Raw genomic sequence first — 60,948 nt, 5'->3', positions numbered from 1 at the left:
TTGCAGGTATGGGTATTTAATAGCAAAAGGAGGAAACAAAAGGACCCAGAGATTAGAGAAGGTATGCTTCAATTTAATATGAATAATTCGCTTGGCGTAGGGGTACATGTATTTAGAAAACGGAGGAAACCGAATGACCCAGCGAAAAAACTCAAGAGATTGGACAGGCGACTCTATTCCTTGAAATTGAAACCATGCCACTTAACACAATGACAGACCCTGTGATTTCATGCGCATGCATTACCTACTAGACCATTCCCCCCAGCCCCACCCCATATCGAATAAAAGTATGACTTATTTCAAATATGATATTTACATATAAAGAAAGTAGAGAGACTTCAATCTTACTAGAAAAATACTAGATTACCTGAAATGAAATGGGGTTTAAAGACAACGTCCTACTGGTCAGCTCCGACTGGTCTAATGCATTGTGCTAAGTGAAAATGTTTGTCTGGGCAGCGACACTATGGCCTACTCTCATACCGAATTCAAACTGCCAAGAGAACTATTATGTGTACGCCAATGTGTACATTGGATCTCAGGGGAAACCACTCTGCAAAATCAAGATGAGCTTTCTCGGTCAACCCCAAGAGATAACCTGTGGCCTCCATGCTAGTGTGCCAGCACCTAATTTACTCAGTCACCATGGCCGTCTTCTAATTACTGCGACAGTTAAACCATGTGACAAACAGGGATTATTAAGATAGACTTTTACGGCTTAGGTAGTTCCTTGGGATTAAAACTTTTGATACATATAGATACATTAGTTTCAATTTCATATCACACAGTTTGTATATATGGTAATGTAGCTTTAATCGTAAATTACATATCATGTATTTATTTTTTCATTTTCAATATTGGATGTATATGCAAATCACCCAGAAAAAGATCATGTAATAACAAAAGAAATTATAAAAGAAAAAAATGGAAGAAGAAATGGCTGGAAAAAATGATGATAGAGCAGCTTTTTCTTGGTGGGTAACTATTCAATTCTAATAGAAAAGATTGTTATGCTATTTTGAAATCTAAAATTCAGTTTAGTATAGTAAAACTGTACACGTCATGTATGAGCAGAGACAGAATCTTAGTTATATGTAGATATCACTGTCTCATCTGTGGCAAAGCAAACCAACACATGAAACAAAACAAATGTAATTAAATTAACATTTTTTTAATTAATCAAAACTGTCTAGTCAATTTAAGCCAACTAATACATTGCCATTTTTTTGTTCAGTTACCCACCTCGGAAGATCAAGTTGGAAAGGGCTATTGATATTGTGGAGACGTTTTCTCACAGATCTTGCTTATCAGACAAAGACTATGTAAGTACCATGCATATTTGCTTTTTAAATCAGGAACTGGTTCTATACACTTGGTGGGGGGGGGGGGGTGTTGGATGGACGTTAAACCCCATTTCTCTCCTAAATATTGAGATTTTTGTTTACTTTTAAACTGCATATATTCAAGGTATCAGGAGCTTTTTATGGCTCCCGTACAATTTTATAAACATGAAGGACTGTACCTTTTGAATATTAAGCCATCAAATTATTTTATAATTTTGAAAATGAAATGAAATGGGGTTTAACATCCTGCTGTTTTGCTCATAAATTGGGCTAATGAAGACGGGCATACGCCATACAGTGTGCTATGAAGGGAATTTTGCCCGGGCAGCGGCGCTACAGCCTACTCTTATATCGAATTCCAATTGCCAAGGAATCTTTTACGTGCACGCCAATGTGTACACGGGACCTCGGTTTTTCGTCCCATCCGAACGACTAGACAGCTGTCCTTGTCAGGTCCTCCGTCCTGTATCACTGACAAGGGGAAAACACGCAAAATGTAAGTAACATATATATTTGTATTTTTAATCAGGAAGTACTTCTATACACTTGCTTGGTAATCTAGTTATTCTTCTTGGGGCAATGCCTAGGACTCTGCTGTTTCAAGTACTTGACATGCTTGATTTTTGCCAATCACATCCATTGATTTCCTTCAAGTTGCGATAGGCCCTACATGTATGTGTATTTTTACAGTAAATAGCAATAAAATAATGATGGACAGTATTTTACTTTCAAATAGATTTCAATAGATTTTAAAGGGTAATATCCAATTTGTTGTCAATGGAAATAAAATAAGAATGGGTCCAAAAATAATTAGACATTGCCAAGTAAATAGGTGCTGCCATGATGTAGTAGGGAATCTGGATTTGCAGACAATACATGTATGAAAGGGTGAATAGTTGACCTATTATGAGACTTCAGTCCCAAATCTCAAGACTTTTTTCTGACTTCTAACTCATTTGATTTGAGCATAATAATCTGCCTGGGTCTGTAACTGGACAAGACACAATAAGCGTTACGCAAAGTTGAAACCAAATAGAGACTCGGTCTCGATGTGGCAAAATAAATTGTTTATTTAAACGTTGTGAACCATAGAAAGTATTCTTATTGCCTACTTTTTATTTTTTAGGCTGGAACACCATTGAAAGAGTATTTGCTGTATGATAACAACAAGAAAACCCAAGCATCAATTTATTTTATACTTCTGGGAAAGAATGCATTTGACCCAATTTTTAGATATTTATTTTTTGTTATTAATGTTAAATTTTCTTCCAAAACACAATTAGATTTTAATTCTCTTCAGAAATGTATGTATAATATAGCAAGTAAAGTGACATATAAATCACTTAGAATTTGGTCAGAAATCATAAAGTATTTAATAGGCATTACTAGAAACCAAATGTAGATCAAATACACCCAGAATTACAAAAAACCTTGACCTACATAAAGGTGACTTTCTCTTGCTTATGAAATGAAATACGGTTTAGTATCCTATTTTTCTGTGTTCTTAGAGTGATTCTGCCCTACACCCTACTCTTATATCAAATATTTCAACTGTCAAGGGTTCTTTAACGGGAACCCGGGGGGGGGGGAATGATTAACACGCACACATTTGATCAGGAAGTCTGTCATTGAGTCAAATAATTCAATTGTCAAGGGTTCTTCTAAGTGAACGCAGTGGGGATGGTTTCGATTCCGGGAATGGGGGAGGGGGTGGTGGATGGCCGAATGGTAAGCACGTGCGTGCGGTATCATACGGCCTGTCATTGAGTCAACTGGCGTGGTTTCGAATCCCCGGTTGTACGTGACAAGGAGTAGGGTCGCCTGTCCAATCTTGTGGGTTTTCTCCGAGACCTCCGGTTTCCTCCCACTGCTAAAGACCCCTATGCGCAACGAATTATTGAAATAAAATTAAACCATATGTTAATCCCGAAATGACCTAGTTTGTGTCAAGTGGACGTTAAACCCCATTTCTCTCTCTCTCTCTTTCGATTCCGGGCTTGTACCCAATTATTCTTGCCATATCCAACACTACTGACAAGTGGGAACTATGCAGGAAAATCCAGTTGAAATTTCTCGGCCAACACCTTATACTCACTGAACCACTGTGGCTTATGACTTGTGATTGTATATAAATTTTTTGTACATATGATATTTTTTTATTTCAATCCTGTAATCTTGATGCTTTGCTTCTTTTATTTACAAAATATTCATTTTGTTTCGGGTTTTTTTAATGAGGAAAAGGTTTTACATCATTTTATTACTCCTGCAAAATAGTGCATTTTTCATTTGTTAGTTTTCTGTGTATATTAGTTATTACTATATGTCTCACAAATCACTTGTAGTGTGATGTTGTAGCACTTTTCAGTTTTTGAAATTGTTTCAGTTTAGTGCATAATTAATCTTAGTGCTTGGTTTGGATGTTATTAAATTTAGATATTATTTGAATTATATATTTTGGAGTATGGGGTAGGGATACTGTGTACATATCTTTATATTCTCAGTTCTTGTTTTGGGGTAAAGAACAATTTATATAGCTATTTTATATTTTGTGATAGGTAAAATGTGTGGGGTTAAGAACAATTTAAATAGCTATGTTATATTTTGTGATGGGTAAAGTGGGGTTTGTGTGTGTGTGTGTGGGGGGGGGGGGGGGGTCATTATATATAACACAATATAATTAGTATTAGAATTCTCTGTTTTTCTGTTAACATTTCAAATATCTATTTAGTTTTGATGTATTAATTTACTTTTTCCTATGATTTTATGAATAAATAATAATCTTACAAAAACAAAAAAAAATTTTGTTTCCTTCTTTTATCAAACTTTACAGGTCTAACAGAGCAAAGAGATGGGTCCTGCATAAAAAGGTTGCTATACTGTATATAAATTGGGGAAAAACACAACACAAGTTTTTGTGGATGGTTATACACAAGTTTGTATGAAATCACACAAGTTTCAGAAATTTCAACACAAGTTTCAGAAATTTTAACACAAGTTTCAAATTTTCAACACAAGTTTCAAACATTTCAACACAAGTTTCAAAAATTTCAACACAAGTATTGTGTAGATTTTCACACAAGTTTGTGTTGTTTGATAAATTTTAACACAAGTTTTGTGTTGTTTCAACATTTAACACAAGTTTTGTGTTGTTTCAACACAAGTTTGTGTTGTTAAATAGAGACACCTTACTTGTGTTGAAAACAACACAAGTTTGTGTTGTTTCAACACAAGTTTTTTTACAGTGTACATGAATTCAAACAGGAACAGGCATTCTCGTCACATTTGAAGCTACTTATCTGGAGGCTGTTATTAGACACAACCTATCATTTAGCAATGAATATTCAAAGGCATACCCATCCTAAATACAGAAGATTCAATGCGCATCAGTTCTATACCTCCTCATTTTTTACTAAAAAGATTAACCTCCCCTAAGAACTCGAAATGGGAGAACACACGGGTGCAAAATATGTTTAATTATGGTATCAGGTACAAGGGTATACTCCATGTCTAACTACAAACTCTAAATACATTTAAACAAAGACATATGAACTGTTTCGGGTTAAATCTGCCAGTTGCAGGTCTTTCTTTTGGTCGCGATTTTTAATGGATTGAAACACTATCGCCATTTAATAATTTAATTTAAAAATTGAAAATCGAGACATTGTTTATTATCGTAACAAAGGTAGCAATGAAAATGAAAAACTTCCAACATTCATAACTTCGCCAAGAATAAAGTAATTTGACTGAAATGTTCAACATATTCCCTTGTCATTATCTATTTTTAAACTATTACAGCGAGAACTGTCAGCACTGATTTGTCCAGTATGAAATTTAAGAGAATTTGTGTTCCAGCAGAAGCATTTCGACCTCTTATTAATAGTATGAAGTCGAATATACCCAGTTTGTAATTTTAAAATACTACTTGACTTATCGAAATTACGATCTGTGTGAACTCCACCATCTCACAACCTCGATTATAATTAATTTACTGGCTGTAAGAATGAGTGAGAAGAAGGGTTGCAGTTACACTAGTGTCGTACACGTGGTATTAGACGTAACAGTATGGTGAATATTTATTTCATTTCACGTAGATGTAATAAACTTTATTCTGGAGATTCACATAGCCAGAATTGAAATGGAACTAGTGCTGTGCACATGGCAGTAATTATTTATGGCACACACAATGCCACCAAACATTTATTGGCATAGTTTTATGTATTGCCTCATTCTCTAGAATATCTGAAAACTGAATCAAGTATTGCATTAAGCGTCTAACAGTCAACGGTACTTCCGAAGAATTCTTAAAATTGCAACACCTGTAATAGTGCCCAACGTAATTAATCAAATTCTCGGTTATTACGCTAGGGGTGATATTGCAAGGAGTGGCCTAAATCTGTGTCTTTAAGTGATGGTATATAATTGGAAACTAATTTACATATTAAACTGCCTTACCTTATCAGAGATAAAGATACTGGTTGAACTATAGCCTAGAGAACACTCTGCCTTTTGTTTCAAAATAATATTATAATAATTTTTCGATTAAACTTAAGAATTATCTTCACTGTTTAATTGGTTGATTCTTTGAAAGTGATGTTTTCTTTGATATAATTCAATGTTTAGTTACGAATGATCCGTTTAAATACCAGAATTCCTTAAAACCTTCAATTTAGCCATACTGACATACTGACATGGATAAACAGTAACGTTATCGATGATCCGTGTTTGTCATCATAATTAACCAACTGTAGCCAATAAATCGGTAATCGATAATAATACGATTACAATAACATTAAAGTAACTGCAGGGTTCCTAAAATGGAATGACAAAATGTTTTGTTTTTTTTTTTGTCAGCAAATAAACTGTCCAAATTCTATAGAGTATCGCTAATGGGATAGCAACCGAAACGACCTAGCAAAACTTGCAAAAGCAAAAACATTGGCATTAATCGAAAATCGTTATCTGTTTCGTCCTATTCAATCATTGAGAGTAACTTAAAGAACGATAGATATTTTGTTATAATGGGTATACGTGTAGAAATTGATATTGAAAAGGACGATGTTTAGTTTAGTTATTCACTGAAACCAGCGATCAATGTTGTCCTAAACGATTTGTAAAGTTATTAATGAGAATTCCTGGTACTTCTATACAAGTAATGCTATTTTAACTTGTCATTATTGTTTAATATTTTTAATGCCGTTAAACGAGGCTGGATTAACCATTAAGCAAACTAAGCACCTGCCTAGGGCATCAAGTTAATGGGGCCACCACGGAATTTCTGCCATGTTAGATGACAAATTTAAAGCTTAATTACGATCTTTTAATTAGTTTTCGTTATTTTTGTGTTTTCTTACTGTTACCTGGCTTTTCTTAATTAATAATGACGCGTATAAACCTCATTTTGACAAATGTAAATTCATTTGTGGTTTATTATGGCTTATTATAAATTGGGGCACCAAATTCTTTAAAGTGATGCTTAAGGCTTGTATGGGTCCTAATCTGGTCTGCTGTTCGATATATATATATTTCAATTGGCATAATGCAATAATTGCAAACAAACTCCTTCTACTAAATTTGTATGAATTACTGGGAATTCCTTCATCATTTAATGTTGCAATAGATATACATTGTATTCGGGTTTTCAAATTAGAATCACTTCTAGCCATTTTTTTAAGAAACGTGGTTCATTCCATCGGATGGGGGTGGGGCTGATTTGCTCTCTTCCAAGAAATTTAACAATCACTTTATCTTTCCGGATTTTTTTTTAATTCCTTATGACAGTAGGCCGTGCTACCGCTGCTAGGACAGAATGTCCCTTACAGTACACTGTATGGTGTATGCCCGTCTTCATTAGCCCCTTTAGTGTTTACATATTTGTTGAATATTATGTATTTGAATGAAATATACAGCAGACGAAATTTGACAATGGCCACATGCAATAAATAAGGTCTACGCCCATTATAACAGCATTTGAGACTCTACAATGGGCGGGTTTTTGGCACGTTTGCCAATTTCCCCTAATTGAGCCCCGCACTAGAAAGGGTCCCCTGAAAATTTTTCCAGGCAGTTTGGCAGAAGGGCTGCCAGGTATGGCTATTTTCTTATATCCTCCTCCTCTGCAATGTATTCATATCCTGTAACTCCGGGCCTCCCAAATTGCGCCCCGCATTTTCTACAACCGTCCCTGACTGTACACCTACCAGCAATTATTAAAACTTGGTTGCACAAATTTCACTAAACTTCTAACCGTATCTTTAGCGACACATGCAATTAATCAACAGCAGTTTGATATTCTAGCCGACCTGCCTACCTCCTCATGCTTATAAGACATTAGCATTTCTACATTTAATAATAAAAAAATGATTTAAATCTCTATAAAAGGTAGAAATTAGTTTATACCGACGTAGAAATCGCTTTATAGAAGCTTAAAAATAATGAAATATTCTTTTATGTTTAATAAACTAAACGTATTCTATTAGGTTTAAATTAAAAGCCACACATTTATTTATTTATTTTTTTCACTATTTTCATTCACTGGAGAAAAAGGCAACTCTATTTCTTTTAAATCCACCTTTATACTAAATGCCACACAATTATTTGATTTTCACTATTTTTATCCACTGGTGAAAAAAACCACTCTATTTGTTTTTACGTATCTGTTGAAATATCATGTATTTAAATGATATAAACAGCAGTTAAATATATGTATAAATTTTTAAATCCGAAACGAAATATAAAAATAAAGTGAATTTACTTACATAATAATATATTTTATTTCGCAACGTATAAATCATATACCACACCTAGCTAAAGATTTCACATGTTTTCGACTGTTCACTTGTAATTACTTTTCCCACGAAAGTTTCTCGAAATATAATAAATACGTTAAAATATCTTATTATCCGACCCAAAGTTCTTTAAAAATCGTCGCCAGTTCATTGGTTAGCCAGTAACTATCTATCAGTGAGCTTAATCGCTCTTTAATGAAATTTATTATTTATGACTAAGTATCTATATATGATTTCTGCAAGGATACATTTCAATTGACAAACGTCATGGACACTAATCAACAAATGATCAAAAGTATGCCGAAAGTTCATTAAAAACCAAAAACGTCGTTATTAATGAACAATTCAAACATTTATATGATTAAGGAACGTATTGAAAGTAATGTAGGTTAATACTACTGTACATGTAGATATCTATTCAAAGAGTTCTTGTCCATAAATAATAGAGCCAATAGGTTATTATATCAAGCAATGGAGTTAATATACATTATATATATGTATACTACATTATTAAGGTATTATACTAGAAACGACGATAAAGAGTATGCGACATGAAGTAAACAGGTGCTATTCATTACCTTATTTTCTATTCTACTTTGACTTATATAGAATATAAAAGATGGATTGTATGATTTTAAATTAACCAGTTGTGCGTATGATATGTAATATGATTTACTACGTCATTCTGACGGTGACCCTGATATTTTAACATAGAATCTACACATTCTTTCATTATATCAAATACTAATATCCAACTTTTAGTAATACTTATTATAGTATAGCCAAACTGGGAATTTATCTGTACCGATATTTCACTGTTATGAGGACATAGTCGTGACGATATGTAACTATCGCAACAATAAGCACACAAATATTAACAAAATTATTATAGATGACTTCGTATTGATCAGCTGAAATATCACGAGATTGAATTAACTATTTTATTAGTGTTCATGTCACGAGACAATAATAACGTCAATCATTAAAATGGTATTGCTGAAACGTGTTATTTGTTTCCCTTCACAAAACTTAAACTGTCAAACAAATAAACAATAAAAACATGCACCCTCAGACACAAAAAAATCGGTAATTCAAAGTGGCTTCTTAGTTCTATTCGGGTATATTTCATTTTTGTCGCTGTTTTTAGTAGTATAGTTATTACAAAGTAAATTGTACTAAAAGCCAAATAAACCAAATCTCTTTCACAAAGTACAATCTTTTCCAATCTGATTAAAACACAGATCCTATTTCGTTTTTTTTTTTATAGTTCAAAATTTTGTTTTACTTCTGTTTACTACACTAGGATTTGGAAGAGTTGTTATATAAACCGCATTCTGGATGATGTGAGGGATTAGCGAATGAAACGGTCTGTTACAGCGAGTTTTTGGCGTGAGTTGCACAGAACTGTGGGTAACCTACGAGAAACATCAACGCTGATCGGTTAATCAAATGTCTGAAGTCATAGGGTCAAGAACTGCTAATATGACCTCTGACGCCACCTTCCACAACAATCGGTCAGATCTTCATGTAGTAGAGGCCATCAAAAGTATAAAAAAAAAAAAACGAAATATAGATCTGTATTTTAATCAGATTAAATCTATACAAGAAACAACCCACAGCGACCGTATTATTATAATATTCAACATCACGTCTGACACAAGCGCTGAGATCAAAATTGGGAAAGTTTGGCAAACCTTCCATTCACAAACCCAGTCACTATATGTCTCAAACCATTCATTAATGGTGTCATTCGACAGATTATCGCCGCCACGGCTGGTCTCATCAGGTAAATTGCCCCTTCCTTGTGTTTAGTATGGAAGACCATACAGCTCTTTATTCTTAGTTCTGAATTCATGGTTGTTTATTCTTATTTCTTCATTTGATGCCGTATTTCGACATTTGTAAACTAAAATTAACACTGGTATCTTAAAATCAATATTTGTTTTACAAACCAGACAATTGTTATATCAGATATGTAAATATACAAGGACAAAAATCTCGAATAACAAATTTCCAAATACAAATCTCCAAATACCAATCTTGTAAAACCATTGTCAAAAATAATTTCTCCAAATTCCTCTAGGAAACGGTCATTAAAGCTTAACATACCTATTATAATAATATTAACATGGTCAATAAAATTTATGGGAGTTATCAAGTCTTTAATCAAATACACACTACTTACGATCTATTGTGATCAATGAAACTAGTGTCACTACTCACTAGATTATATGCAGTGTAAATATAAAACCTACGTTTGATACAAGTTTTGATTTACGATATCACCCTTGGTGGAAGTGAAGGTAAAACTCCAGGAACGAAAGAACGAACGAACAAGTCTTGATACCTCTTGCCACACCTATCCTCCACGAACGCTCATCATAAACATGTCGTTAAATTTTTGATTCATATCAAAATTACCAGTTTGAAAGTCAACAGTTCTACTATTTTTTAGTTATTTATTTAGAAGAAAGATCGATACTGACCTTTGAGAGACATCACAAGTGGTGTCCATCGTTACCTGAATATCTGATGTGTGATCTTATGTGATCAGCCATTCGCCCGAACGTTGAGTTATCTAATGATTAGTTTATTTTATTGTACATTTAACTTGGATATTTAATAATAATAACCTTTTTTATTTAATCTGTCTATCCGTCTATCCGTCTAAAAAGGTGTATACGGGTTTTAATTAAGAAATTCTTAATGGGAGATAAATCCTAAACGTCAATGGTCTTCCATATCAACTGACTTTAATGTTAAATCCACGACATTTCTTGGCTTATAACATCCTTTGAACATTCGAATGATTTTAATCCTTGTAATGACAAAGAGTCCAGTATGTCACATTGGCAGTCACAATCATCTGATAAAAATATTGAAAGGAGTTGACCATTTCGATTGCCTGCTAGGCCTTGTCAAAGGAACCTATAGGCAGTGGCGTCATTTCAGTTGACGGTCACCCTAATTTACGTCTGTCTACTTCTTGATCCTTCCGAATATTCACCAAAACCTGACAGAAGATTAAAATTCAAACAGTCTTCTTCGATTCTAGGGCATGCAAACTATCAAGGAAATACCTGGATCAGAAACTTAAATTATTTTATCAAAAATATGTGTAATGTAATGAATTTGTTTCCAATGCTGATAAGAAGGCTTTAATAACATTCTCGATGTATACCAATCACCGTCACTGCTGTAGCTAAATATAGTGTTCTATGAAATGAAATGTGGGTTAACGTCCTACTGTTCTGCACCGATGGAGGCTATAAAGCCAAAGAAAGTTGGTAGAGGTATGGTTGACTCTTTTGACGTTCGAGAGTAGCCAATATGAACAATCTGTTTCGTTGCACCTTTAAAAGGACCATCCCGATTTTAACAGAGTCTCAGAAAGAAAAGTCTTTGTACGTATGAAATTTAAGGGTTAAGCTATAGAGGAATGGTGCATTTACCTTGTCTGAAAATTTCAGCACAAAATATTGTTTCGTTTGGACGTGAACGTCAAAACCACTTATCCGGACACGTAACCCTTTTAAGATTTCGGGTCTTTGTGACCTGATAATCTATTACCGTCCCTTTAGAGGTCATACCCAGTGCGTTATGCATGTTCTGTACTTGATAACGAACGCTAAATGTCACATACACGTTATATTTTATAAATTTATAAAATAAAAAGTCTTGTTTCATCCAGACACCGCATAATACAGCTTGGGCCACCAGTCTCCATTTCCAGGTGGAGACTGACGGGTTTAAGTTGTTTGACAACGTATCACGTATACTGAGTTTGTTGTTCGGCCCTAAGGTAGAGTTTTTTTAAGGGGTTTTCACACAAAATTAAGCAGTTTTATTCTCAAAAATATCATCGAGATTGGCCCTTTAATATGACTTAGGCTAAATATACACGTTAATCTCACAGTTTTATTATCAAATGATACAGTATCACAGTTAGAAAATATTAGAAAATAATATAACATATTTGTTAGTCAATCAAACGTGTGATGTGGAAAATCATGTTTTTCCCACTGAACCACCCTGTCACAACTACCCCCTTCCCTCGCCAACACAGCAAAGCCAGCTTATTTAAAGGCTCAATACCACTCTTGTTGTAACTGAATAATATGTCCCAATCTTTATTCTGGTCAACAAATTATACTATTTTACAATATTCCAATTAATTGATGATACAAAATTCATCTTAACACACCTAATTTAAAAAATTCGAAAACTTCAACTAAATGATTTGAAAAGCCTGACGTAAAGCTTTTCAAATGTGACTTGGATTTAAAAATATTTTTGAACCCTTTGGACAAGTAAAATTGGATTTAATGGATAATTTACACAACAGGTAGGACACCAACACATCTAGTACTTAGAATAAGGTTATTTTTTATTTTCTGGAGCTGTCAAGCCAGCAAGAGTGTTATTGTCCCTTTAAGTAGAAATAGGTTGATCACAAAGGGAAAAACTTTATCACAAATTAAATGAGTGTATCTCATCAAGAATACGTTTATCACAGTAAATAATCACAGAGAGCATAAATGTGTCATATAAGTGGGTTTATCACAGAATAAATGATATTGTTATTGACGTTAATGAACCGTTTTAAAAAATAATAGTGGATCTATAGGTTTGCACCCCACTCCTCGCATCCCCGTTACAATATTCATATTCCTGGTTTCGGGGAGGGCTACAAGGAGCGAAGCACCCAGAAATACATATATTAAAATATTTCAATGATTTATAATGCGTATATCTGGTTATAATTTGTGACTGAGTGAGCCCAATGTCCAGCAGTTAGGTGAATTATTTTGGAATATTGTGTAGTTTGTCAATTACATTGATATACAATAATCAAAGACAATATAACCGAGTACATCAAGTATTTGTACAAAAAGTAACACGAAGGGAGTAAATAATAAAGAACAAAAAATCAGCAATGTACCTCCATAATTAATTAATTCATTCATGCAATTATTCTCATTGCTTGATAACTAGACAGAAGCCCTGTTGAAATGTTGCAATAAAATATCAAAATATTTATCATTCATAGCAATGTGTATTTGGGGAAAGAAGACATATCTTGGTGAGTTTCTATGGTCTGGCATCACTAGCGGTATATGATGAACCAATCTGATTAAAACACAGCTCATATTTCGATTCGTTTTTATATAGTTCAAAATTTCGTTTTACTTGTCTTCACAACACTGGGATTTGAAGAGTTGTAATATAACCTGCGTTCTGGTTGAAATGAGGGATAAGCCAATAAAATGGTCTGTTACGGCGAGTTCTTGGGGTGCGATGCACGAAACTGTGGGTAAACCGCTAGAAACGTCTTAGGGTCAAAAGATCTCTGACACGACCTTCCACTACATCCGGTCAGATCTTCATGTAGTGTAGGTCATTGACAGTATAAAAAACCGAAACGAAATATAGATCTGTATTTTAATCAGATTGATGATGAACAGAACAATTTGTATAAAAATAAAATATTTTCTTAGTCAGTCAAAAGGAATACATGTCAGCAGCTCATTTATCGCCTGTGCTCTGTCTTTAAGCCACTAGATTACTGATACGTGCTGTTTTGCCATCAGGCGTATTAATCCATCTTGTTGCATTTGTTTTTGTGTTGTATTCGTACAAATTACCTGAAACTATATATAATAATGCCAATGTTAATTGATTCAATCATAAAGTATCCAATAAACATTAACTAATTCAAAGCGGATAAATGTTCGGAAATCATTATTGCTAAAGAGGTTAGCATAAATCAGTATTACAATTAAAGTTACCAGAAAATGCAAATTCGACCGTTATATACCCCCCCCCCCCCAAAAAAAAGAAACCACACACACCCCCTTTCATTTTTAAAAAAGAAATATCAAGAAATAAGATTGCTATAGTTTAACTGACGTGTTTCACATGTATTTATTTCCATCCTATTTTACATCTTTTAAATTCACTAGTCGATATTTACTACGCACGTCTAAATACATATCACCAAAGTTAAAATATATGTATTATAATATATCATGCAATCGTTCTTTCACCTTTAAATAATAATTATTTTACCTGGATCTACGGCCATTCCGTCAAAGTTGCGGTTTGATATTCGGTGCGATGGAGCATCATCTACAACAGGTAAAGGTGTCATTGTTTGAAGGCGGGTACCAGCAGTACTTAAAGGAGCGATCTGCCCACCCCAGAAAAAGTCTTCATCATATGGCTTAACTGGCACGGTCTAAAATTTATAAAATGGTGAAACGATGAATCTCTTAGAATCTATAGCTGTGTCAATATAGTGACGATTACCAAAGAAAAGTCTTCATGGGGGGACTACAAAGCAGCAATTCCATTTAATCTGAAGCCATTGGAGGTCTTAAGTTATTCTTCAAAGTCGCTTATATTATTTTAGAGATACGCGACACTCCGATCAGTATTTACTCATTACGTATTCCCGTAGTAACTCATTCCGTTTTCCAATGAAAGCTCTCGTGATCCACGGACACTATTTAATTATCTTACCTTAGATTTAGTAACCATTGGTAGAGACAGAATGGCAGGAGGAGGATGTTTCTTCAAATCCTGATCTAAATCAGGAATTTCACCTGAATAAAAATAACGAAAATATGACTGGCGATAGCGTTGTCAAGATGGAGGTCAGGGTTTGATGTGATGAAAGTCAAACTTCATCTAAACAAAATGAGTGTCCACACGGTTTCAGTTACACGTTCACACAATGTAAGCTTTATTTTTTTTTTTAAAAATTCTAAAAGACAATATATCTAAATTATCGTAAATAATTAATACGTTACCATTTTTCATTTTAGATTTATTATCAACAAGTTGGGCACGAGCTGGTTTAATTGGTCTGTAAAGAAAACAAGGAAAACAAAAAATGGACATTTAACTGATCACAAATGAAATGAAATGAGGTTTAACTTACAGTGAAGACGTTTAATTGATCAGAATAAGATTATAAAATCTGCGAAATAACTAAACGTTGAATGGGGTGTAATTAAATACAATTTTGTCATGTATTTCCTTCACGAGTTTGAAAGTGTAAATGAAGTGATATCTCCAGAGCTCCACCAATATTTGTATCGAGTTCATAATCTTTTAGACGGAACGATATTTCAATTTTCCAACAAATATGCCCAAATGAAAAATACTACCACGTGTCAAACATTTTTATGGAACTTGACATGTGTCGCTTTAAGTTCACTTCAAAATATTTGCGATCCCAAATTCTGAGTTTTGTTAGGGGTTTTCCGTAAGCCCCAATGTGGAACCCGTCTCAGATTAAAGAAGTAATTCCACTGACAGTCACATGTTATCAAGGACTTGAACGGTGGAAATGTCTTTCTACGTCATCAATAAGGTAAAGAGTGAAAGAACTTAAAATGGTGATTATAATTTGTCCTACGTCATCAATAAGGTAAAGAGTGAAAGAACTTAAAATGGTGATTATAATTTGTCCTTATGGATTACAAAATGAAATGAAATTGGGTTTAACGTCCTACTGTTCTGCTCCTATACTGGGCTAATGAAGACGGGCATACGCCATACAGTGTGCTATGAGGGAAATTTTGCCCGGACAGCGGCACTATCGCCTACTCTTATATCGAATTCCAACTGCCAAGGGATCTTTTACGTGCATTCCAATGTATACACGGGACCTCGGTTTTTCGTCTCATCCAAAGGACTAGACAGCTGTCCTTGTCAGGCCCCCCGTTCTGCACCACTGACAAGGGGAAACCACGTCGGAAAATCCCGATGAACTTTCTCGGCCAATGCAGGGATCGAACATCTGACCTCCAGGCTAGCGAGCCAGCGTCTTAACCACCTAGCCACCGTGGCTCCCTTATGGATTACATGGATTACACATTATATGCTTTAATACTATTTGTTTTAATTAAAGTTGATCGTATTACCTTTGTCTCTGCCTGTAACGTCTTATACATAAATATATACATAAAGCTAACAAAAACAAAAGCACTAAACAGATAATAGTGATGACAGCTATTCCAGTAGGTGTGTCGTTCCATGCTGTAGTCTGTTCTTGGTAAGGTCTAACAGTTTCCACAGAGTAGTAATTCCAGTTAGGACCTGTAAGAAATAATTATCAAGAGCTGTCTTCATGATTTAACTGGCATTCAAATATGACAATATAAAAGCTATTAGTGATTTCAATAAAGGAACATTTGGAAACACCATTATGATTCGCAATTTAATGTGTCCCTTTAACTGTCTCCAATGACCGATTACTCTGTATACTGCTTCTTATTAATCTGTTTATAGTTAATTTTATACCCTTGTTATCTTGTTTTCTTTTGGTGCCTCTACTACTACTACCAAGGCCGCTTCCACCTCGGGTGATATCACAAACATATATTTCTCATTAAGCTATCCCGTACCAAACTAATGAAAAACGATTGCCTACACCAGCACACAGTTGGAGAAGCGGAAAAAGAAACAAGCGACTTGACAAACACCTCATCTCCTTGACTTCAGATTATGGAGTTCGGGGCAGTATATTATGGTTCTGTTTTACCAATAAAAAAAAGCCCAGTAACCAAAGCAGAGGCGATGTGCTTTCATCGTTTCCTATTAGGAATTTCGAGGTGCGAAGCAGGAAATGATTATTAAAAAAGATATGTATTAGCCGTTGATCAAAATTTACCTGTTACTGCTGATGATGGTGAGCCGTTTGGATCAGTTGTAAAGAAGGAAAGGGCTTGATCATAGGTTAGGAACGTTTTGCCTCGGTTCCTATTGGTTATGGAATCTGTACTATTATCAGTCAGAGCATAAACATGAACACTGACAGGACTGAAATGGAGAAATCATTTTAGTTTTTAAATAAAATAGTGTATTTTTGAACATGTTTTGTTCTTTAATAGAAGAATAATTCTCTACTTGAGACAAGTATTATTTTTGATTTGCATTAATCTATATAGTATTCTTCGAAATTAGCCACCCCTGGTCCAATGCTTGGCCAAATCTGCTCGGTTTATAACTAATTCTATATCATACATTGACAAAACATGATTATATGTATAACCTCAATAAAATAATTTTGATATACAAATAAACTAAGCAGAATTACAACAGAATACCACTTAACATTAAGTGTTATTACCTCCCTTCGACAGGTCTCATGGTTGGTCTCATTGTTTATTTAAATTGAGTGCGATAATAGGGGTGGCTAACAATATTGTCTTTTCTTTTATCAAAAAACGGTACTCAACAATAGGAGTGCGACAACATATCAACTCAAAATATATAGTAAAAAACGACGCTGGCCAATGACCAGCAGATAATGACAGTGTGTCCGATGAGATATGCCATTACAGTGGCGATAACTCTGGTTTGCTCGTCATTGCTCGTGATAACATACGACAGTAATATAATTGTTACAGAATTTATGAACTAACTGGTTGTTGGCCTATTATCCACAGCGAAAAGCAACATGGCTCTACTGCACTAGTCCATACATGATACTGATTCCGTACTGTTAAGTTCGGAAAATAACAATGCTAAGCACTGTTACTGCATTTTGCATAAACTTCTCTCCGAGAAAAAAACCCTCATTGAAATAGAATGTTACATTACTTGGTAGCTAGTAGCCGTCGTCTGGCAGGAGGTATTATGGCGGTACCAGATCTTTCTTCTATACACCAAATCCTAGTTTGGGCATTGGGATATTTTACTCTCATAAGGTTTGCAGCTTGAACTAAAAACTCGGTTTGTTTAGCTAAGAAATCTGCACGGCTGATTTTTAAATTGAAAGTTATTATGATTTCATTAGGCGTAAAGGTATCAATACGTAGAGTGGCTGCTGTGGGAGAAATTTGTAAAGGTACGCCATTATCTCTGGCATTGCTTGTTAGTAAATAATTAAAATTGGTTGATGCTGTTGACTTCAAAGTTAATAGACCTGTAAGAAATTGTTTCAAAATTATTATTAGGTGATAAAAGAACATAACAAAAATAGATATGAAATTTGCCAAGTACATAAACTGTGAAAGTGAAATACTTAAATAAAGTTTGAATATATAGAATAATGCTAAAATTTCAAAATGTTATTAAATATACCTGACGTGATATCCATTGTAAAAAGATGATCATAAGTACTTTGGACCAAATAATAAATAACTTCTCCATTAGTCCCTACGTCGAGGTCTGTAGCCGAAACGGTCAATATATTATTGGTACATTGTCCAGCGTAAGCGACTTCAGAGTTATAAAAAACTGGATTAAAGATCGGTGCGTTATCATTTAGATCCAAAACTGTTATGGAAACTGATGCACTCGACGTTAATGCTGGTGTTCCCTTGTCTATGGCTTTCAAAAAGAAATTAAAATTTGACACCGTTTCACGATCGATGACAGTTTTGATTGATAGGATCTGAGTTAATGTGTCTATAGTTAAATAATTATCAGCGAGAACACCACCTGCCGTTGAGGTATCTATGCTTAATGTGAAGTCTTTATTGATGCCAATGTCGTTATCCGTTACGGTTACAGCAAGAACGTTGGTACCAACTGCGGAGTTCTCGGGGGTTGTTACGCTATAAGTAAACGAATCAAACGTGGGAAAGTTATCATTCTTGTCTGTAACGGTTATGGTGGCGTTAATGAATGTAGAACGAGGTGGAATTCCGCCATCTTGAACTTTGCAACGAACAAGATATTCAGCTATAGATTCTCTGTCTAGCATTACGGTAGATTTTATTTCTCCTGTTAATCCGTTTATAGTAAAATGAGTCGAGTCACCAGTCCAGAAATTAGACAGATAATACATTAGCTGCGCATTAACCCCTTCGTCAGCATCGATGGCTGCTAAAGTTCCAGCTATGGTCCCATTAGCCTCATTCTCTGGTATATTAAACATGTAGGGTGTTCCTATGAAGATAGGGTCGTTGTCGTTGATGTCTCCAATTGTTATTGTTACAGTTATGTCCGTGAATTTTGAAGGAACACCATTATCTGCTGCTCTAATCTGAAGTACGTAACTGGGTGTTCTTTCCCTGTCCAGGTCATTATTTATCTGGATTGAAAAGATTAAAAAAAACTAAGTGAATTCGCTAGGCAGATTGGACGAAAATGCATATTTATTTTAGGAGAGAGAGAGAGAGAGAGAGAGAGAGAGAGAGATGGGGTTTACGTCCCCTCGACACAGACTAGGTCATTTCGGGACTAACATGTTTTTTAAAATTTTATTTCAATAGTTCGCTTGCGCGTAGGGGTCTTTAGCAGTGGGAGGAAACCGGAGGCCCCGGAGAAAACCCACGAGCTTGGACAGGCGACCCTACGCCTTGTCACGTACAACCGGGGATTCGAAACCACGTCAGTTGACTCATTGACGGGCCTTATGATACAGCACACACGTGCTAACCATTCGGCCATCCAACCCCCCTTTATTTTAGGAAGAATCATATAAAATATAATCCGTCGTTAGTATAAAAGACAGAACAAATACTCGTCATGATCTACTTACTAATAATAAACTAATCATAAACTTTTTCTTGTTTATAAATACGAAAAAACGATTGTATACAGAATTTAAGATTTGGTTACCTGGACAAAACCATCGTCCGCATCTATTCTGAAGTCACCGCCTATGTTACCACCAACTAACGAAAACGTTATTCTTCCGTTTTCGTTTTCATCAGCATCTGTGGCTGCTATTCTAAATAAGATGGTACCAACACTGGTATTTTCTAATACCGTTCTATCATAGTTACCAGTTATAACAGGTGCATTATCATTCACATCAATTAGTTCTACTGTAACCGTTGCTGTACCAGTTAAAGATAGGGTACCTTGATCAACAGCTTTTAAAATTAATATGTGGCTAGAATGGCAAAAAAAAACAAGTTATTTTAACATCTCAAATCCGACAAAAAAAAACAAGTTATTTTAACATCTCAAATCCGACAATTTTTACTAACTGATTACTTCTTGTTTGATTCTTAGAACATGGTGACATGAACAAATATTAACCATTCTTTATTATGACCCAACCCGAAATCTCAATTAAATTGAAAATAATATGTCGTCAAATAATATCAAGTAAAGAAGCCGCTTGGAAACAACAAATACGCAGCAATCTATCTTGTATGTCTCTTTTTTGGGTGTGCGATCTTGTCCGATAAATTGAATGCGTTACGATCAATGCAGATTGTGGTAGCATCTCTTACCTGGCTTGTGTTTCTCTGTCTAGCAGATCTTTGGTACTGATGATACCATTAGCACCATTAACTCCAAAGAAATTATCCGTAAGTGAATAAGTAAAAATATTGTTACTGTTAGCTGTGGAATCCGCATCTTTAGCATTAACTGTTGTGACGGATGTTCCCAAGGGGACATCTTCAAATATATTAACAGTAAAATCCGCTGGCGAAAAGATTGGTGGATTATCATTGATATCGTTGATAGATACTTTAACTAATGAAGAAGATGTTAATGCTGGAGTTCCACCATCTACAGCTTGTACAACCAGATAATATAAAGTTTTAACTTCATGATCTAATAAAACTTGGATATTGATAACGCCAGTTGCTGGATTAATTTCAAAACTTGTTTGTCCATCTCCTGATACTATTGAATATGTAACTTGTCCATTTACTCCAGAATCAGCATCATTAGCTACAATCTGGGCTACAGGTGTTCCTACAGTTACGTCTTCATTTATAGCTGCATTATACGTATTTTGAGTGAACACTGGATATTCATCGTTCTCGTCAGTAAGGGTAATAGAAAGCCACATAGTATCAAATAGTCCACCAGAGTCTTCTGCCTTTAGGGTTAGATTGTAAATTTGTGGGGGTGTATCGTAGTCTAAAACTGACCATACATACGTTACGCCTTGATTAGGGTTGATGTAGAAAGTTGTGTTACTCGGTCCATTACCGCTGATGATATAATAACTCACTTTCCCTCCAGTTCCAACATCGCTATCAGTAGCCGTAGCGTTATAAATATTTGTCCCAACCGGTGTAGTTTCATTTATGATAGCACTACCGTTGGGATCTGTAAATACAGGTGCGTTATCATTGGCGGGTAAAACATTGATCACGACTGTGGCTGTCCCAGTTAACTTTAGCGTACCACCGTCTGTGGCGTGTACCACAACGGTATGAGATATCACCGTTTCGTAATCCAAAGCGCCATTTAACACCAAAGTATTACCTGAGATTTGAAAAAAGGAAGACGGATCCGATTGTATGGAATAAGTTGGCGTTGCATTGGCACCAGTGTCATCGTCGGTGGACGTTAATGTAGCAACCATTGAACCTGGTGCTGCACTTTCTAGAACATATCTTATGTACGTTGTAGGTGTAAAAACTGGTGGACTATCATTGATATCAGTAACTGTTATGATGACCTGTGTATCAGCTGATCTTCGATCTGAAGCTCCTGGTGTACTATCAGTAGCACGGACAGTCAATGTATAGGATGGTGTTGCTTCCCTGTCCAAGTCATTAGTAATGGTTATCTGCCCTGATGTGGTGCCAATTAAGAACTGACCAAGTGAGTCTCCGCCAATAATAGAATATCTTGGTGTACCATGCGAGTTGCCTGTATCAGCATCGGTTGCTGTTACAGTTACTACTATACTACCAATCACTCGATTTTCTGGTACTGTAGTCGAATAGCCGCCTGCTGGGAAGACTGGGTTGTGTTCGTTTACAGGACCGATCAGTACACTAATTGTTGCCGAGGTTGTTTTGACTGGTGTTGCCTGGTCGATGACATCAATTAAAAGGGTATAGGATGTCATAGTCTCATAATCAATAACTGTAAATATATAAGTGAACAATAATCAAAGTGATCAGCTACCAAGTTCTAATAATCAGAGATAATAGAAAATGTACGGGTTGGTGGATTAAAGAGTAGGTGATTACGTTGCAGAAAGACGCTGCGCTTACAGCAAAGTTTTCGGTTCCCATTTTTCGTCTTTCTGATTCGAGTAGGACAGTTGCCTCTATATCATATAGTTCTTAACCTTATCGGTGTATTTAAGGTAATGCGTACAACTAGGACATTAGTTAATTTTTTCCCAGTAGTTATGTCAAATTCCTTACCATTAGCAAGACTAAGGGCTCCGGTAGCAGCATCCAGTGCAAATGCATTACCAATATTACCATTTGTTATAGAATAAGCTAATACATCAGCAGTGTCAGCATCACTGCATGACAAAGACGTCACCTGAAATTTCATAATCAGATCTTAATTTAATCACCATTGCTGTACCTGTGCTATGTGGTGGTTGTAAAGCGACATCGCCATAGACTACGCATTTGTTAACCTCGCGAAATTTATTGCATAAAATAATTGATACCTGTACGATATTTCCTGGCCACATCACGAAGTAGTGAAAGGCATTATTTGCTCATAACCACTGAATATACTCGTTACCATTTCTTCTGAAAAATGTTCTCATGAGAACTAATTAGTGTTACTATAAGTCATGTTCAAAAATAAAACTCCGATAACAGGTTTCCCGTGAATAACGTTAACTAACTTACAGGGGCATTAACTGCAGCATCTTCAGCGATAGTAGCTACCACATCATAAGACGTACATGTAGGTGCGTTCTCATTGACATTGGTTATTGAAACTGTGACTGTGGTAGAAGCAAATTTAGCGGGAGTTCCACTGTCAGTGGCTGTTACTTCCAGAAGATATACTGGAGTGGTCTCAAAATCTAAACTAGTCATAGTTTTTATCACTCCTAATGTACTATCCACAGTAAAAGCTGTGTTTGTGTTACCAGCTAAATAAAAATAAATACTATGAAAATTACGAAAGTATCAATTGAGATAAAACCAAAAAGTGAAATTATTCATACATCACCACTATGAAATTATTAAAAAATATATCTTAGATTCGAAGAAAAATTAAAATTTGGTATTTTGAAATTCGGTGAAAATGTTTTACACTTAAAACAACCGACAGTAACTTTAACGCAAACTATTTGTACAGATTCAGTTTCGGTTAATCGATTGATATTAAATTGTAATTGTAGAAGGTGATCCCCAAACTTCCAATGTACAAACCAAACATTCCATAAGTAATAATATTTACCTGTTATCGAAAATGTGATTTTACCATGGTCACCATAATCCGAATCCGTGGCTACAACTTTTGCAACTGAAGTTCCTACAGTAGCATCTTCGCTTACCTGGAATATTGAGAGATTGACATTCATAATTATAACATCATAACGCTCTCTACATAGACATTTTGGTATATGGTCCTCAATAAATGTGAAAGTGTTAAATCTCAGACATCGCTGATGAGACACAGGCGTTATAAGATTCATTGCAAGTGGTGAGTCTACATTTTATAGACTTTAGTAGTTCAGCGGATGCCAATGCTAAAATGTTCACACGAAGTAGGTCAGTACTTGGATTTTTGATAATAATGTGATGGTGTTAAGTTAAATATGATATTATATAAAAACCATTCCTGTTGAAGGTGAGACTATCTAATTTAAGATAGATTTACAAGTGCTATCCCAGTGCTGTTAACTGTATGACATTTCCTGTCCATAGTCTTGAAGCAGTGTTGATAAGTATCACTAGCTCATTACCACTGAAGATGCTCTTCATCATTGTTTCTGTAGAGATATAGACTTAATCATAGTTTTTAAGATTAAAATGATGCCTTACTTGTACAGTATTAGACGGATCAGTAGTACCAAATACTGGAATAAACTCGTTAACTGGTGTCACAGTAACGGTGACAGAAGCCGTTCCAGATAACGCTCCATCATTAGCTTCAATACGTAGTGTGTAAATATTGGGTAAGCTACTCGGTGGATCTAAATCTATGACTTCCTGCACTTCTAATAATCCCAGCGTGGTCGTACTAAATGTGAACAAATTCAACCCGTCACCGGCCAATATTGCATAGGTTAAAGTTGTTGGTGTTGCATCGTTATCTGTGGCTAAAGTCTGGACAACGCTTCCACCAGTAGCCAACGTTTCTAGAATGGTTACAGAATAACTATTGGAGCCAAAGACAGGTGCTATATCGTTGACATCTGTTAGTTCAAAAGTTATAGTTCTGTCGATTGATTGGGGAGGGCTGCCCCCGTCTTTAGCCCTCACAGTGACCTCATAATATACAACACCACCTGTTGCTGTGTCAGTATCAAGTAGTTTTAATGTGGAGAGAACTCCTGTTGTAGTATCGAGGGTAAAAACACCATTTTGAGTGGTCCCGAAATCTGAAATGAGAAATAAGACTAGAGTATCGCCTATGTTATCGCTCACTAACCAGGAGGTATCCTGTACCATCGGCAACACGTTAAGGGTCTCCCGAAACAAGAGTACGTCGTAGCGCCGCTGTCGGGACAAAATTTCCGTCAAAGCGCATTGTATTATATGTCTGCATTTGCCAGTTTGTTAAAAAAAATAAGACGTCAAACCCTCTTTCATTTCATTCTCTATGCTTCTTTTGAACGCGTGCATTGTGTTATTTAATACCGATTTATACTGATTACGATCATTATTATCAACTAAGAAAAACACCCAGTACGACAGATGAAAAAGCCCGAATTCATCATATCCACTGACAATTGATACCAAAGCCTTTCGATTGAACCGTGTCTTCGGGACACTAAACAAATATGCCTGTTAATGCAAGATGTGTTGATTAAAAGTAAATACCATCAGCTACAGATATAAGTTCAAAGGTTACGGTTCCATCAACGCCAGCATCTGCATCCGTGGCTGCAATTGTCACAACATTGGTTCCAACCGGAATACTTTCTAAGATATTGTAATTAACACCAACAGCAAATGCAGGTGTAAAGGCTTCCCATTGGGGACTGTGCTCATTTTGTGGTGAAATCTGAAACACAGAAATCGAGAATTAATTATCCTTTCTATGTGCAATCCTTTTAGAAAGGTAATCGAAAATCCTACAACCATTCAAAACACGGTTTTAGGGTTGGGGTATGTTTGAAGCTAAAATATGTGTACGTGTACCCACTGGCTGCGAAATCGGGTGTACCATGCACTAACGTCCATTACTTTTAAATAGAAAATTTTTCAGCCTAATTTAATGTAAAGCATGCCTACCGAAACAACAACCGTTGCCGTTCCCGTTTTCTTACTGGCGCCGTCGTCTACTGCATGTATTACCAAATTGTATTGATACAACTGGGCACTTAAACTTTCGTAGTCTATAGGTGTTGCTGTTGTTTCTATTGCTCCACCAGTGATACTGAATTTAGCTGCTGCATCGTCTCCGCTAAATATTGATAATGTTATTGCACCATTATTTCCAGCATCAGCATCCGTACAAGTTATTATTACGACTGGTGTATCTGAATAATTAATATTAATTCAGGAAGTAAAAAAAATGAATTGGGTCGGTTATAAATGATTTCATCTCGACTATCGTATGACAAATCATAAACAATCGTGACATACTATTGCTGTGGATAACGAGCCAGGGTTTCTTGCACGTGTACGCCAACGATTATACGATGGGCCTGGATGTTTTGTACCACCCGAACGATAAGACGCATTTTCCCTGCCAAGGATACTGCCCTGAACATGGGAAAAACCAGGCTGGAAAATCTCAGGGCCCTCCTCGCTCGATAACGGGATCGAACAACGATCCATCTTGCTCAACTGGGACGATGGGTGTGTACTTTGTGTTTTATCCCATGTTCTTTTCCCTTTGCCATTAATTGAAGAGGTCACTGTTGAGGAAACCTGATACACTTCCTCTTTCTAAATAAGTCGATAACAATTAATTTCTTAGTTATTTGCGAATACGAATTTCCCATTTTCCTTCATGTGGTGTTCATTGAAACTTCATCTCATATTATAAATCAATTTGAATACTAGTAAACATAGTTACTTACTGATAACAGAATTTTCAGTTATTGTCTTAAAATAAGATGATGGGTCACATATAGGAGTATTATCGTTAATATCAATAAGTGTGACAGTTAATGTAGCTGTTCCAGTATTACCACCGCCATCTGCTACAGTCAGTAGTATTTGATCAAAAACTGTAATAGCTGATGCTGCATCACGATCCAATCTCTTACCAACAGTTATTTCTCCGGTTGTGCTTTGTATCTGAAAGTAACTGCTGTGCAGACCTGCAATATAAATGTTCAACAAATGATATTTAAAGAGTTCATTTTATTGTACTGCTTTGTAGAATGATTTGAGCCTACTAGTCTTAAGATAATAATTGTTAACACGTGTCACTCTGGTATCCGTAGTCGGGAAATTCGAAGTCCTAGATTTGTAAATAAGACTAGTCTTTGCTGAATTCAATAATAGTGGTCAAGTTATTACTAAGAAATCCCGGGTGAATATTACAAGCTAAGCCTACAGAGAACAACTTTAACAATCCACAATACATCACCTGATAAAGAGTATGTAGTTGTATCTGAGACATCTAAATCGGTAACTGTTATAGCAAACGGTACAGTTGTTCCTACAACTTGTTCTTCATTTATTGAAACATCCACAGTACCAGAAATAACAGGGGCGTTGTCATTAACATCTACTATATCAATAGTCACAATACCACATACTTCATCGGTGCCATCTGATACGCTGTAAACACAAATCACGTTGTCAATCATTTTATCCCGGTCTTAATAGTGAAAGCAGTGGTCAAATATGGTGTACCAACACGACCAATTGCTCCAATTAAACGATTCGATGACGATGACTCAAATGCGATTTGACGATGCGATGGAGCTCCATCGCTTCCTCACCCCTTTAAAAGCAAGTGTGGGAGAACCGCATCACATAAGTAACGAAACAGAAACCCAGATGACCAACTAATAGATAACACACGATCATTGTAAGTAATAAATCAAGTGAATGGCGTAAACTTCAACAGCGCTGTTCGGTCCAGGTTCACAGTGACACAGGATTCACACAATATCGAAACAAACTCACAGCAAGGAGGTGTCCTCAAACGCAAAACATGAAGGAAAAAAGCATTGCCCAAATATTGCATTAAACTGGTGTTATGATCGGCTGTGACTTTACATAAAATTAAAGGATGAGGCGAAAATTCATCGTAAATTGCTCCATACTGATGATGCGAAACCCTTCCTGTAGTGGCCGATCCAAAATTTCGGTCTATCGATTTCAATCGTAACACGGACATTTTGACGCCATCATGTTTTATTCTACCAATATACTTATTATTTTGGATACGCTATCAAGGGTGGGATGAATCAAGACTTTATGTTATTCAAAAGAAATGAAAGGGGATTTAATGTTCTATTTTCCGGCACCAACCAGAATAATGAAGCGGTGTGTACGCAATGCAGTGTGCTATGAATGACAGTTTGTCCGGACAGCGACGCTATGGTCTATTCTTATTTCCAATTCCAACTCTCAAGGATTCATTGTCGAATACGCCAACGTCTACATTCCAACGATTAGACGTAATTCCTTTCATGCCCCCCCCCCCCCCCTACATTGATGAGGGGAAACCAGGTTGGAAAATCCAGGTAAACTTTCTCGACCCCTCATATCCTAAGCCGGCGTCTTACTCACCAAGCTATTGAAGTTCCCATTATTCTAAAGATTGACGTATATTAATTACCTACCAGACATTAAGAGTATAGAATCGTAGTGTTTCATAATCTATAGCAGCATTCACTCTAATTTGCTGGCTACCAGGATTTATTATAAACGCTGGATTTGCTGGTTTAATTTCATAGGATAAGCCATTGCCACCTGGATCTGTAGCCTGGAGCGTATATACGTCAGTGTTAAGTGGCGTGTTTTCATATACTGATACACTAGTTGATCCATCGTCGGCTACGTTATCAAATGTTGGTGCGGCTTCTGGGAATATAAAATATCAGAAACATTAAAGATGAAAACGGTAATAAATTGGTCGTGTTTAACAGGGAATAGGAGGATCACCACAGTGAATCATTTTTCTTGTATAGTTTGGGCGGTATGCTGTTAAATTTTAAAATTGCCCATGATGAGATACTTGGAGCTCTTGCGAAAGGCTCTGCATTTAACAACACATTTAAAGAATTTAATGTTTAAGGAATTATTCTTTCGACTGGGGGGGTAGGGGTGGTGGGGCGGTGCGCGTTGTATCATAATGTCTGTCATCGAGTCAACTGGCGTGATTTCGATTCCCCAGTTGTACGTGACAAGGAGAAGGGTCGCCTGTCCGGCATCGTGGGTTTTCTCTAAGTCCTCCAGTTTCCTCACACTTCTAATTATTGAAATAAAATTGAACCATGTTAGTCCCTAAATGACCTGGTTTGTGTCCTCCCTCTCTCTCTCTCTCTCTCTCTCTCTCTCTCTCTCAGTCCTCTCTCTCTCACTCAAATATCGAATTCCACTGCCGAGGGATCTTTTACGTGCACGTCAATGTGTACACGGGACTTCGATAGTTCGTCCCATCTGAACGACTAAACACCTGTCCATGCCAAGCCCTCCGTCTCCTGCACTACTGACAAGGGGAAACCACACCGGAACATCCCGATGAACCTGTCTCGGCTACCACCGGGACCGAACCTGCGGCCTCCGGGCTAGCAAGCCAGCGTCTTACTAACTTAGGCACCATGGCTCCATATATAGAGATGGGCTAGATTAATATGTCATAGGCTGAAAACATCATGATTTATATTGTTTATATATGTTATCACCGTTTCTATTTACCTTCAACGTTTACAGTCATAAAACCTATGACCATATACACCAAGAAAAATCGGATCATTATTGAAAGAGTCTGTCATAAACGTTTTTTTTCTGAAATGATTTTAAAACATTACATTAGAAACAAATCCTTTTGGGTTTCATTAAAAAAATAAATAAATAAATATAATATCTGTTCAAAAATATTAAGATACATTGTATTTGTGCCACTAGTGGATACTTATACATCCACTTAGTTTAGACAAGGCCGTATTAAGCTTCCATGGGGTCCATAGCTGAAAACGTCACTGGGACCCTTTCATCAACAGTGAAAAGGGAGTATATTCCAGCACATGCCGTAGCTGTGAAAAAAAAAGGTACCTAATCTGGTTTCTAAACTGTTCATTAAACTATGAAACTGATCTCTTCTAATATTTTATCCACAAATCCGCAGTGCCGGCTAATGATATTGTTGACTACTTAAAATGAGTGTAACATAACCTGTAGATTTAATTTCGCTAGAAATTTATAATATTGGCATAGTCTTAATTGATTAATGAACAGTTTTGGAATTTCGTAGACTGATAACTTAACAATCATTACATTAGTGGTATTTGCTGACAGGCTTTATCCCTGGGGCACCACGTAGTTTCGGCTTCATAAATTTACCCCAAAACCATCGTGCCATAAGCCACGACGTGGGTCGTTCATAAGGCAGGATATGCTTACTCTTTCGAGTCCACCGATACTTTAGACCATTTCAGTAATCACGTTGTTATAATAAAACAAAGCAGCTGACTACAATTCCAATTAAAAATTACACTGCGAATTTCGTATTGATAATATTTCTGCAGAGTCATTTTTTGACTCATTCAATTTCTAAATTTGATGCCCTGAGTAACTAATTGATAGCATTAGGTAATGGTAATCTGTTTCTCCCAGAGAAATGGGTTTCCGATGAAAACTTTCGTCTTTATGATTTGGATAGTTATGGCATTTTTCCGACTATTTTTGAATCACCCCGCTTCGTTAGTGTACTATAAAGATTGTTCAGATTGTTCAGCTTAGATACTAATCTATATAAGGCTATTAATTCACATATAAAGCATAAAGTCAAAACTATTAGCTGCCTACCTTCCACATAAACCTGTATCATGTTTAACTTTCAACGCCGATATAAACATTAGTCAATAAGTTAGTAACCATAGTGTGGTAACCATGTCATAAAATTCAACCCTTACTATTTAATAAATAAGAATGCATTGCCAATTTAACTTTCTGTGGTCAAAGAAATTGCTGACCTTTTAATCGTCCTGCAACAAAATTACTAACAACAAAATTAGTCATTTTCCAGCGTGGTATTAACCACAGGCCGCTTCTTTGGTAAATATTATCTGTGAAATGCACATTGGTCAATTAAATTAAATTTTCATAAAAAGTTATTCGTTTCGTTGATGAATTTTAAGTTGCATACTTATTAAAATGTAATTGTTAATGTATTTGACCAATAAGGATCGAAAAATTGCAGAGATTTAATGTATTCATGCTAATCCCGAAATAACCATTAGAAACTCTATTTAATCATCTTAATTTAACTAAGCCATTTAAATTTTATATATGTCACTCCTTCAAAATATAAGATACCCTTTTCTTTGTGTCAGTGGTGGATATTTTGACGCAAAATAAATCCAGAAGACTAACAAGGATAGGGTCGTCGCTATATTATTATAGTTCATATCAAAATAGTTAACACTAGTATATTAATATAAGAAAACATCTATAGATTTATGTTGATATTTTATTTACATAATGATATGATTTAGACAAAGCCAATAAAATTAACTTTCTCTGGGCTACAATCTCGTTACCAATTCTACATTTGATTTTAGAAATAATGTCAGATATTTCTCTATTGGGTATGTTCGCGTGGAAATTGGCATTGTATCAATTTACATATATAAAAAAATGGAATTAAATTTAATTTCACCACTAGACAATAAGCATAACAGATAATTAACAACGAAAATGGGGATCTTCATCAACATCACTAAAAGGGCATTATGAAAGATTAGATAAAGAGCTTGCAGTTCTCACTATAGTAGTTAAAAACTGGATAATGTAAAGGGAATATGCTGAAAATTCCAGTTGAACTGCTCCACTCTGAACCGAGTTATGAGCGATTAAATGTTAGGCCTAGCCTCGATCATCATTACTAAAGTCGGTACGATAAAAAAAACATAGTCTCGATTATCCATTTTTGGATTTAATCACCAATGAGCGTTGACCAGCAGATCGGATTCAAATCCAGTGAAAATCTGATAAAAAAGATGGCATTTCGAGTTGATTAAGGTCTTTTCGTGTTGATAAATGTCTAATTAATAGTTTATATAACATTTCAGGCCTAAAGAAAGGCCTGCAATGGGCAGATTTAGCTCTTGCATAATATATATAATGAGAAGGTAGTATTGAAACCTTAAGTATTTTTGGTTGGAACAGATCATAATGTAACTGGATTGAAATCAAGTAAATTAGAGTTTGAAGTTACAGAGCCTCGAATCAAAAAATAAATATGATATGTTTGAAACTGAACATTTATCTTCTGGTTTAACCCCCATGTTCATAATGTACACTCACCTTTTCAAATTATCGATATACTTTAAATATGTCCGTATACTCACCTGTACTGTAAAACTTGCCGGATTAAAATGATTAAGTTAACGTTAATAACACTTTCACTAAAGCTAATATTATTTTCTCTTTTTTTATATTCTCTTATTATTATATCAGAACTATAGAACCTGCTTTACATCAATAATATATGTTGACAGGTGAAGAACTTTTACTTTGATATATGACGAACAGTTTTATACACCACTTGTAATATTAATGTCTATTCTATAAACCCTTTCAACATACAGCCTATAATAAAATACCTTAGAAGCAGTCTTTACAATCTCTAAGATAATAGGACACGCGTTCAGTTCTCCATTGAATACAGTCACCTCACAAAGACAGTTTATTAAAGTCAGATTATTAATATTCCTCGTTATTGATATCACTATATAAGAGAAAAGTAATTAATTCCCAACAGAAACGGTTGTGTATTGGCTATTCTGCGACGGTATATTCACATTATCCAACCTATTCCCTTCGAATAGTACCCCCTTGACCTTATGGGATTGTATTTAACCCTTTCTTTTACAACATCACTTTCACGATATTGACATCAGCTCTTATCATAGATAAACAATCTTATAGTATATATGCATAGGGGTATTGCTAGTTGTAGAAGAGACTATAAATTCTATAGTGATAATAATGTACTTTTTTGCGAAGTTAAAGACTAAATAAAACATTATTATAGTACCCTACCGTGATAGATTTAGCCTGACTTATCCATCAAGATTAAACACTATCGGTATAGGTTATGAACTAAATCGGTTTTAAAACTCATTATGGGAAACTCCCAATTATTAGGCAGAAAATGTTATACACACAGGCACATGTAGCGGATACATGGCTATGCATAATCTCAAACTTTTTCCGCGTATTGATAATGCGCGTTATTGAAAGTTTTTCTATTGTACAATATTGAAGATTACTGTAGATTTAATCCCAACAAATTCTATGTACAAATAGTGGGTGAATAGTTACAAGTTACGTTATATACATGTTGATATTTATTACAGCGAAAGAATCCATAATATTGTTTCCTGTGACTGTGCTGGATTAATTTCACCGATTCACAAGACATATTCTTGAGTTCACAAACTTGCCTCCTAGAAGACATGGGTAACTGGACAGATCAATAGTTAACGCAACGGTTCGGGGTTGTTTTTTTTTGTGGTATTAACAACGATCGAATGCTCATCCGTTGTGTTATTACTTGTTTATCGTGTTGCCAAACTAATCGAAATAGTCGTTTGTGGTCATTGCCCCTCCCAGTTGGTTCAACCTCGCAACTTCTTTTATTTTATGGATACACTTTTGCAAAGTATTTAAATCAGAAAGTTTCTAATAATTTTTTTAAGTTCACATAAAGGACATTTACTATTTTACGTCTTGTTGGCTCATTATGCCTTCTGTTCTTGTATACGGCAATACTATATACCGGAAAACACTGGAAAACAACCGGAAAACTACCGGAAAACACCATGTTATACTGAATACCGGAAAACACCGGAAAAACACTAAATACCGGAAAACACACTAAATACCGGAAACACCCTAATTAGGTAAGCCTGAGCCTGGTCCTCTGTTTGCGGGGAGTTAGGGTTAGGGTTAGGATTTCCCGGTGTTTTCCAGAGGACCAGCGGTGGGTTAGGGTTAGGTTTTGTTTTTCCGGTGTTTTCCAGAGGACCAGGGTCCGAGTTACCTATTTATAGTGTTGTCCGGTATTTAGTGTGTTTTCCGGTATTTAGTGTTTTTCCGGTGTTTTCCGGTATTCAGTATAACATGGTGTTTTCCGGTATTTTTCCGGTTGTTTTCCGGTGTTATCCGGTATATAGTATAGCCCCTTGTATACAGAAGGCGAATCTTTAACCGAGATAATTTTTATCCGGTTGTTTCCAAAAACAAATACCAGAAATGTTTAATATAAATATTTTTACAGTTTTGGAAATTAAAGCCATAAGAGCATTCGATTAGGTAATGTGGAAAGTGGTTAACGTTGAATACAGCATCGTACAGCGCCAAGTATCGAGGTATTTACATCAAGCAATCTAATAATTCTTTTAAATGTAATATGTCCTATAAGATTTACAGTACATAAACTTTTATAAAGTGATTTAAACTGAATTAAAATAGCTAGCAAACATTTACTGCACAAGAGTGGGCGAGTCTATTTGATGTAAATATTACTTTTGTGACTGTTGTGTCATATAAATCATACATAAAGACGATATAGTCGTTTATTTGTTTACTCAAACTATTAACCGGCATGATACGAGTTCAATAATATATCACATGTAATCTCCTGCCCATACCAAATATTTTGATGCAAAGTACAGCAACGGCGACATAACTCTTGCCAATCCACGAATTCAACGATCTACGTCACATTAATTTGTTCTGTGACATCTATATTCTGATTGTCTTTGGACTTCATTATGCCAATACGCTGATCAATGTTTCGACTTCATTTGACTCCACATGACCACATTGTGCTCTTTTTTTAATATGCACTTTAAAAATAATACAATTCGGGGAAAACCGCATTGTTCTAAGTAATACAAGAAACTACAAGTTAGATGGTATAACACATGTTTTTAAAACGTTACACACACTTGTAACTTACGTAGGTTATATATTAAACACTGTTAGGAGCACCTTTGTAGCTGGGCAATAATCAAACTATCTATACAAGTTAGATGATACATACATGTTTTTTTTAAACGTTCTGGGCAATATGTATTGTTTAATGGTCGAGAGCGAGACATTAAGTAATATATTGTAACAACAAGAGGACCGTCAGGTCCGAGTGTTTTTACAATATATTACGCAATGTCTCAGCTCGAGACCATTAAACATCTTAAAATACAGACACTCCGCACGTGCGTTTACAGTGAAATACGTCACTCGAGTCTAATATTTGACAAGGTACGATTGGCAAGTTGCCCGTACGATTATTTGAAATAATGGTGCGCCAACATCAAAGGGTGACGTCACATCTGTATTTTAAACATTGTTAAGAGTACCCCCTTAGTTTGACAAGGGTAATCCTGGGCTCTTGGAAACTATATCTTCATTTAAGCCTCAAGGTGTCTCGTCCACCCTCTCGGCCTCTAGCCAGGCCCGTAAGTTTCGTGTTAAACATGAACGTCGAACAAATTTATAATTTTTATACTTCTACCTAGCAACCATCGTTATGACGTCGTTTGTGCTCAATTTGGAGATCAGGAACATTATGTTGATACAAACGACTCGCTCTCCGTCGCGTTGAATGGTTTGGCGAAGTGTTAAAATTGAAAACAACATCGAACGTGATATGGTTTGCAAATACTATTTCAAACATAAGCTAAACAGCATTTGTCCGTTCATTTTTTTTTAAGACAAGTGTATGATTTGGAGAAATTTATTTAATTTTTTTTTCACAGTTAAGCCAAATGATATTTATATACTCTTGGTCTATATTCTTTTTATACCGTCCAAACGACTAGCCACTGTCCGTGCCAGACCCCCGTCCTGTATCAATGACAAGGGAGGGAGAACCACGCCGGAAGATATCGGTTATATCATAGAAATATATATGGTGTAAATCCGTCTTCATTAGCCCAGTTGGTGTAGAAAAGTGGGATTATAAACCCCATTTCATTTTGGTTTAATGTCGCTTTATGCAACTTGAATAATATATTGTTGGTAAAAAACTACCATAAAGTCAGGTCTGTATAATGAAGGCATCAGAAATAGAAACTTCAACGCTATCCGTATGAACAGATTATCCCAGTCCCTTTCATCCCCACAATATGGGGTTTCTAAATTTATATCTTTGAACCAGTTCAAGAAAAAGTTTATCATTATAAAGTGATATTTTTGTTAGAGCAGTAATAGAATATAGGTCAACATATTTTAATATTGGCTTAACTGTAAAAAAAATTAAGTCAAATTCTCCAAACCCTTCACTTATCTTCAAAAACAAATATGGAAAAATGTTGTTTAGCTTATATTTGAAATAGTATTTACCAACCATATCACGTTCACGTTTGATGTTGTTTTCAATTTCAGCACCGATTCCCAAGTAGTTGTATGTGACAAGGAGTTGGTTTTCTCCGGGTCCTCCCACTGCTAAAGACCCATACGTGCAAGCGAATTATTGAAATAAAATTGAACCATGTTAGTCCCGAAATGACCTAGATTGTGTCGAGTTAACGTTAAACCCCATTTCAATTCAGCACTCCGTCCAACCATTTAACCAGACGAAGAGCGAGTCGTTTATATCAAAACAATGGTCCCGAACAGGTACTCAATCACCAAATGAGCACGCAGTGGCAACACCAAACGACTTCATAATGATGGTTGAATATATAAAGAAGTTGGATTATACATTGTCTTAATTTAAACCTTACATGAATAGTGAAGTTAGAAATTACATGACTTGGATGTTAAAAATTACACGAATAGAAGTTAGAAATTAAGAGATGTTAGAATTTACACTGAACATATAAAGAAGTTGGATTTATTTATACATTGTCTTAATTTAAAACTAGTGAAGTTAGAAATTACATGACTTGGAAGTTAAAAATTACAAGAATAGAAGTTAGAAATTAAGACAACATGTTAGAATTTTGAATCTTATATCCCACTATAGGCGTACGGGCCGGTTTTACTTGGGATGGGGGTAGGAGGGGCTGTATCATATTTGCCCGAAAAATATGGCGGCAGTACCCGAAAAATGAACATACGTAACCTTACCAGATAGCGCCCCATCAACAATCAGAGAAATTCCCCAAGAACTAAAATGTTTACATTGACTGATCTCATAGTGTATTATTCAGCACTACACCTAATTAATAATTATCATATACATGTATATATGCATGGTCTATTCCCATCTTCATTAGACAGATCCATGCAGAAAGGATAAGCCATTTCATTTCTATCTTGTGTCGGATCAGTTGTCTTGATAAAAAGAATGGTTACCACCCCCTACCTCCACTCTACCCAATAAAAAAAGAAGAATTGATATAATGATAGGTCAAGATGATTTATTATACATTCATTGTACAATACACAATCGTGGATCTCGGGGTAAATATTAACATTATGGTACATACTATATACATCTAATATAGGAAATTATAAATAATTTATATCTTATTATACATTTTATTTTAGTGACACATCCAGGACCGATCGTAATTAAATGCTGTCATCTTCGCACACTGGCCATAAGTAGAAACATAATTGTATCCTTGTCTTAACAGATCAACCAGGTTTTAAGCACAATAGCAACCGTTTTATATTAATACAATAGAAACTGACTCTTATAAACTAATAGTGTCCAGTCCAAATGATTAACTTTTGAAAATCTACTTACAGGAGACAAATTTCAAAGGAAAGTGAATGGAAATTAATCTAGATTAAAATAAATTAAATTATCCCTGTTTGCTTTCTTAAAAAAAAAAAAAAATACAGAATAAAAATATTGTTAATTTACAAAAAAAACATAATCTGTGTTGTGACATATTAATAAATAATAAAAGCTGGCTACAAAAATGGGGTGAATTTTTCAATGTCATCTAAAAAACCTTGTCAACCACTGATATTTGTACTAGTTCGCCCATATCTCATTATCTGGGTGAGATAGTATTCATCAAATAATCTTGATCAATCTTTTAAAAATACATTTTGACTTAGATTACATAATAACAAACGATATTATGCACAAATATATATATACAAATATGTAAAATATTGAAGGGTTGAATTAACCACATTAATATGAATCAACACAAAGGCTAATGACAACATTTATTCAGCTTCACAGTATAGACAATAATATTAACAGTATTTAATTTTACTGATTACCGTTTAACTCGTCATCATAAATTTGATTTAACTATATCAGTAAAAACACGTGTCTTGTTTAAATATTTTAGGATCTTATTATTTAGGGATTCCTGAGAATGTACTTTTTTATTATTACGCATACTGCTGTACAGTCTTCGTGAAAGTTTTTAGTATTTCATAATCTTAAAGAATCTTCCATCATTTTTCTAACATTTCAGAAACTATTCTTTAAAGTTATATAAAGATTTTCATACTTATTGAATTTCAACTTTTATCTTAAAGTCTCTGATCACCACTTGAGGGATTGTTAATCCAATGCAAACAACAATGTTGTGAAAGCTGAATCTTGTAAAAGGAATATTTAAAAAATGATTTAAAACTTGTCAACATTCCACATTTACTGCAGACGATATATAGTGAACACAAGTCAGCACCAACTACAATTTTCACTAAAATCTTTTGTTGATTTGCCTCTGATACTTTGATTTTGTCTTCACAAAATCAAAGTAGGTTAAGCTGTGAAGAATTTGATATTGTCCAAAAAATGCCAATGACAATCAGCGAATTTTGATATAAATTCTAGAATATAAAGAATTTGATATGTCTTAATCTATGTTAAATAATTAAACAGAAGTATCTAATAACTACACTTTCAATTGTTTTGATTTACATACATAATTTGCATGCTTATTTTGATAATAATCTCTCTTTAGAAGTAGAGCTTACATAAACAACACAGTTTATATACATTTAGGACTGGTTTATTCGCATACTATTTTCAAATCACATACATATTTAACTGTACAAGTGTCAAAAATAGTATGTGAATAAACCAGAATATATTCAAATAAACTGAATGTGTTTGAAAAATACTATGTGAATCAACTAGAATTAAACATACATTATGCAAGAGCTAAATCTGTCTATTGCAGGTCTTTCTTTACGCCTGAAATGTTATCTAAATTATTAATTAGACATTTTAATTAACTTATCCAGACCATAATCGACTCTAGATGGCATCGCTAGCCTGCGATCTTAAGTGGATTGTGAGCCGATTTACTGCATAACTTTCCTTCTTGATTAAACGATTAAATAGATAATCGAGACTATGCTGTTTATCGTACTGACTTTAGTAATGATGACCGAGGCAAGGCGGAAATTTCATTCACTTAGTTTTTGGTTCATAGTGGATCAATTTGAATGAAATTTCCAGCAAATTGCCTTTACGTTATCTAGTTTTTAACTATTATAGTGAGAACTGCCAACTCGTTATCGAATCTCCCATAATGTATCTTTAAGTATATCCATAAAAATTGGATTACATTATATATATTTTCAAAATGTTCTGAATGACAATTTTTGAAACAATTTCTGAAAGAAATTCTAAATCTTAAAACATATATATAAATAATAATATTAACAAAATATTACACTACAAGCTTGAATTCTATCTTATAAGCTTTAGGTTAAATATACTCTAAACATATCCACTATGCTGATATATATATATATATATATATATATATATATATATATATATATATATATATATATATATATATATATATATATATATATATATATAAAATTTGGCAGCTGAAGAATAGAATTAGGAGATTGGTGTTTAATTTATCACAAGTACTGTCAAACATTGCACTATATATATATATATATATATATATATATATATATATATATATATATATATATATATATATATATATATATATATATATAAAATTTTGCAGCTGAAGAATAGAATTAGGAGATTAGTGTTTAATTTATCACAAGTACTGTCAAACATTGCACTATAAATAATTGTAGATAGTCTATAAGTTTTCTTTCTATGTGGATATTTGATAGAAGTCTGAATTAACAGACATGACACCGGGATGATTGACGGAGCCTGTTAAACTGTTCTGTCGATCAAAATGAGTGCTGTCGTAACTCGTGGAATAATGATCATCTTTATCATAACCTGTATGACACGGCATACTGACAGTATCCTCTTCATTTAATTCATCTACTTGATGTTTATAAGAAAATAATATACTTGGCTGTGTAACACTATAAAGAAATTTTTGTATATACAATGTATACATAAATAAAAGACAACATATAATAAGATACAGATTTAAATTTCATTTCATTTTTTTATACTTTCAATTCAATGTCCCATAATACATACAATTCTGACAGGTTTAAAAGGATGTCAAGTTACAGACTTTGACTGGATTATGTAGACTACTCATATTTAACTCTTGTTTTATTCTCTACTGCTCTATACAGATCTCTCCCTCCTATAATTTACACCTTGCGTATAACTCAACAAAACAGAATATTTCATTGGCTATTTGCTCACATCTAGTAAAAAGTGTTTCAGATACTATATAAATTAATATGAAAACCAGATAAAAATACTTTTGTCCTTGAGGAGTATAGAAGAAATCTAGGCAATAATTCGATTACACAATTGGGTAATAAAATCATGTTGATTACAAATCACCTATCCAACTGGTATAAATTATAATTAAATATATACAGTTTTTACCTGAAGAATTCCCTCAAGAATGTCACATACACCATGGGATCATAGATAGTAAAATATAAATATGTTGTTATATCCACTACACTGAAACAATATTAAAAAAAAATCAATAAATTATATGGATATCACTGCAAAAAAAGATCTATATAATGCCTTGAAAACTAGAACAAATTCTGGAATTAAGCTCTGTTAAAATTGGCGATCTTTAAAAGAATGCTCAAAATCTTATGGAGTTCCTTTAATCTTATGTCCACCAGACGCAACAACAACTACTTCAACCATAATGGTCTTTGCACCAAAGTCAAAACTATATGACATCACCATGCAAAGCATACATGTAACATCTGGCTTGGAAACAAAGGAACAAATGATTTACAATAACATGATACAATTCAAAAAAGAGAATTAAAGAACGTGTATTGGACACATAACAATCAATTAAAATTAGATCTTATTTGGTTTTGGTTTTATTTTTGTGTTTGTTATATTAAGATCATTTCGACCAGAGATCATACTGGGACAAGCGCAATAGAAATCCATCAGAAATAAAAGTGACATTTAGATTTTATTTTAACTGGACTGATACTAACTGGGACTTATGCATACAGCAAACGGTGATAAATGATTGTTTAATAAAAACTGTTCAATAGTTACCATCGTCCATTGTCCACACTGTAGTAAATGAGTGCACTACCAATCGCTTGGGTTACATTCAATATAGCCAGAGCTAAACAATAGTAATAGAATGATGTCTTGGCTGAAACAAATATTCATATAGTTATATAGGATCTAACCTTAAGATAAATTTATTGGAAAGAAACTGACTGGGGTTTTTAAATAACTACCGGATCTCAAATTCCTAGGAAGGGAGTGGACTGAGGTTTTAAACAAATTCGCCAAACTTTCTATTTGTCAGTTCAAACCATAGTCAAGTAGTTTTGGTTATTTCAGTTTTAGACAATAGTTTCAGATTGGTTAATGAACCTGGTAAAAAAAACTGTTAGTAATGGTTAATGAACCTGATCAAAACCCCTAAAAGTAAGGGGTCAACTATTCTAAGTTGAAATTCGCGGCCATTTGTTGGTTTCTAAATCTTGGGCTTATCACAATTCTACCAACCAAGGAAATCAATATTGAATCCATTTGAAACCTTAAGTTTGAAACCAAATAAAGAGCAATGAAAGAACCAAATATTACTAAATTAAAAACTTACAAGGTAAAGCGAGTCGTTTTTTGATACCCGTCCATGGTAAAATAAATATGACAGAATATACCTGAAATATGCAATCATATTAACAAAACTGTTAAAAATTGTTTTAATAATAAAAAAGATAGGTTGCCAGGCAAAAACCATATGCCCACAGCAGCTAAATCGCCCATGCAGTCAACAAGAGTTGTCACATATTTTTACTTTTGTCGGTAATGAAACATTTATAATACACTAAAATCTGATTAAGAGTAATAACACATAAGTAATCATCAGAAAATCATTAGAATTTGTTTGGCCAATGCTAATGTTAAGTATATAAAACATTTATGGATTTAGTTGTTCAAGTTTTCAAAAATCATTGAAAATTAATTGTTCGTCTCAAGGCCTTAAACTCTGTGCATACATCTAAAGTCAATCAAAACGATTCTATATAGGCGTAAACACGGTGTATAAATATAAAATCAATCAGATGATAACTATGGTCATAAAGCATCCACAAAATTTTTCAATGTGATCAAGGGCCATAATTCTGTCAAACGGATATTAACTTTAGCCTCTAGAGCGTCCACAAGATTTTTCAAAGAGATCAAGGGCCATAACTCTGGCAGTAATTATCGGAAATCGGTGAAAATTAATAGGCTTTTTCGTCTCATGACCTTAAACACTGTGTGTAAATTTAAAGTCAATGGGGTATTAACTTTAGCCTCTAAAGCTGTCAAACCAACCATGTGATGTAAACAATTAGCCATGTGGCATGAATTAGGTCACAGCGTACTGTTCAGTATGAGTGAATTTATGCGACGGTTTTGTGTACTAAATGTTAAAAAAACATAAATTTGTGTTTATAATATCCTAATAAACAGCCCGTTTGATCAGATTTTTGACCAATCGACATACAGCAGTAAACTTAAGCCAAATTTGTATGCTTACTATAGAGACCAGTGAGTGTGTTGAACCAACTATGTCACTTCCGGTTTTAATAAAAATTAATTTCTTGCTTACAAAAACATTTTTGCTTGTGCTACAGAGAGGATTATATATGAATATATATTTTAGATTTATGGAAACCTTTTTCAAAATTGTTGTAATTCTTTGCAAAAAACACTTTTTTAGTGTAAGTAAGAAGACATGTCCTTTAAATTTGTCACTTTAGAGTAATGATGCGTCATTTGCATTTTCTGCTAAACTATCAAATTTCTCACAGCTAAATCTACGCCAATATCTACTTGGATTATTTAATATTTAATCAAGAAAAGGAAAACCAAGCCTAGATAACCTCCTGGCTTGGATTCAAACGGATTTAAAATAGGCCTATCATTTCTGTTTGCCCACAACAAAATGGCGACTGGCTTATTACATAGCCAGCAGATTAGCCAGATCGATGCAATTTTGATTTAACATTCTGAACAGAATCAAACCATATTTTGACCAATACTCTTATTACAGATTCATCTTTTACAATACTGTAGTTTACAAGAGATCCATACTGCACTAAAATGACACAATGTGACTTTAATACGATTTACTTACAACAAAAAAGAAAAAAGAACTTGAAAACCAAAAGATCATTCCACCATGTGCAAAAATATCATAATTATCTGTTTCGTTTGCTTGTATTTGAACACGGAACTTTGGGTCTGGATGGATAAACTCTAGTGATCCCTAAAACAAATTAAAACAGAGATCAATAAAACAAAAATATACCACGAATAAAACAAAGCATTATCTGGACTCATAAAGTTTGTCACTAATTTTGAAAAGCATTTCCTCAAAACTTTAAATAGGCAATAATAATAAAATAAATAATCCAACCAAATTAACCAAGCCTGTAGGCATATAAACATGAGAAAATCTTTTTTCAGGTGGACTGATTCTTCAAATCGATTAGAATATCATATATGTCAGTTTTTTAACATCAATCCCATACAGCAATACTAACCTGTGTACAAGAATATGCCAGAGCTATCAATGATGTTACTATTAGAACTCTTCTGATACTCGCATGACTTTCAAGATGGCCTACAATATACAACAATTAAAGATATTTTTAATGTATATTAGAATCAAAACACGATTATAAACACAGTGTATAAACACAAAATCAATCATGTACAGCAACATGACAGTCCTTCGTTTAATCTGGGGTCTTCCCTAAAACTTTGGACAGCGATTTAAGGTATTAAAAACGGCGAAAGTATTGTTCGTCTCCAATCAGTATTGTTTACACTGAGCCATTTTGATAGTCTCGTTTGTCATGCTATTAGTTTTTCTGCAATATTCTGCTATGCACTGGTTAATCGGGCGTAATAAATTTTGTTAGTCATGATGTAACGTTAAGTAAACATATCTGGAGCTCTGTTTAAACTCGAATGATATTGTTACGCAGTTATAGGTATTGGTTGTTAGCAGTTATAGGTATTGTTTGTTAATCGAACTATTGACCAGTTATAATTTGGAACAGAAATTTGCTTTCGTTACAGCAGTGTTTGAGTGGGATTAGGTCTAATCAAACGAAACACAGTGAGGAGTATGGGATTAGCTGTGAATGATCTTTTCTCATCACGACTGCTTGAATCTCGCACACTTTTCTCTAAATTTGTTGATTGTTCACTATTCGTTGGCGAGAATATTAACTGCCAACTGATACCCAAACATTTCAATATGAAGAAAATATTGATTAACAACATATTTTACAATTATTAATACAAATGCACAGAATGAGATATTTCCTCAGAGAAATTTGACTTATTTTTGGTTTTAAATAATTCCTGTGAAAAATAAACGAATCTAATATTATTTCCAGTGAGTCTGTTAAAGTGAGTTAGTGTTAAGTTTATACCAATACTTACCAAACAGAAGTCCAAATGTTACCACTGATAATTCTGTAGCCAGGAGAAAAAATCGTAACACTAACCATATTACCTATAAATAGTAGTATAATGTTATTTAAAAGAAGTTTTATTCCGATTTCAATACACAAATTTAGTAGTATACTTGAGTCCTCCTTTTTCTACCTCATCTACATATTGTTCATTTTTTGAAAACTACAAAACAATAAACATATTTATAAAGCTGAAATTTGTTATGCTGCTCGGTATAAGTGTCAATAATTTGAGTAAAACCGAGGAAAACTTGAGATAGAAGGTACACCATAGTAGTTTGACCCATGAACATGCGAACAGGATTATAATTTGCCACAATAGCACAATGAAATTAAATTCTTACAATAGGTAATCAGATAAGAGAGGTTTGCATAAATGATTGTGAACAGAGTCTGAAATTTGTAACAAACTGGAAGAGGGCTGGGTTTTAATGTCTCTACAATACAGACATGTGAACAATTAAAAGAGGGAGAATTTTGCCTAGACAGAGATGTTTCTATCTATTTATCAATGATTATATTATCAACCATCAAGATATCTTTTACACTAAAGTGTACACGGTTTGACCTCAATTTTGTCCCATCCGAATGATTGACATTCTCCTCCCTTGACACCAGGGACATATCGGTCAAGCGTCTGGCGCCCTTGCTTTATTTCATTTCGTCAGCTGATGACACCGTGTTGTTGACAAGACTTCATTAAGCTTATCATGAATACATGAAAGTCAATGATTATGATTGGAAGAGCTAAGCTTTCATTGGCTGCTTTCATTAACACAACACAATGATAAAACCTGTGACATGTTAAACTGAATCAGCTTAAATATGTAATATGAAACGATAGATAAATTAATAAATATTTGTTTTTAATCAGATTTTCACCTATGTAGATTTGAATAAATTCACTAGTTGTTATCAACTGTCAGACTTTTAATAATTTACTCATGTATATGAAACTGTTTGATTAATTATCTTACTTACCTTATCTGCTACATCCCCTGCTAAAACTGAAGCATTAACTGTCATAGCAACAATACATCTTAATATACTGATTCCAGCAACTACAAAAACCTGCGAAAAAAGAGTGTAAATGTATATTAAAGTAAATTTCAGAATGAGATTCATAAGACCATAAGTGTGATGACAACTCTTTGTATAATTTGAAAATAAAACTTCCTTTAAATATATCAACCTTTATCAGAGAGGTAAATATATCAAATAAAGGCCTAACTTTAATTCAATATCATCTGTTGAATATAACAGATGAACCAGGTATTCCCCCATTACTATTACTGCACTAAAAATTTCAAAAGAATCCAGTTTGTTACTTACCAGTCCATAGAAAGCTTTAAATATAGGACTGTTTGAATTCTGTAGTTTGGTAGCAGCAGACCGTAACCGGTAGAGGAGAAAAATGGCAAAAACTGCATTTGGTACTAGAATAATCAGATCCCACACACGTACTCTGAGGAGAAGAAACAATACTATAAATAGATATTAAAGACACAATATGGGAGATTAGATAAAGAGCTGGCAGGCCTCACTATAATAATAGTTAAAAACTAGATAATGTAAAGGCAATTTGCTGAAAATTTCAGTCAAATTGATCCACTCTGAACCGAGAATTTAGCGACTGAATATGTGGCCTAGCCTCGATCATCATTACTAAAGCCGGTACGATAAAAAACATACTCTTGATTATCCACTTTTTTATTTAATTATCAATGAGCATTGTGCAGCAAATAGGATTCCAATCCAGTTAATGATGTCGAGAGTTGATTATGGTCTAGATAAGTTAATTAATGTCTAATTAATAATTTAGATAACATTTCAGTCCTAAAGAAAGACCTGCAATAGGCAGATTTAGCTCTTGCATGATGTATGTTTAACTGAATTATTGTCTTTAGTTTTTATTTTGGAAGAGAAAGAAAAGCTCTAATCTTTCTTAATACCAGAGTTCTTGAATTGTAAACTTACACTACTCTAGATGTAAATGTATAATAATAGCTCATAATTTATTTTTCTGTAGAATTTTACTCTGCATTGTATTTTCTACACACAAACTTATGCTGTATTTGAAACATGCATGATAATTCATACATATAATGATACCTACCTTGAATCTGCAATATCATCATATAATATCCACTGACATAATGGTTGTTCAACAACAAAGGAAGGAATGGAACTATTAGGACCTACTGTAGGTGTAACAGTTTGAACTATAGGAGTCAGACTACTGGTGTCTCCAGTATTATTTCCTGCTAATCTTAATGTATCAGAACTGATATTACTAGACGTCATATTTTTCTGTTTAAACTGATGAATGGATGCCATGTAAAGATGGAGTTTAACCTCTTGTTACTTGTATTCATCCATTTGGTTTCTTTTGAATCTGTGGAAACAAAAATAGAATTCATTCAATAAATTTAAGCACACAAACTGTTTGAAGAGATTTAAAAATTATATATTTCTAATTTTTATTGTCAAAAATATAGTTTTTATTTCAGCAATGAAATCTATAAAACTCAATACCACAATAATGTGTATGAGCTTTTGAGAAAGTTTGTCAAAATTTGTTGATTGTTTTGAATAATCTGAGCTTTTGAGAAAGTTTGTCACAATTTGTTGACTGTTTTTAATAATAACATTGAGTACAATATTCACAAAGTTCTAACAATCTATTTAGTAAAATTAAATGTTCATTATCTCTCTAAATAAAAGTAAGCAGTTAGGCCTATAGATCAAGATTGTGGAATAATAATAATAATAATAATCCTCTATTTGTATAGCGCGATAATATTAAAACAGAAGTTTCTATTGTGCTTTCCAAGTTTTCTCTGTAAAAACAAATGTCTTTAGCTGAGAATTAGGAGTCAATGGTTCTAAAGTTGTAAGGCAGTGAATTCCATAAAAGTTGAACAGAAAATGAGAAAGATCATTTCAAGATTTCAAGATTTAGTGATGGTTGATGCAGAAATTGTTTATCTGTGGATCTAAGAGTTCTGCACCAATGTTTTTGGCTTCTGGAGATGAAGCAAGACTTTCATGTTGAAATTTAAGAGATGGTACCGTATTGAAAATTTACTAAGTTGTTGTTTTATTCCAATCACCAGATGGCAGATACTAAGTTTTATCAGGATTTAGTTTCAGAAAGTGTGATGTCATCCATAACCTGATTTCTTCCAGTAGGTTTTCAATATTACTTAAAGCTGAATTAATGGATTGTTGATTGAAGGAGCAGCATACAAGTGAATATTAAGACCAAACTTTTCAGTGATTTTTGCTAATGGTCGGGTGAAGACAATGAACAGTTTAGGTCCTAAAACAGATCCTTGGGGCACACGACACATCATAGGGACCTTAACAGATTTGACATCATCAATCTTGACACATTGTTATGCTCGAAACCAGCTTAAATCAGTGTCTCAAACCTTATTTCATCTTGTAGAGCTTGGAGAAGGTCTTCGACATCGAAAGTGTCAAAGGCAGCCGGTAACTCCAAAAGTATCAGCAAAATACATTTTTGATCATTGATAGTTTGGTATGTATCTTTAGTTATTTTGATTAGAGCTGTCTCTGTGCTGTGAAAAAGTTTGTAGGCAGACTGTAAGATGTTTGTTAGGTTGTTTGATTCCATAAAGATTTGTAACTAATAATAGAATGGTGTTGAAACTATACATGTTGATGTAGGTATGGCTATTTATAAATACATGTACATTGTAGATGTATTAACCACAACTTTAAAGCCAATATTAGTAACCTGGTAGCTTGAAAGGGGAGATTATTCTAATGAAACTAAACGATTTGTAAAAATGCATGATTTTCACATTACTGTCTGAGTCTTGGTAAATTTTAAACGGATTTCTTCGATTATGAACAAACTACTTAACTTTGGTTATTATAAACTTACCTGTGTGTTTGTAATGAACTCCCGTTCGATAAAATCCATTGCACAACTAATTATCACAACGATGAAAACAAGTTCTCTCTTGAAAAATTGAAATATCACAAACTTTTCCCAGAGAAAAATACCAATATGGAAGATGGTTACGTCACTCTGCGGAAGATATCATTTCATATTAGGGGTGACAGCATAGGAAATTCAAGTACAATTACGACAAGAATCCATGACCACTCGGACCAAAGAACACTCGGTTCAAGACCAGTCGGACCAACTGATAGACCACTCAGCCCAAACAAATAGACTACCCAGACCATACAAAAAGACTATTCGGACCCAACAGAAAGACGACTAGGACCAATAATAAAGTGTTGTTTTAATAAATTGATAATTGCGTTTGTTTTAAAGGGACAATAACACTCTTGCTGGCTTGAAAGCTCCAGAAAATAAATAATATCTCTATCTAAGTACTAGATGTTTAAGTGTCCTACCTGTTGTGTAAATTATCCATTACATCCTATTTTACTTGTCCAGAGGGTTCGAAAATATTTTTAAATCGAAGTTTCATTTGAAAAGGTTGTGTAAATTATCCATTACATCCTATTTTACTTCTATCTAAGTACTAGATGTTTAAGTGTCCTACCTGTTGTGTAAATTATCCATTACATCCTATTTTACTTGTCCAGAGGGTTCGAAAATATTTTTAAATCGAAGTTTCATTTGAAAAGGTTTATGTTAGACGTTTCAAACCATTATGTTGAATATTTCAAAATTTTTAAATAAGGTGTGTTAAGATGAAATTTGTATCATCAATTAATTGAAATATTCTAAAATAGTACAATTTGTTGACCAGAATAAAGATTGGGACATATTATTCAGTTACAACAAGAGTGGTATTGAGCCTTTAATATGAATACTTGAACCAATAATAAAGTGTTATTTTAATAAATTGATAATTGTGTTTATTTTAATATGACTACTCGAACCAATAATAAAGTGTTATTTGAATAAATTGCTAATTGTGTGTGTTTTAATATGACTACTCGAACTAATAATAACGTGTTGTTTGAATAAATTGATAATTGTATTCCAAATCGCAAAATATCGAGAACCACACTTGTAGTCACGTTTAAAAAGGGACATATAAACGTCCGTTCTTCGTATTATTATGTGCTGTTTATATTAACGCATCAAGGGCGGATAACTTGAAAACGTGTCTCTCCCCCCCCCCCCCCCATATATAGTAACCCAGGGGTTAGTGGGGTAGAACGGAATGAAACCACTGGGGATACCGCGAATGTGGAAAAAGTAAAATTAGGCTATCAGACAAGAACAGTATACCCGTATATGTAGAAACTGTCAAAAGTCTGGACATACCGAGTCTCATTGCAAGAGTAAATAAGAAAAATTAGATTGATATTTTTTTTGGCACCATTATTAATTAATTTTAAAACTAATCGTTGATTTATTTTCCGTACACAAAATTGAACTAAACAACTCTAAATATAAGAATTCCGTATAAGAATTATTTGCTTCTTTGTATTGTGATTTAATAATAAATAAATAGCATATTGTCTAGCCTTATAATATAATTTAATTGGTCCGACAGGTCTTGTTTTGGTCCGACTGGTCTTAGTCCGAGTAGTCTTTAGTCCGAGTAGTCTGGATACCTACGACAATTGGCATTGAGTTTGAGCGTTCGCACACATAACTACCCGCATTCCTGTATTTAGTTACCGTCTTTTACATTCTAGTAAAATCTCTGCAAATTTTATAGCTTTACTTTTTTAAATATTTTGTTCTAATTATTTGATTAGCGACTCGGATGGGATTATTTACTTTTGAAAACGCATGCCGCACAAACACAACTATACATTCGTTTTACGGGCTTTATCACACTTCGGTCAAAACTGTCGAATCGAGAATTAATGTTACGCTTCTTACGGGGTCATACGGGCTTAGTAGCATTATATACCATTATGTTACTGAAGCGGTTATTATTCAATCGAAAGAATGCGTATAAAATTAAAAATACACTCAGAGAATTCGGAGGTAAGCTTCATGATCCTTGTTAAATTATTTATAACATAAAGAAGTATAATAACAGACAGCTTTATGGATGACATTCACTAGGTTTATTAACTGCAACGTTTCAATGAGGTTACTCTCACCGTTATCAAGCAATATGATAACGGTGAGAGTAACCTCATTGAAACGTTGCAGTTAATAAACCTAGTGGTATCATTGCTTGATAACGGTGATATTTTAATTGTGAAGAAAATTTGGTAGACTGGCGATCAATGGTTTCCATATAAATCTCCTATGTAATTGCCTTCAATTGATATTTTTCGTCGCCCAAACCCATATACGATCAAAATGATCGCCCTGTCAAACTATCTTTCAATGTTAACCAACCCCCGCAACAGGTATATTGGAATCGACCAATACGTCACGAAGACATTGTTGACATCGACTCTGTCAAAATTACAAGTAAATTTTCAAATTTTTCAAGAGAGAACTTGTTCTCATCGTTGTGATAATAAGTTGTGCAATGGCTTTTATCGAACGGGAGTTCATTACAAACACACAGGTAAGTTTATAATAACCAAAGTTAAGTAGTTTGTTCATAATCGAAGAAATCCGTTTAAAATTTACGATGGTTCACACAGTAATTACATCTCACTATTAGAGTCTATGCTTTTCACATTAATTGCATCTTACTATCTTCATGACTTTCACATTAATTCACAGTAAATTCACCCTAATCTATCATCATGATTTTCACATTAATTTTAATAATGACTACAATTATGGCATTGACAGTCACAAATACTACAGGCTATAGGTATTCATTTGATTGTTTACACTGGGTCTTTAAATCGGCAGGATACTGCAATATTGCAGTGCATTACGATCGCAATCGTTACTCATTGTCATAACAGTTACACAACTCAGCAGTTGAATGAGTGTAATTTAGTAAACAAACAGAACATCAAGATCATCATCATGTGACGTTAGTCAGAGCAGCGGTTTTAGTGACTGTCATATTCTCAGGTAAAACTATTGGAATCGACCCACCACAGAACAGGGTGATAATCTCGTATAAATTGTAATCCATTACAACTATATATTACCTTTTTACTTTTAATAATAATAATATCTCTCAAAATCTTTATTTTTGTTCAGTCAACTTCCGTGTGACGTCATTTCCGATAAAATCGGGTAATATCGAGCGATTAGCATGTGTCATAGATTTGTATTTAGGCCTAGTTCTAGCGTGGATCGATTGTTTCAGAAATAAAAGATTTCTTGTTCGAAATAGAGAGAGGACGCTGCAAAGGCTGTGCACCCAATGTTCCCTTTCAACTGTAGAAGATTAATCCATTTTCTATTCCTGTGTCCAAGATACGACAATCCACGTTTACAATATATCTACCTTTCTTGAATATTACCATCTTGCCAGTGAACTTCTGAACTTCTTTTGAATCTGCCAGATTTCCTTACTATAGCGTTAGCAATGAATGCAAACCACGATTTTATGGAAAGAGGTGTATCTGTCGGGTGTATACATTCCCCGTCTAGTCTAATTTCCTGCTGCATGTAAGCCTACATGTTCTTACCTCAAATCTGATCACTTTATGTGTAAATCTACCATTTCGTTTCGTCATATGTGGCCGAGTTACGTATGTGCATTAATCTTTTTAGATTTCAAAAGCGTCTGCGGAGCGCCGTTTAGCAGAAGGGGGGCGTATTTTTACGGCATGACGTGTCGCACATACTGACTCTAGCAGGTAAGTATGGTCTTATTTTTACATTGTACATGCGTTCACAGAGACTGACACACTAACGTTTAGTAGTAAAAAGTTGTCCAGTAAAATTGACTGCATGGGGCCGATACTTTTTCGACAAGGAAGGCAGTTCCTGAACGTACAGGGCGAGTGTAATGAGGGCTACGTTCAGAGCTGAACTAAGGCTGTAGTTATTAGCCTTTCCTCAGCAATATCAGACCTTAATGGCCGCAGTTCACACTATAGTAGATACACTGTAAAAAAAAGAAAAAGAAAACGCCCGAATATTACCAAAGGATATTTTAGTTAAGCGATGAAAGGGGGACTACTCCAGTTAAAAATCGACTTTAAATTTGGATGCAGACCACCATTTATTTCCCATACTTTATGTCCGGATCCGACTTTTTCCAATTTGTTTGTTAGGCTGTGAACATATGTGCATCGAGGAATTAAATCTCTTGAATTTAGTAGTTTTATGTGGCCGAAGGCAAGACGGAAGACATTCACAGATGATTAGCCTATAAAAGATTCTGTTTCCAGTACGATATAACTAGGAAAAATATAGTTTCTTCAATAGCCAAATTAAACTACAAGAAATGGTTATACTTATTTTGTTTCATATTATTGTATAAATTATGCGAAGACGTCACCGTTCGTATTCATAATGTTGGTAGAGTTTGCAATAGAAGGGAGACTACTCCATTTAAGCAGTCATAATTAGAATTGGGTTTTTTGTACAAATAGAATCACCGACTTGAATCGGAATATTAAAATATCAATAATAATTGGTTCTGATGCCTTGAATAGGGAGCAGGCTCAGTAATTTATATTGAATGAGCCTAGATTTATTATGCGGAAATATATTTCTATGATATTACTTATTCGAGTTCCCTCCCTTATACCACAATTACACAGAACTGGCAGTCGCGGTCGTCCAGATGCGGTCGTTTGAAGAACTTTGTACTGCCCTGCCACTGGGCATTTCAACTTAAGTTTTGTAATTTTAAGGATATGCCCATTGAACTCATTTGGTTGTTTCCAAACCAAACCAAGGTTCCGCGTTCGTGGAGAATTGGCAGTCAATTAGCGATAGGTGTTGTGGGCATACTAGGGAAATTTTGGATAGGTGAGCTGAGAGTAGTGAGAGAGTGAGGCTAGACGTGTGACGCTATTTATTTAGTTTTAATAACTTTTGGAACTGCCGTTATAATTTAGTCACATCATGTTTACAATTTAAGTGACCTTAGGTCATATTTCATAACTGATTGAAAAGTCCGCCATCGATCGTCTGTGGAAGAGAACGTTAACCCTAAACCACTACTACTACTAGTGCTACTAGTACTACCAACCTGTGTCTCCCATTTTTTCATTATTGCTCAATTTTTCCATAGATTTTTCATTTCTTTCTTTATTTTTTGTGGTCCAGGAGGAATACACCTGAAAATTTTAATAGAGAATTGTCTTATGCTTGCATTAGGGTTATATAAGGATTAGATATATGTGTCTTGTATTTTACATTAAGGGTACCGGTACTCATTATATAAGCTTGGTAAACTGTTTGCTTATATAATATATAGGTCTGAATAGTCTGATTATGGATGTATCTATTGATTGGTAAGATAATGTGAGAAAAAAGATAGTTAAAAACTGGATCGGAAGTTCTTAGCTTTGTATTTAACCAGCCTTAAAAATGCCACAGAATAAAGCATGGCATTATCTTGACAAGAAAAAATTTCCATTATGGTGGAAATTATCCTTTAAAATTGCTGGTTTTGCTGTTGCCATATCTACTAAGTTTTTTTTGGGTATGCCTATTAGTATAATATTTTAGTTTCTTTAATACACTATTATTCACAATTTGATACAATTCTATATTGTGCACAGTAGAAATGAACATAGAATAAAGTTAATTATTAGTGTGGCCATAATAATTTGTTTTGAGAAGAAGGTCAGTTTTTAATTTGAAATTGATACAATTAATAGCTCTATAAGTTTATTATATGTATATATTTAATTTAAAGTTAAATATATTAATAATTTTTATAGATGATTGTATAACTTTTAACTTTCTTTAGCAGTTTATTTTGCATTTAGAACCTATATATTTAAAATGTCTAAACCTCTTTGATTTGGTTAGAAAATTAAATTGTCAGTTTCATTGGATTTTGTTATTAGTTTTGTGGTGGCGATAACAATGTGTCTTTGAAAAAAAAAAATTATGTTTATAAAAAAGTCATTGTAGTTTGTAAGGGATTAACAATTCCTGAAATAATCAGAGATTTTAAACTTTCGCAACAAAATTTGAATCTTGGACCATCAACCTAATTTAATATTATTTTTTTTGTCCAATTCAAAGAGGTTTAATTCCTTAAAGATCAGACATACACACACACAACTAACTTTCTTCAAATTCATATATTATATTTCGTGTTTAATCTTCTGTAGAAAATTTAATTTTAACAATTTATGCACAGTGACAATCACATTACCCAATACAACCCTTATCCCATTCCTCTGAATGTTTTTATTTTTGTCTTAGTTCAATTATTTATATCATTAATAGTATTGTGCTATCTGTGCTGATATGTAGTTTGTTGTATCTATTTTTTGATGTGTAGTTATCCTGCTTAATAGTGAATTATGATTGTTTGTCTGATGTATATATATATATTTTTCATAGACATAAATATAGTGCTAGAAAACTGTTTCAATTCTTCTTAAATTATAACGTATTGAATTCACTTAAGATATATTTTTGAACATGACTGATGCATTCTTGCTAAGGGCATATTCTAATGTTGTAGATATGTCCACAGATTCTGAGGGGATCACGTGGCTAAGTGGGTAAGACACTGGCTCGCTAGCCTGGAGGTCGGGTGTTCGATCCCTGCATTGGCCGAGAAAGTTAATCCAGATTTTCCGGTGTGGTTCCCCCTTGTCAGTGATGCAGGACAGAGGGCCTGACAAGGACAGCTATCTAGTCGTTCGGATGGGGCAAAAACCGAGGTCCCGTGTATAAATTGGAATGCACGTAAATGATCCCCTGGCAGTTGGAATTCGATATAAAGTAATTTCAGAAATTGTGATTATGGCCAGAGTGTGAAATATTGTAGGATTGTATTTTAGGGGGGTATAGTGTTGTCAGTCTACTCTAGTCACTATTTTGTACACCACCATCCCACCACCCTTGTCCCTCTTTCATGTGTAAATACTTGTTGCACATCGACTATTAACATATTATGTAGCACTGGTAATAAAATTGTTCTAGACTTATTGTTTTGGTAAAAATCTCTGTCAACGATTGTGCTTTTCTATTTTCAGAATGGGTAAATAAAGTTACTGTGTATAACCGGGAAGCACTTCATAAGGCAGTTGCAAATAGAGATAAGAATACTGGACTGATTACACTAGCAAATCATTATAGTTGTCTAGATGAACCGTTATTATGGGGTAAGTTAAACAAAAATGTTTTAACCTATTGTTACATTTATCATTTTATTTTGGTAAATTTTTGAGAAAATGTCATTAATATCCTTATTATATATTACAGGTGTTTTACAGCTAAAATATTTAATACATCCAGAGAGGATTCGTTGGTCGTTAGGAAGCCATGATGTTTGTTTTACAAACTATTGGCATGCCTTATTTTTTAGCCTTGGTAAAACAATACCAGTAGTACGTGGAAATGGCGTTTACCAAAAAAGTATGGATTTTGTTATTTCAAAACTGAATAATGGTAATTGGGTGCATCTGTTTCCAGAAGGTAAATTAATTGTCCATATGCTCACAGTTTTATTTTATTAATTATTCTTTAGCATGACCATCATTGGTTTGTGTCTCTTAATTATTTTAACTACCATGTGTATGGATTAGAAAATCAAAATGAAATGAAATGGGGTTTAACGTCCTATTGTCTGCTCCGACTGGGCTAATGAAGACAGGCTCACGCCATACAGTGTGTTATAAGGGAAATTTTGCCCAGACAGCGGCGCTACAGCCTACTCTTATATTGAATTCCAACTGCCAAGAGATCTTTAATGTGCACGCCAGTGTGTATACGGGACCTCGGTTTTTATCCCATCCGAACAACTATACATTGTCCCTTGTCCAGCCCTCAGTCCTACACCACTGACAAGGAGGGACCACACCGGAAAATCTGGATGAACTTTCTCGGCCAACACCGGGATCGAACACGGGACCTCCAGGTTAGCAAGCCAACGTCTATCCACTGAGCAACCGTGGCTCCCAAATATTGCCCATCACATTATTTCTGGTGTATTTTTATATTTTCTTTCTTTTTTTTTAGGGAAAGTGAATTTAGAAAAAGAAAGGCTACGACTGAAATGGGGTAAGATTGATCAGCATTGAGTCTTGACAAAAAACAATCAGTTACCGTACATCTTCCTATTTGCAAGTAAAATAATGGAATTTGATATAAGACTTATTAAGAGTAGCTCATAGCACACTGTATGGCATATGCCCATCTTCATTAGCCTAGTCGGAGTAGAACAGTAGGACATTAAACCCCATTACATTTCATTTTTTCAAAATTGTTTTGCAAAACATTTAGATAAACCACAACTAACCTTAGCTGTTCATACATAACTAATAATGTTAGTTTAGGGTTAGTTTCGATTCAATCTTAACCCATTTCTATGCAAGCTGCATAAAACAAAAACTTGTTTTGCAGAAAATTTAGATAAACCACAACGCTTAGCTGTTCATACATAACTAATAATGTTAGTTTAGGGTTAGTTTCAGTTCATTCTTAACTCAGTTCTATGAAAGCAGTGAGACCTGCATAAAACAAGAACTTGGAAAAAAACCTCAAATTACACTCTTTGTGAATGTCCAAGCTTTAGAGCAAAGGTGTATTTGGATATATAAGATGGAAAAACATGATACCAGGCACTGTATTTATCTGATTTTCTTTCTTTGAAATTTCATTGAAACCGTTGAGATTCTAAAACAACAAAGATAGCTAGTAAACAAATAGTGAAAGAATGTGATTTGAAGCAAAAAATATACATATCTTAAATCCTAAAACAGAAGTGCCCAAATTTACACTTTTTTGAAACAGAAAATTAAAACCTGTGTTTATGCTATGTAAAAGAAGAACTGACTATAAATCTTAAAGAAATGAAGTGAAACAGACCTACAGATGTGACATTTACAAACATTCTTTTACCATTTCTTTGTGTTTATTATTTTAAATGTTTATATTACAGGTATTGGTCGATTAATTAGTGAAAGTTCAGTAACCCCTATTGTCTTACCCATATATCATATAGGTAATTCAATCTTATTATCAAATAAATAAATAAATATATTATGTTAAGGTACTTTCCTTGGTAGTATTTCTCCAAGACTAATAATTAACATACATTATCGTAGTAAAATTATGAAAGGAAATATGAAATAATTCACACAGCTACCTCACCGACTTGTTATACAAACGTAGGTTGCCTAGGAAAGAAATGTACGCCATTAGTTTTGTTTCCCTATTTGTACAAAATTTGTACAAAATTTAATGTGTTCATGAAAAAAATTATGTAATAAACAAAGACAGGTAATAATTCAAGTACAGAATCATAAATGCCTGGTAATTTAATTTTGATAGACTTATTTTTCGCATTAATGTACTAATAGGAATCGTTTTTCAAGGCCATACAAAAAAATATATTCTGGTTCTCAGATACTCCTGCGTCCTGGGGTTTTTTTTCTTCAAAAAATAAAAAATAAAGGCAATCTCATTAATTACCTGATGTAAATATTTACCTCAATTAAGCAAGAATTAAAAGCGTATGCAACCCTGATAAATGTCACTGGACATCATGAAAGACTCTAGATAATCATACATTCTTATACAGGATGAGATAAATGTAGTGCCTTGAAATGTAGTGATCCTTTTAAAAAAAATAAAAGCCTCTCTCCCGTATCAGATTGTTTGGAATAGGATTGTCTGAGAACTAAGGCGTTTTTACGAGAAAACAAATCGGTTTCGATTAACTATCTCGTTTTGTACAATGCCATAGGTCTCGAGTTGGTATTCGAATCGGTTCTCGTAAACGCGATGAGTTGCCTCGCAAGATGGCTGAAGACTGAAGAATTGAGGAAAAATGTTTAAAAAAAACACTTTTCTTTATTATGTTCTTGGCGACACCGCCCAAAAATAAAAACGAAAAGTTGTACAAGTTGACTGTCCCCAAATGCCCCGTAATTTTATTAGGAATGTCCATAATATTCATATTTTAACGTGAAATTCAAAAGAAAATGATCTAACGAACGTCGGGCACGTTGTGTCCCATGTTGGGGATGCCATCTTGGAAATCGAATCGTCAATCCGGCAGGCGAGCAAGTTGGAAGATTTGCATAATCGATTTGGCAAATCGTCATGGTAAATACGACAATTAGGTGAAACCGATTAGGCTAATTTTTGCCGTAAATGTGTTTGGAAAGGAAATGCAAATCAATTAGCCCTAATCGGTTTCTCGTAAAAACGCTTCTAGTATATTTTTTTTGTATGGCCTAATACAAATTATTTTCATTTTGTTATACAGAATATTATTCATGTAAATATCCATATCTAGTTTATTTTCTGTAATATATTTTAATACATGTTTTGCTTTAATAGGTATGGACTCAATTTTACCTAATAAAACCCCATATATACCTCAAATTAGGAAAGTAAGTAACATATGTATTATACTGTCAACCATACCTGAATCGATAACATTGCTATATAATTATTATCCCTGTAAGATTGTCCCTTTAAAAATGAAATATTTGCTCATGGAGAATTCGTTCTCTTTAAGTTCATAGATAAGTTGATAACTATACAATACTAACATATCATTCTTATTCTTGTTTTGTTATTATCAATATCACACCTCATTCCTTCATTGCCAGGATAACATGGGCAAATTTTTAGATGTTGAAACTGCCAATTTTAAAAACTATTCATCCCCTTTATTGATGACCAACAACTTTATTGTTATAGTTCTTTGTATTTTTTTAGCATAAAGTTTCAACCTACTACTCTTAAATGTACTCTCGCTTTCACCAATTAAAACGATATTTATAAGCATGTTGCTTGTTTTCGTATCCTTTAGACTGTACAATTGTATGATTATATGTAATTATATTGAATAAAATATTGTTTAAACAATTCTTATTCTTACAGTCAACCTGTAAAATGCATATTTGTCCAGGCCAAATATTTGTTATCCTAAAAGGGGAGAAAATAGAGGCTGGCATAATCGTGACTACGAAAACATAAACATATTAAAGGAGCTAAATCGCTAATATTTGGGACCTAGAAATTGACCCAAATGGGTTGCAACGCAAATAATAATGTAATCTGATTGTATATGAATTGATTTACATTCAATTGTTTCCGTTTTGACTCTAATTTCAAATCAGTTAGGTCCAGCGAAATACGGCATGAGTCTCAACCGAATAGAAATTTCTAGCATCTGGTTATTCCAGTCTATTATGCATGCTCTCCAGATAAGTTATTTCGTCGCCGTATGACATCAGTTGTGGAATATGTCTAGCCACGCTCTTTCTGGTCACTTGTTACAAATGACGATGAAACACACTATGCTACACGATTCGTGTACCAATGGTAAAATGTTTATTTTGTCTTAAATATTGGATATCAGAAGCCTACCTTTTCCCGGTAAGATAACAACATCAATGTTGATTTGAATTGACAAATAATTCGTGTTTTCAACGTGTAAGACTTTGGATGATATTGAGTTAGAGACTTAGCTACTTTAAAATAATATGTTCAGCCTTACAGGTGTTGGGACTAGTTTGTAAAAAGATGACGATACTTTACCATTACCGTAACCAATTTTTTGTTATTTCAGAAGGTGACCTATCTGGTCGGAAGTCCCATGGACTTTACTTCTGATATTAAAACATTGTCAGATTTAAAAAAATCTCCTGTGAGTAAAACTATAAGATATGTATTTATAACTTGCAGATTTTCATTTGGTTATATTCTTTTTATTGTTTAGAAACATTTAGTAATGCATGTAGAGCATTCACAAGATTACATTATCAAGAAAGGTAACTTTGCTTGTACTTTTTGGACATTTGATTATCCCTAGGAATCCTGGGACTGTATATCTTTTTATTTGTTGGGTTGTTTTTCTTATTTTCAGAAAGAAAAAAGAAAATACATCACAGATAAAATACAAGAGGAATTTTTTAAATTAAGACTTCAAGCCGAAGAATTACATGAAAAGGCAGCATCTTGATAGTGTAAAATGATGACAGGGACCATTGTAATATATTGTTTTAAATGTTTTGTTGTGATATGGTATTACGTTTTAGTGTGTGAGTGTATCTTTAACTATTGTATGTTAATTTACTATGAAATTTTACATTAAACTATCTTTGATACATAGTATTTTTATCAATTAAGATGGCTTCCCGTGTAATTTTGACTAAAAACACATTCAAACTACCGGTAATTAATCTATCCAAATTTTGCTTCAAATCCTTCTTAAAACATTGTATTCGTGAGGAAATACCCAAGCTTTAAAAAAATCTATTAAAAGAAGACATGTTTTTGTCATGTGATTTGGCCGACTAGCTGATGCGGTACCTAGCAGTGGGTGTGAAGCCGGAGGAGAAATTCATTACATATACAAGATCATGTTGTCTTTAATCGCTGTCCATTTATCATAAATATCGAACCCAAATTATGGACTGCCCACGTCTTTTTCTGTGCTTTTTATACGCCTACATTTTCATGTGGACGTATTATGCCATCGCCCCTGTCCGTTTGTGGACAATCTACAGGTCACAATTTTTATACGCGCACATTTTCATGTGGACGTATTATGCCGTCGCCCCTGTCCGTCCGGACGTCAGTCCACAATTTGTTTGTGGACACTCTATAGGTCACAATTCTTATCCGATATTGACGAAACTTGAAATATAGGTTTATCTCCAAAAGATCTCGGCTGCTTTCGATATTGGCATGTATCGGATCGAAACTTCATGGATTATGGCCCCTGTTTGTACGAAAAATCGCGTTTTTAGCTTGTGGACCCTATAGAGGTCATAATTTTTATCCGATTTAAAAAAACATATTATTATATCACCGTTACACCCTAAGGACAGCTGAGTTCGAAGTTCGTGAAAATAGGCTCAAAATTGAAAGACCTCTGATTGTACGAAAAATTGCGTGGACCCTATAGAGGTCATAATTTTTATCCGATTTAAAAAACTGTATTATTATATCACCGTTACACCCTATGTACGGCTGAGTTTGAATTTCGTGAAAATCAGCCCAAAATT

General features: G+C 34.2%; 3 protein-coding genes and 1 long non-coding RNA gene across 6 annotated transcripts; 2 read left to right on the top strand and 2 right to left on the bottom strand.

Annotated features, from left to right (window-relative positions):
- The first annotated feature begins 816 nt into the window (after positions 1-816).
- LOC126827200 (uncharacterized) lies at positions 817-3,991 on the top strand. Its single transcript, XR_007682603.2, has 3 exons — positions 817-974; positions 1,235-1,322; positions 2,470-3,991. It is a non-coding gene; the product is annotated as an uncharacterized LOC126827200 (long non-coding RNA).
- A 10,894-nt stretch (positions 3,992-14,885) lies between these two features.
- On the bottom strand, positions 14,886-21,296 carry LOC130013563 (protocadherin gamma-A2-like; the record flags this gene model as incomplete). The annotated part of the gene is made up of 2 exons (XM_056102263.1): positions 14,886-14,894; positions 20,685-21,296. Coding segments are annotated over 2 exons (621 nt in total), but the record flags the coding sequence as incomplete, so codon positions are not given.
- Positions 21,297-39,028: 17,732 nt separating this feature from the next.
- LOC126827203 (transmembrane protein adipocyte-associated 1 homolog) lies at positions 39,029-51,059 on the bottom strand. 2 transcript variants are annotated; one of them, XM_050556437.1, is made up of 11 exons: positions 50,980-51,059; positions 46,058-46,336; positions 45,274-45,406; positions 44,923-45,012; positions 43,910-43,982; positions 43,000-43,079; positions 42,591-42,722; positions 41,064-41,124; positions 40,505-40,607; positions 39,854-39,934; positions 39,029-39,369 (listed from the first exon to the last, which is right to left on the bottom strand). In XM_050556437.1, the coding sequence occupies exons 2-11, from the start codon at positions 46,276-46,278 to the stop codon at positions 39,147-39,149; spliced, it is 1,197 nt and encodes a 398-aa protein (XP_050412394.1). In that variant the 5' UTR covers positions 46,279-46,336; positions 50,980-51,059; the 3' UTR covers positions 39,029-39,146. The 2 variants fall into 2 exon arrangements, with proteins under 2 accessions (XP_050412394.1, XP_050412393.1); XM_050556436.2 differs by lacking the exon at positions 50,980-51,059 and adding an exon at positions 47,855-48,099.
- A 1,447-nt stretch (positions 51,060-52,506) lies between these two features.
- Positions 52,507-60,049, top strand: LOC126827204 (tafazzin). Of its 2 annotated transcripts, none has more exons than XM_050556439.2 (8): positions 52,507-52,759; positions 54,955-55,083; positions 55,184-55,396; positions 55,940-55,981; positions 56,862-56,924; positions 58,268-58,320; positions 59,508-59,585; positions 59,805-60,049. In XM_050556439.2, the coding sequence occupies exons 1-8, from the start codon at positions 52,645-52,647 to the stop codon at positions 59,898-59,900; spliced, it is 789 nt and encodes a 262-aa protein (XP_050412396.1). In that variant the 5' UTR covers positions 52,507-52,644; the 3' UTR covers positions 59,901-60,049. The 2 variants fall into 2 exon arrangements, with proteins under 2 accessions (XP_050412396.1, XP_050412398.1); XM_050556441.2 differs by lacking the exon at positions 52,507-52,759 and adding an exon at positions 52,791-53,438.
- The last annotated feature ends 899 nt before the right edge of the window (positions 60,050-60,948 follow it).

This window comes from Patella vulgata, chromosome 7 (assembly GCF_932274485.2).
Source record: "Patella vulgata chromosome 7, xgPatVulg1.2, whole genome shotgun sequence".
NCBI classification, from domain to species: domain Eukaryota; kingdom Metazoa; phylum Mollusca; class Gastropoda; family Patellidae; genus Patella; species Patella vulgata.
The sequence above is the reverse complement of the archived record's forward strand: the minus strand, read 5'-3'. Positions and strand labels throughout refer to the sequence as shown.

Excerpts from the sequence above, each read along its gene's own strand:
- LOC126827203 (XM_050556437.1), bottom strand. The coding sequence starts at position 46,278 with ATGGCATCCATTCATCAGTTTAAACAGAAAAATATGACGTCTAGTAAT. Across the intron at positions 45,407-46,057 it reads GATGATATTGCAGATTCAAG|AGTACGTGTGTGGGATCTGA; the intron begins GTAGGTATCATT and ends TCTTCTCCTCAG. Across the intron at positions 41,125-42,590 it reads GTTCTTTTTTCTTTTTTGTT|GTATATTCTGTCATATTTAT; the intron begins GTAAGTAAATCG and ends TGCATATTTCAG.
- LOC126827204 (XM_050556439.2), top strand. The coding sequence starts at position 52,645 with ATGCCCATTGAACTCATTTGGTTGTTTCCAAACCAAACCAAGGTTCCG. Across the intron at positions 55,084-55,183 it reads AGATGAACCGTTATTATGGG|GTGTTTTACAGCTAAAATAT; the intron begins GTAAGTTAAACA and ends TATATATTACAG. Across the intron at positions 55,397-55,939 it reads GGTGCATCTGTTTCCAGAAG|GGAAAGTGAATTTAGAAAAA; the intron begins GTAAATTAATTG and ends CTTTTTTTTTAG.